General features: G+C 44.0%; 2 protein-coding genes across 3 annotated transcripts; both read right to left on the bottom strand.

Moving 5' to 3' along the window:
- Window positions 1-26468: 26468 nt before the first annotated feature.
- On the bottom strand, window positions 26469-43211 carry LOC106579995 (protein crumbs homolog 1). Its single transcript, XM_014160520.2, is given in 14 exon segments — window positions 26469-28822; window positions 29087-29213; window positions 29480-29596; window positions 29713-30574; window positions 30745-30910; window positions 31080-31639; window positions 31870-32209; window positions 32211-32869; window positions 35202-35315; window positions 35472-35657; window positions 36984-37123; window positions 37767-37962; window positions 38196-38888; window positions 42960-43211. Coding segments are annotated over 14 exon segments (4485 nt in total). The 5' UTR covers window positions 43063-43211; the 3' UTR covers window positions 26469-28600.
- Window positions 43212-52211: 9000 nt separating this feature from the next.
- Window positions 52212-62075, bottom strand: LOC106579999 (folylpolyglutamate synthase, mitochondrial). 2 transcript variants are annotated; one of them, XM_014160528.2, is made up of 15 exons: window positions 61829-62075; window positions 60606-60737; window positions 58706-58759; window positions 58501-58565; window positions 57968-58082; window positions 55212-55289; window positions 55043-55104; window positions 54833-54935; window positions 54633-54710; window positions 54376-54523; window positions 54139-54222; window positions 53860-54010; window positions 53477-53552; window positions 53242-53308; window positions 52212-53005 (listed from the first exon to the last, which is right to left on the bottom strand). In XM_014160528.2, the coding sequence occupies exons 1-15, from the start codon at window positions 61934-61936 to the stop codon at window positions 52623-52625; spliced, it is 1704 nt and encodes a 567-aa protein (XP_014016003.1). In that variant the 5' UTR covers window positions 61937-62075; the 3' UTR covers window positions 52212-52622. The 2 variants fall into 2 exon arrangements, with proteins under 2 accessions (XP_014016003.1, XP_014016004.1); XM_014160529.2 differs by lacking the exon at window positions 61829-62075 and adding an exon at window positions 61471-61720.
- Between the last annotated feature and the right edge of the window lie 10014 nt (window positions 62076-72089).

Raw genomic sequence — 72089 nt, 5'->3', positions numbered from 1 at the left:
TTCATGCCATAGAACGAAACTTTCCAAAACAGACAGGAGCCAAAAATTGAGCACTGTGTGTGTGTGTGTGTAGCTTCAATATGCATGTGTGTGTGTGTTTTGTGTGTGTAAGGTTATGTAGTGTGTGTGTGTGTGTGTGTGTGTGTGTGTGTGTGTGTGTGTGTGTGTGTGTGTGTGTGTGTGTGTGTAGCTTCAATATGCATGTGTGTGTGTGTTTGTGTGTGTGTGTGTGTGTGTGTGTGTGTGTGTGTGTGTGTGTGTGTGTGTGTGTGTGTGTGTGTGTGTGTGTGTGTGTGTGTGTGTGTGTGTGTTAGATTGTCAGTGTAGTATGTGTGAGTGTGTGGGTAAAGTCCAGTGAGTGTGCATAGAGCCAGTGCAAAAAAAAGGGGGTCAATGAAAATAGTCCGGGTAGCCTTTCTCAATGCAAATTGTCCAGGTAGCCTTTCGATCAGCTGTTCAGCAGTCTAATGGCTTGGGGGTAGAAACTGTTCAGCAGTCTAATGGCTCGGGGGTAGAAGCTGTTCAGGAGCCTTTTGGTCCCAGACTTGGTGCTCCGGTACCGCTTGTCTTGCGGTAGCAGAAAGAGCCTTCTATGACATGGGTGGCTGGAGACTTTGACAATTTTTAGGGCCTTCCTCTGACACCGTCTGGTATAGAGCTCCTGGATGGAAGGGAGCCTGACCTCAGTGATGTACTGTGCTGTACGCATTACCCTCTGTAGCACCTTGCAGTCGGATGCCAAGCAGTTGCCATACCAAGCGGTAATGCAACAAGTCAACATGCTCACATTGCTGCAGCTGTAGAACTTTTTGAGGATCTGAGGGCCCATGCCAAATCTTTTCAGCCTCCTGAGGGGGAAGAGGCATTGTCGTGCCCTCTTCACGACTGTGTTGGTGTGTTTGGACCATGATAGGTGCTTATTGATGTGGACAAGGAACTTGAAGCTCTCGACCCACTCCGCTCTGTCGATATATTTGTATTTATGATGGATCCCCATTAGCTGCCGTCTGGTATGATGGTGTTGATGTGAGCCATGACCTTCCTTTCAAGCATTTCATGGCTACAGATGTCATTTAGACAGGATACGTTTCTCGGGAACAGGGAGTATGGTGGTCTGCCTGAAAGATGAATGTATTACAGACTCGGTCAGGGAAAGTTTAAAAATGTCAGTGAAGACACTTGCCAGCTGGTCAGCATAGAAGACATTGAGCTTGTCTGGTAGGCTCACGTCTCTGGGCTGCTCACAGCTGGGTTTCCCTCAGTAATACGTGATAGTTTGCAAGCCCTGCCACATCCGACGAGCGTCAGTGTAGTTCGATCTTAGTCCTGTATTGATGCTTTGCCTAGCTAATGGTTCGTCAGAGGGCGTAGCGAGATTTCTTATAAGCGTCCGGATTAGTGTCCCGCTCCTTGAAAGCGGCAGCTCTAACCTTTAGCTCAGTGCAGATGGTGCATGTAATCCATGGCTTCTGGTTGCGATATATACGCAGGGGCGCAACTTTGGTTTTAGAAGTGGGTGGGACATAATAATTTACATTTGAAATTTAAACTTTTCAGTCAGATAAACACTCCAAACCTGACCACCCGGAGGCGTCCGCATGTATCACATTCCAATGATAAAACTGGGGGGGAGAAAAACGTAATTTTAGAATGTGGGGAGAACATGTCCCTGTATGTAGACACTTATTAATGAAGCCAGTGACTGATGTGGTAAACTCCTCAATGCCATCAGATTAATCCTGCAACATGTTCCAATCTGTGCTAATGAAACAGTTCTGTAGCTTAGCATCCACTTCATCGGACCACTTCCATACTGTGTTTGTCACTGCTACTTCCTGTTAATTTCTTATGGGAAGGTGGGACGGTACCGTCCCACCTGACCAACCTCCGGTGAAATTGCAGCGCGTGAAATTCAAACGACAGTATTATAAATATTTAACTTTCATAAAATCACAAGTGTAATACATCAAAATAAAGCTTAACTTCTTGTTAATCCAGCCGCTGTGTCAGATTTCAAAAAGGCTTTATGGCAAAGCACATAATGCGATTATCTGAGGACATACAAACACAAGAAAAACATATTTCAACCAGGCAGGTGCGACACGAAAGTCAGAAATAGCGATATAAAAAATGCCTTACCTTTGATGATCTTCTTCTGTTGGAACTCCAAAAGTTCCCAGTTACATCACAAATGGTCCTTTTGTTTGATAATGTCCTTCTTTATATCCATAAAAACTCAGTTTAACTGGTGCGCTTCAGTCAATAATCCACCCAGTTTCCCTCCATCAAAATACATACAAAATTAATCCCAAACGTTGCTAATAAACTTTTCCAAACAAGTCAAACAACGTTTATAATCAAACCTTAGGTACCCTAATACGTAAATAAACGATACAATTTAAGACGGAGAATCGTTATTGTCTTTACCGGAGAAAAATACCAAAGAATGCGCTCTCTTCCTCGTGCTTGGAAACACTACAGCCAAAATGGGAGCCACCTAGAAAAACTACAATTTCTGGCTCATTTTTCCAAAAACCAGCCAGAAGCTCTTTCTAAAGACTGTTGACATCTAGTGGAAGCCCTAGGAACTGCAATCTGGGAGGACTTGGCCTCATAATAAAAGCGATAGTCATTGAAAATAGTGGTAGGCTGAAATTCTTTTTGGGGGGGATGGTTTCTCCTCGGGGTTTCGCCTGCCATATCAGTTCTGTTATACTCACAGACATAATTTTAACAGTTTTAGTGTTTTCCATAAATTAAATGCATATCCTAGCTTCTGGGCCTGAGTAACAGGCAGTTTACTTTGGACACGCTTTTCATCCAGACGTCAAAATACTACCCTGTACCCAAGAGAGGTTAAAGTTTTTGCTTGTAAGCAGGAATCAGGAGGATAGAGTTATGGTCAGATTTGCCAAATGGGGAGCGAGGGTTAGCTTTCTGTTCCTCTCTGTGTGTTGAGTAAAGGTGATCTAGAGTTGACATGCTGGTAGAAATGAGGAAAGATGGATTTCAGTTTACCCGCATTAAAAACCTCTTAAGGATCAGACCCTTTTTAAAAATGTTCACCTAAAATGACATACCCATTTCGAACTACCTGTAGCTCAGGACCTGAAGCAAGCATATGCATATTCTTGATACCATTTGAAAGGAAACACTTTGAAGTTTGTGGAAATCTGAAATTAGTTCTGGAGAAAATAACACATTAGATCTGGTAAAAGATAATACAAAGAAAAAAACATTTTTCTTTCTCTTTTATCCATCATCTTTGAAATGCAAGAGAAAGGCCATAATGTACTATTCCAGGTTAGGCGCAATTTAACCACTAGATGGCAGCAGTGTATGTCAAAGTTTTAAACTAATTCAATGAACCATTGCATTTCTGTTAAAAATGTTGTATCAAGACTGCCCAAATATGCCTAATTGGTTTATTAATACATTTTCAAGTTCATAACTGTGCACTCTCCTCAAACAATAGCATGGTATTCTTTCACTGTAATAGCTACTGTAAATTGGACAGTGCAGTTAGATTAACAAGAATTTAAGCTTTCTGCCCATATCAGATATGTCTATGTCCTGGGAAATGTTCTTGCTACTTACAACCTCATGCTAATCACATTAGCCTATGTTGCCTCAACCGTCCCGTGATGGACACACCGATCCCGTAGAGGTTAAAATCACCGGCCACTAGGAGCGCCGCCTCTGGGTGAGCATTTTCTTGTTTGCTTATGGCCCTATACAACTTGTTGAGTGTGGTCTTAGTGCCAGCATTACTTTATGGTGGTAAGTAGACAACTACAAAATATATAGATGAGAACTCTCTTGGTAAATAGTATGGTCTACAGCTTATCATGAGGTACTCTAACTCAGGTGTACAGAACCTAAAGTCTTCCTTAATATTAGAGATTGTGCACCAGCTGTTGTTAACAAAGAGACATCTTTACCCCCCTTTACCCAACGCTGCCGTTTTGTCCTGCCGATTTATAGAAAAAACATCTAGATTTATATTTACCATGTCCTTGCTCAGCCACGACTGAGAAACATAGGATATTACAGTTCTTCAGATCAAGTTGATAGGATACTCTTGAAAGGAGCTCATCCCGTTTATTCTCCAGTGATTGCACGCTCGTCAATAGAAGGGAGGGTAGAGGCGGTTTATCCACTCGCCAGGTATCCCACATGCCGGCCTCTATAGCACTGCCTCTTCCTTTTTCAAGAATCAGGAATTTGGTCCTGGTCCAGAATGTATGCCCTTCACCGCCAACTCATTCAAGTTGAAATCCTCATCCAATCTGAGGTTAGTGATCGCTGTTCTGATGTCCAGAAGCTCTTTTCGGTCATAGGAAACAATGGCGAAAACATTAAGTACAGAAAATACCACAATCAGTCAGTAGCCTGTAAAACAGCTACTATTCCCTCCAGTGCTATTTTACCAGTCTACAAATAGTCTAATTCCTCTGAGAATGTTGTTTGAAATACATAATGTGTTTTCACTCTGTTTTCTTTGTAGTACCTCCCCCTTCATTGTGAAGTTGTGCAGGTACATTAACATGCGCCTTTGAAGGATAAATAAATAACCGTCAAGGATAAAATCAGACTTGAGGTGCTGATGTTTGGAACCGAGTCACATAGTTGCTGTGCTACTGACATATTATGATACTCTGCTGTATGGACTCACTGGGCTACTGTATATTATGATACTCTGCTGTATGGACTCACTGGGCTGATGTATATTATGATACTCTGCCGTATGGACTCACTGGGCTGCTGTATATTATGATACTCTGCCGTATGGACTCACTGGGCTGCTGTATATTATGATACTCTGCCGTATGGACTCACTGGGCTGCTGTATATTATGATACTCTGCCGTATGGACTCACTGGGCTGCTGTATATTATGATACTCTGCTGTATGGACTCACTGGGCTGCTGTATATTATGATACTCTGCTGTATGGACTCACTGGGCTGCTGTATATTATGATACTCTGCCGTATGGACTCACTGGGCTGCTGTATATTATGATACTCTGCTGTATGGACTCACTGGGCTGCTGTATATTATGATACTCTGCCGTATGGACTCACTGGGCTGCTGTATATTATGATACTCTGCTGTATGGACTCACTTGGCTGCTGTATATTATGAAGTCACAGTACTGCTGACATGTTGTTAAGAATACTGTGTGTGGACTGATAGGGCTGTAGACTCACTATGCTAGCTTGGGGTGTACTGCAGCGGGCTCGCTGTTTCTGGCTGACTGTAGCCGGCTGGCTGTATCTGGCAAACTGTTTGTATCTGGCTCAGTATAGTGGGTGCTTGGGCACGTGTGTGCCCAGCTGGGGCAGCCCTGCTCAGACTATAGTGATTTCCGATAGGTCTCCTCCTCAGCTGTTCATGGTCTGTGGCTCCTCCTCTCCTCTCCCCTCCTCCTCCTCCTCCTTCACTCAATCAATCGACTGGCACGGCTGCCCGGCTCCCACAACACACTGCTAGGGAAAAGCAGATTACTGTAGAAGTGTGTGAACGTGTGTGTGAATATCTGGGAGAAGACACCATCACTGGGTCTGGGTTTATTTGTGTGTCGGCTTGATCGCTATGGTGAATCCCTATACTCTATAGAGGGAAAGACCAGAGCCATGTATAAGAAATAATTACATTTTTACAGTCATTTAGCAGACGCTCTTATCCAGAGCGACTTACAGTAGTGAACGCATACATTTCATTTCATTTTTTTTTTCATTTTTTTTTTTTCTTCTCTGTACTGGCCCCCCATGGGAATCAAACCCACAACCCTGGCATTGCAAACACCATGCTCTACCAACTGAGCCACAGGGAAGACTAACAAAGAGTATATGGGTATTTTTATAAACTAGGCTACCAGTGATGATTTCCTATGCTGGACAGCTTGTTACATCTGTTGATAACATTGATAGTAATCTTTAAAAAAAAATGTATTTCCTTACATTAAGATATAATGGGAGAACCTAGCTTTATTCAATAAAATTCACGAGTTGATTTAAAACATATATTTAACCCTTTCTCATGGTTGGTGTCTTGACGGATTTGTCCAAAATGGTGTGACATAAAACATTCCTTTTCTGTCCTTAAATTTATGGCAGTGTAAGTTGCTGTTATATCATATATTAAGCATTACTCGGTTAAATTAGACATTGAACTAGAACCCTGTAAGATTCCTGGATCTATCTGTCGTACAGTCTTTTATATAGAGATCTCAGAAATACAGTGTAACTATTTAATGCCTCCTTATGTCATGGGCACACAAATCCCCCCCCAAATTATGCTATTGCAAAATCGAATGCTTCTAACCGAAAGTCACCTTACCTTGATACTTAAAACCTAAATCAATACTGTCATTAACGTGGTTCTTCAATAATTATGTATAATACTTGTTAGATGAGTTTAATTACGCCGTGATATTTTCAAACATTATCATCAGGAAGGAATTTTCTGACAGTCAAGTGACAAACAGCTGCAATAACAGTCAAAGTGCTGGAATAAAGGCGTTCCCGAGAATGTCCAGAAAATGTGGGTTTCTCGCTCGTGACGCCGGTGAAGACCGTTGTGCCTGGATCCATGCTGGATCTAATGTCTAGTGAATTGATGTTGATCATCTGTTATTGTCTGCTTGATTTACCACAGGGTCTCGTTAGATTTAACAGTGAAAGCATCAAGTCAAATCAAATGTTATTTGTCACATGCACCGAATACAACAGGTGTAGACCTTACAGTGAAATGCAAGTTGAAGTGAAGTTAAGAAGAAAATGTCAAGTAAAAAATAGATAAGTAAATAAATAAATAAATTTAAAAAATAAATAAAACAATAACAAATAATTGAACAGCAGCAGTAAAATAGCAACAGCGAGGCTGTATATAGGGGGTACCAGTACAGAGTTAATGTGCGAGGGCACCGGTTAGTCGAGGTAATTGAGGTAGTATGTACATGTAAATAGATTTAAAGTGACTATGCATAGATAATAAACAGCGAGTTGCAGCAGTTAAAAGAGGGTCTGGGTAGCCCTTTGATTAGCTGTTCAGGAGTCTTATGGCTTGGGGGTAGAAGCTGTTAAGAAGCCTCTTGGACCTAGACTTGGCGCTCTGGTACAGCTTGCCATGCGGTAGCAGAGAGAACAGTCTATGACTAGGGTGGCTGGAGTCTTTGACAATTTTTAGGGCCTTCCTCTGACACCGCCTGCTATAGATATCCTGGATGGCGGGAAGCTTGGCCCCAGTGATGTACCAGGCCGTACGCACTACCGTGTGTAGTGTCTTGAGGTTGAAGGCTGAGCGATTGCCAACCAGGCAGTGATGCAAGCAGTCAGGATGCTCTTGATGGTGCAGCTGTAGAAACTTTTGAGTATCTGAGGACCCATGCCAAATCTTTTCAGTCTCCTGAGGGGGAATAGGCTTTGTAGTGCCCTCTTTTTGACTGTCTTAGTGTGTTTGGACCATGAAAGTTTGTTGGTGATGTGGAAACCGAGAAACTTGAAGTTCTCAACCTGCTCCACTGCAGCCCCATTGATGAGAATGGGAGCGTGCTCGGGCCTCCTTTTCCTGTAGTCCACAATCATCTCCTTTGTCTTGATCACGATGAGGGAGAGGTTGTAGTCCTGGCACAACACTTCCAGGTCTTTGACCTCCTCCCAATAGGCTGTCTCAGCGTTGTAGGTGATCAGGCCTACCACTGTTCTGTCATCGGCAAACTTGATGATGGTGTTGGCATCGTGCCTTGAAATGCAGTCATGAGTGAACAGGGAGTACAGGATGGGACTGAGCCCACACCCCTGAGGGGACCCCGTGTTGAGGATCAGCGTGGCGGATGTGTTGTTACCTACTCTTACCACATGGGGGCGGCCTGTAAGGAAGTCCAGGATCCAGTTCCAGCCTTTCGAAGAACTTCATGGCTACAGCTGTGAGTGCTACGGGTCAGTAGTTATTTAGGCAGGTTACCTTAGTATTCTTGAGCACAAAGACTATGGTGGTCTGTTTGGTATTACAGACTCAGTCAGGGACAGGCTGAAAATGTCAGTGAAGACTCTTGCCGGTAGGTCAGCGCATGCTCGGAGTAGACATCCTGGTAATCCGCCTGGCACAGTGGCCTTGTGAATGTTGACCTGTCTAAAGGTCTTACTCACATCGGCTACGGAGAGCGTGATCACAGTCATCCGGAGCTCTAATGCATGCTTCAATGTTACTTGCCTCGAAGCGAGCATAGAAGTAAGTTAGCTTGTCTGGTAGGCTCGTGTCACTGTGCTTCCCTTTGTAGTCTGTAATGGTTTGCAGGCCCTGCCACATCCGACGCGCGTCGGAGCCGGTGTTGTACGATTCAATCTTAGTCCTTTTGTGACGCTTTGCCTGTTTGATGGTTCGTCGGAGGGCATAGCAGGATTTATTTTAAGCTTCCGGGTTAGAGTCTGGCTCCTTGAAAGCGATAGCTCTACCCTTTAGCTCAGTGAGATGTTGCCTGTAATCCATGGCTTCTGGTTGGGGTATGTACGTACGGACACAATGGGGATGATGCCATCGGATGATGCACTTATTGATGAAGCCAGTGACTGATGTGGTGTAGTCCTCAATGACATCGGAAGAATCCCGGAACATAATCCAGTCTGTGCTAGCAAAACAGTCCTGTAGCTTTGCATCTGCTTATTATTGACCGAGTCACTGGTGCTTCCTGCTTTAGTTTTTGCTTGTAAGCAGGAATCAGGAGGATAGAATTATAGTCAGATTTGCCAAATGGAAGTCGAGAGAGAGCTTAGTACGCTTCTCTGTGTGTGGAGTAAAGGTGGTCTAGAGTTTTTTTCCCCTCTGGTTGCACATTTAACATGTTCGTAGAAATTAAGTAAAACGGATTTGAGTTTTTCTGCATTGAAGTCCCTGGCCAGTAGGAGCGCCGGCTCTAGATGAGTGTTTTCCTGTTTACTTATGGCCGTATACAGCTCATTGAGTGCGGTCTTTGTGCAAGCATGGTAAATAGTGTGGTCTACAGCTTATCATGAGCTATTCTACCTCAGGCGAGCAAAACCTTGATACTTCCTTAGGTTTCGTGCACCAGCTGTTGTTTACAAATATACATAGACCGGCACCCCTTTTGTCTTACCAGAAGCCGCTGTTCTATCCTGCCAAAAAAGCTTAAAACCCGCCAGCTGTATGTTATTCATGTCGCCGTTCAGCCACGACTCAGTGAAACATAAGATGTTACAGTTTTTAATGTCCCGTTGGTAGGATATACATAATCGTAGTTTGTCAATTTTATTTTTGATTGATTGTACGTTGGCTAATAGGACCGATGTTAAAGGTAGATTACCCTCTCGGCAACGGATCCTAACAAGCCACCCGGATCTTCGTCCACGATACCTCTGTCTCTTTTTCCTGCGAATGACGGGGATGAGGGTCTTGTCGGGTGTCTGAAGTAAATCCTTCCCGTCTGACTCGTTGAAGAAAAAGTTTTCCTCCATTATGGGGTGAGTAATCGTTGTCCTGATATCTAGAAGCTCTTTTTGGTCATAAGACAGGGTGGCAGAAACATTATGTTCAAAATAACTTACAAATAATGTGAAAAAGCATATACAATAGCACAATTGGTTACGGGATCGTAAAACGGCAGCCATCTCCTTCGGCGCCATTGTTGGTAATGAGTGCATGCTTTCATATGTTTTTGTGCCTCAGATTGGACACAGAGTCTACTGTGAGCAATTGCGTAGGATAGACTATTGAGCAACACCCAACACTATTCCTATTAATTATTCTGGATATAATGATCTGGTAATGAAATAACATGACACATTTAAAAAAAAAATCCATGTTACACCTGCAATTTTAAACAATACAAGTGGCTTGAAGTAGCCCTACTTGAACTTGAATTTGGAGCTCAGAAATGTAAGTACTGGAATAGGCATACCTTGAAAATCAGACATTTCCTCAATTTGGTGCTTATAATTATTGTAGCCAATTTATAAGTTCTCCACATGCGGTTATTATGAGGCCTGTAAAATCTAATGCTGTCTTCAACTTGGCTTTCCATACAAATCCTTCCATTATAAAAGGAACCTGTTTTTTGGTCGCTTACTCATTCTAAAAACAGCGATGGTGAGATTCAAATGGTGAGATTAATGCTACCGCTGTTCATGGCTCTATTATGTGTGCCTTTGTCGGACACAAAGGCTAGGAGAAAAATCACCATGCATGCATCCAATTTCTTTAGTCAGGCAAGTCCACATTATTCTCACATATTTTAGAATGTAATAATAACTTGAATATCAATGCATTGGCAAGGCCAAAGAAAGGCATTATTCTTAAAGTGGTAATGGCCTATTTTTTTGTTGCTTTCTGTGTGTTTTTGGGAGGGGGGGTCCTTGAAAATTACAATGAAGTGTTTGAAAAAGACCCTGAAAGTCCTTGAATTTCACTTGGCAATGTCTGTATAAACCCTGCTTAAAGGATGTATAGTCCTGGGCCTATGATGTTGTATAGGTGGAGTTACGGACCAATTTAAATATATTGCTCTCAGTACACATGTGGAACTTCATAAAAATCACTTTTATTTTTGTATCAGACCATTTATAAATGTTGATCGCAATGTCACACATTGGCCCCATTATTTATAGAAAGACCCATATAATATACTTGCATACGTGAGAGACAATTTCCCAGGTTACATGGCCACCAGCGCCCAAGAACGGCACTGGAAGGAATAGTCACATTTTTACGAGCTCCTGGCCAATTGTGCTAGTTTGTGTGTCTTAACTTTTTTACATCATGTTTCCTATGACCGGAAAGAGCTTCTGGACGTCAGAACAACGATCACTAATCTCGTTTTGTATGAGGATTTTTACTTCAATAAGCAGGTGGCACATGGCATACTGCTCTTCCTGGACCAGGCCCAAATCTATAGATCACCTTTAATCCACACACAGAGAGGAACAGAAATCTAACCCTTGCCCTCCACTTGGAAAATCTGACCATAACTCTATCCTCCTGATTCCTGCTTACAAGCAAAAACTCAAAGAGGAAGTACCAGTGACGAGCTCAATACAGAAGTGGTCCAATGAAGCGGATGCTAAACTTCAGGACTGTTTCACTAGCACAGACTGGAATATGCTCTGGGATTCATACCACATCAGTCACCGGCTTCATTAATAAGTGCATAGATGACATCATCCCACACAGTGACAGTATGTACATATCCCAACCAGAAGCCATGGATTACATGCAACATGCACACTGAGCTAAAGGCTAGAGCTCCCGCTTTCAAGGAGCGGGATACTAATCCGGACTAATATAAAAAATCTCACTGCGACCACAAAGCAATCAAACAGGCAAAGGGTCAATACAGGACTAAGATCCAATCCTACTACGCTGGCTCTGATACTCGTCGTTTGTGGCAAGGCGTACAAACTATCAGGGATTACAAAGTGAAACCCAGCAGTTGCCCAATGACACAAGCCTACCAGACTAACTAAATGCCTTCAATGCTCACTTCGAGGCAAGCAACACTGAACCATGCATGAGAGCACCAGCTGTTTTGAATGACTGTGTGATCACGCTCTCCATGGTCGATGTGAGTAAGACCTTTAAACAGGTTAACATTCACATGGCCGCAGGGCCAGAGGTACTCAGAGCACGCGTTGACCAGCTGGTAAGTGCCTTTACTGACATTTTCAACCTTTCCCTGACCCAGTCTGTAATACCTACAGTACATGTTTCAAGCAGACCACCATAGTCTCTGTGCCCAAGAACGCCAAGGTAATCTGTCTAAATGACTATTGCCCTGTAGCACTCACATCTGTAGCCATGAAATGCTTTGAAAGGCTGGTCATAGCTCACATCAAAACCGTCATCCCAGGCACCCTCACCAATTTGTAATCTCTATTGCACTCCAAAATGCCCTTTACTATCTGGACAAAACAAACACCTACGCGAGAATGCTGTTCATTGACTACAGCTCAGCATACAATACGAAAGTGCTTTCCAAGCTCATCACTAAGCTAAGGACCCTGGGACTGAACACCTCCCTCTGCAACTAGATGCTGGACTTCCTGATAGGCTACCCACAGGTGATGAGGGTAGGCAATGATAGGGACGAGGTTCGAGACCATGCAGTGTGGTGCCAGGAAAACAACCTCTCCCTCAACATCAGCAAGACAAAGGAGCTGATCGTGGACTACAGGAAACGGAGGGCCGAGCATGCCCCCATTCACATTGACGACGCTGTCGTGGAGAAGGTTGAGAGCTTCAAATTCTTCAGTGTCAACATCACTAAGGATCTATCATGGTCCAAACACACCAGCACAGTTGTGAAGAGGGCCCGACAATGCCTCTTCACCCACAGTAGGCTGAAAATATCTGGCATGGGCCCTCAGATCCTCAAAACATTCTACACCTGCAACATTGGGAGTATCTTGACTGGCTGCATCACCGCTTGGTATGGGAACTGTTTGGCATCCGACCGTAAGTCGCTACAGAGGGTAGTGCGTACGGCCCAGTACAGGCCTGGGGCTGAGATCTCTGCCATCCAGGACCTCTTTACCAGGCGGTGTCAGAGAAAGGTCCTACAAATTGTCAAGGACTCCAACCACCCAAGTCATAGACAGCTTCTACCCCCAAGCCATAAAACTGCTGAATAGTTAATCAAATTGCATTTACACTCTTTTTTTGCAATGACTCTATGCACACGCACTGGACTCATACCACACACACACACACACACACACACACACACACACACACACACACACACACACACACACACACACACACACACACACACACACACACACACACACACACACACACACAGACTTGATACACTCATGCTCACACACAGAACACACACACACACACATGCATATTGATGGCAAACACACATACTCACACATAGACACACGTTCACACTCTTCACACACACTGTTGCTACTCTGTTTATTAACTATCCTGATTGGCCAGTCACTTTTACCCCTACCTACGTGTACATATTACCTCAATTACCTCAACTACCTCGTACCACTGCACATTGACTCGGGACCGATACTCCTTGTATTTCTATTTTTGATTTAGCTCTGCATTGTTGGGAATGGGTTCATAGGTAATCATTTCACAGTAAAGTCTACACCTGTTGTATTCGGGGCATGTGACAAATAAGACTTTATTTGATTTAAGGTCCTTGACAGAAAGTTCCAAAATCGTGCCAAATAGTGGTTTTAAGAGATTCATTCTCAAAATGTCTTGAGCAACTACAGTAGAGTGGGTCTAAGAGGTTATTAAGTTATGTTGTATTTAAACTCATATGTGCACATGAGATATGTGGGAGGGAGGGTGGTTTTTGTCCTCTTACTTTGCTTTGTTGTTTTTCTAATTTATGTATTTTTACATTTCTTAAGGACTCTTGGAAGACTAGCCCTTGGGCTAAAAGCGATCCTAATAAAACATCGAAATCAAAAAAAGAATCAAGGTATACAACGAGGGGGAGTGTGTGTGTTTCTGTGTGTGTCCACACACTCAAGGGAGCTGGTCAGCTGTTCAGTTCTGTGCTGGAGATTACAGTGCTTAATCAGGAAACCAGATCAGCTGCACCTGATGCCAGTCTCAACCCCCTTTACACCCAATTAGCCCCATTACTGAGCTCTGTGCTCTGAGAGGTACTGAGCTCTGTGCTCTGAGAGGTACTGAGCTCTGTGCTCTGAGAGGGCCTGCTGCTTGCGCCAGGGGACCCAAGGTATAAATACCCCATACCGGTAAGCACCGGTTCACACAACTGCAGCCACATACCTCACACACAGATAAACACACACAGGCACATCACATTGTCAAGGTATTTTCTTCCTCTGTCTTTGGTCATGGCTGTGGCTTGCATTTGGGGGGTGCAGACAGGGAGGTGCAGAAAGGCAGGTGCAGACAGGGGAGTGCAGCGAGGGAGGTGCAGACAGGGAGGTGCAGGCAGCCTGACAGCCAGGTGAGATCTTTATTCCAGCTCCCACTCTGACAGAACTGAGCTCTGAGCAGCATCCTGTAACCACCCACACACAGACTAGACAGCACACCAACCTCCTGCTCCCCTACACCTCCAGCTCCTTCAAATCTGGGAGTCTTCAGTGTGCTCACCCTATAGAGCCAAGCTGATAGGCATGTAACAGGCTCTCACAGTCCTAATGTGTGGAGATCACATGAGGTGTCATATCTGTCCTCTGGGTGCTATACAGAAACCGCTGCAGGCAGCGACAGCAGCTCTGTCCCTCTCCTTCCCCTCTCCCTGTCTGTCAGCCTGCCGTGGAGAGCCCACTCAGCTCAGCTGTCCCTTTGCTCTCTGACGTGTCTGGAGATTAATTAAACACCTGCACCCAGGCATCACAGCCACATCACCCATCAGCCCTGCCCAAATCTACCTCCATCCCTACTTAGAAGGGATGTGTGTGTGTGAGTGTGTGTCTGTGTGTGTGTGTGTGTGTGTAGATGTATGTGTGTCCTCCTGGGTAAATTACGCTCCGGTAGCGCGATCTGCCACAGTAGACGTCAAACCCAGCAGCGGTAGCAGCAGCAGCGTCCAGAGTGGGTGATGACAGTGGGGGTTTATCTGGGATTTAGTTTGATTGTTTTGCCATCATTGTTGTCATTATAGAGTTGGCATCGCTGCATTGCTCTGACCACTCTTATCATTACTATCTTACCTCACAGTGCTCCAGGAGTTGTCAATTTTCTAGCGCTTCTCAAGAATTTCTCCTGCTGTCAGGCGGCTGAAGGATTTTCTTCTCTTCTCCCGTTTTTCCTTTTCTTCTTTGTTCTTTTCATTTCTTCACCAGCCTTAAAGGATGTGTGTGTGAGTGTGTGTAAGGGGGGGGGGGTGGGTCAGTGAAGCAGGCAGCTTGCAGACAGAAGCCTCGGTGAGGAGGGACTTGCTCAGCTCGGCTATGGGCCTTAATTGAGACATACTGTCAGAGTGACAAACACATTTGCATGGAGTGGGTTTCTGTTTGGGCTGCATGCGTCTCGGCCCGCGCTCCTCGCCACGCTGCTCTGCGCTCTGTTAATCAGCTCCCCACACACACACACACACACACACACACACACACACACACACACACACACACACACACACACACACACACACACACACACACACACACACACACACACACACACACACACACACACACACACATGAGACATCCTGAGACATCTCCCCTCCCAAAACCTGACAGATTCTACATAGCCATGAGGCAGGTGGAGAGAGAGAGAGAGAGAGAGAGAGAGAGAGAGAGAGCGCTCAGGCCTCCCTTTAGTAGTTTCTCCAAGTCTTTATTTCATCCGGTGTTCCTTTTTCTCCCTCCTTTTCCTTTTCTCCTCCTCTGAGTTTGCGTGTGTGAGTTTGTCTGTTTCCAGAAGTTTAAAGCTTACACTGTTATTATCCTGTAGATGCCACCAATCTATGACGTAGTTCAATCATCCAAGAACCATAAACATTTTCTTTTGGACGATAACAATGACCAACATCTTAGTTTGTTGTCATACTGTATAAATCCAGGGCCTTGTGTTAAAGGCTGAATGCTGAAACACTCTTGTGTCTCTTCGTTCCTCATAAGGAAGATATGAATAATGCAGTGGAGTTGGACCACGGTCAGTCCCTCTCCTTTGTCGGCATGGTGGAGAGTGATTTACTGACCCAAAGCCACCCTGGAGCATAGATGCATTACCTCTTGTTTATAGAAGCTGATTTGATTATTCCCATAGTTAATGGGTGCCCATAGTCATTTCTTTATTCCTGTACACTTTATGGACCTGGCTTGGCAGAAAATGCATTTTAATGAATATAAAAGGCAAAAATCTAACAGGCATTTTGTTCTGGGAGCTCTTAAGGTATATGGATTATAAATGAGGGCGGGAACAGACCTGCTGTGGTTTCAATATGTATGAATCCTTTCATGTTCAGAGCACTGGCTCTTTGTCTGCCTCAGCAGGTGAGAGGAGAGGAGGAAGGATGGAACACTTTCAGAGGAACAGGCAGGGAGAGATAGAAGGAGGGAGGGGATAGACGTGCCTTTTCTCATTTGGTGAAAAATCCGCCCTCTCTCCTCCGTCAAATATCTGCCCTGCTAGAGCTACCCCACTTAACTTTAAGTACTGTTATTGTGAAGTGGCAAAGTCTAGGAGCAACAACGGCTCAGCTGTGAAGTGGTAGGCCACGCAAGCACACAGAATAGGACCACTGAGTGCTGAAGCGCGTAGCGTATAAAAATCATCTGTCCTCGGTTGCAACACTCACTACAGACTTCCAAACTGCCTCTGTAAGCAATGTCAGCACAATAACTGTTCGTCGGGAGCTTAATGAAATGGGTTTCCATGGCTGAGTAGCCTCACACAAGCCTAAGATCACCATGCACAATGCCAAGCGTCAGCTGGAGTGGTGTAAAGCTCGCCACCATTGGACTCTGGAGCAGTGGAAATGCGTTCTCTGGAGTGATGAATCACGCTTCACCATCTAGCAGTCTGACGGACAGATCTGGATTTGGCGGATGCCAGGAGAACGCTACCTGCCCGAATGCATTGTGCCAGCTGTAAAATTTGGTGGAGAAGGAATAACGGTCTGGGGCTGTTTTCAATGGTTCGGGCTAGGCCCCTTTGTTCCAGTGAAGGGAAATCTTAACGCTACAGCATACAATGATATTCTAGACGATTCTGTGCTTCCAACTTTGTGGCAACAGTTTGGGGAAGGCCCTTTCCTGTTTCATCATGACAATGCCTTCATGCACAAAGCCAGGTCCATACAGAAATGGTTTGTTGAGATTGGTGTGGAAGAACTTGACTGGCCTGCATAGAGCACTGACCTCAACCGAACACCTTTGGGATGAATTGGAACGCCAACTGTGAGCGAGGACTAATAGCCCAACATCAGTGCCCAACATCACTAATGCTCTTATGACTGAATGGAAGAAAGTGTCCACAACAATGTTCTAACATCTAGTGGAAAGCCTTCCCAGAAGAGTGGAGGCTGTTATAGCAGCAAAGGGGGAACCAACTCCATATTAATGTCCATGATTTCGGAATGCGATGTTTGATGGGCAGGTGTCCACATACTTTTGATCATGTAGTGTATGAACCCAATAAAAATAAAAGCGGAATTAAAACAATGATTGTGCCATTATACAATACATAGCCTAATAGCCTACAGCATATTAGGCTATGCACAGCAGAAATACATAAAACATGTAAGATGTATTTGGTACAGTGGAGTAATTGCCTTTGAATGTGGACTGTATTATTATGCATACTGATGGACTGTTTACCTTGTGCTATACTCCAAACATTCAGTGAGTCTGGGAGAGAACATATAGTCCTAAGAGATGCTGTTGGTTCATTGATTGTGCAGGGTGGCTTAAAAAAAATGTGCCTACAATTATAGTGAATTTGTATTTTGAATAGCCTAGCAATAGGGCATTTTTTATATTTTCATAGTTAATAGGCTGTCAACAGTTTAATGAAATATGTTTCATTGTGAAAACATGTTACTATCAATGTTCCCAAACAGATTTCACTTGGTTTCCCGAATGAAGCACTGGGTAGCTGCGGGAACATGGTTGGAGAGCCCATGTCATACGGAGTTTGCGCAGAATATCATATGTGGTGGAGTGAGAGGCTGCATCCTCCTCAAACAGTGATTGATGCATGAAGTGAAATAAGTGTTCTCATACGACCAGACATTTCAGTTGCCACTAGATGGTTGCCACTAGAAAGAAGAGGATCCCAGCTGTTGCTATATTTAGGCATATTTCTCAGCTGCTCCCTATAAAATCGGAGTAGACTACTTGCATGATTTAAACTGCCGGAAAGCGGCCTCTATTCACTATTCCAGTGCATATGGACAACACTTGTTTTTTCCCTGCCCATGTTCCTACCCATTTCATAACGGGCCATTCTAAATCGAGATACTTTTGACATATCAGTAAAGACAAAAAAAAATGGAGAATAGTCGGATGGGTGAAAATATGATCACTTGAGAGAACAGGATGTGCACCCTGTGGCAAAGAACAGAGTGCAAGGTTTTTCAAATAGTCAACAGCCTATAGTCGCATCCTGCAGCTCATATACGTTTACATTTCTAAGACATTCTAAGGTTTGTATCATTCACAACTACATTTGCCCAATAACTCTAAATCTAGCATATAGGCTAAGATCTATTTCCAATTAGGCACATTCATATGCGCGCTTGCTCCGGAATGGGAAAATATCCTTTCTATTTTATTCAGCTACGTTCAATTATATTATTCTTATAATAAAATCATATAATGAAAAATAATGGCACGGGACTTATTAACTTATCTTGTCTGCTAAATGAACTGGCCTACAGCCTATGGCATGGAGCATAGCCAGACAACATACAGCAGGCCAACTGATATTGGGTTCTTCTTAGGGCCTTAGGCAGGATCAGACAGCCAGCTACGCCATCAGATTGACGTCGGCACGCCGCTAACGTTCCGTCAAAAACAACATCTGACACAAAGCATGTAGCAGTTACAGAACGGCCAGGAACAGCCCTGGTTCTTCTGAAATACATTTTCTTCATATCATAATGTTTGTTTAGCCCTGCTTAAATTAAATAATGGATTTATTGTGATGGTGTATATTAAATAGATTTATTCAACTATTTTGAATGTAGATGTTCCAGAGGCACACATCAGAGGCTTTTATGCCTGGAGGTCTGGAGATGCGAAACATGGTTATGTAAATGAACGGTCAATTACCGCGAGACCGGCAGTTATTTGCATGACAACAACCTGCGGCCACAATTTCATGACCACCACAGCCCTAGCAAAGCTCTGGTCAGTGTGGTCAATAATTTAACAGGTTTCTGAATACAATATACTGTATCAAGAATCTGACTTGACCTGACTTGAGTTTTAATACACTTACAGTCATAACACACGCATGTAAGACACACACACACACACACACACACACACACACACACACACACACACACACACACACACACACACACACACACACACACACACACACACACACATACATACATACACTGCAGTGGAGCAGTGGGCAGTGGGCTGCAGTGGAGCAGGTTGAGAGCTTCAAGTTCCTTGGTGTCCACATCACCAACAAACTAATATGGTCTAAGCACACCAAGACAGTCGTGAAGACGGCTAGACAAAACCTATTCCCTCTCAGGAGACTGGAAAGATTTGGCGTTGGTTCTCAGATCCTCAAAAGGGTCTACAGCTGCACCATCGAGAGCATCCTGACTGGTTGCATCACTGCCTGGTACGGCAACTGCTCGGTCTCCGACCGCAAGGCACTACAGAGGGTAGTGCGTACGGCCCAGTACATCACTGGGGCCAAGCTTCCTGCCGTCCAGGACCTCTATAGCAGGTGATGTCAGAGGAAGGCCCTAAAAATTGTCAAAGACTCCAGCCACCCTAGTCATAGACTGTTCTCTCTGCTACCGCACGGCAAGCGGTACCGGAGCGCCAAGTCTAGGTCCAAGAGGCTTCTAACAGCTTCTACCCCAGTGGCTTTTTTTTACAGTTACACTAGGGAAGGTGGAAGTATTCACACCCTGACAGGCTGATTCCACGACTGGCCCTCCAGCCTCAGCTCAATTAAACACACTTTCATTTCTCCTTCTGCATGTGTCTCTGCTACTCTTCCTCCCTCCCTGCCTGTCTCCTTACCTGTCTTCCTCCCTGCCTGCCTGTCTCCTTCCCTGTCTTCCTCCCTGCCTGCCTGTCACCTTCCCTGTCTTCCTCCCTGCCTGCCTGTCACCTTCCCTGTCTTCCTCCCTGCCTGCCTGTCTCCTTCCCTGTCTTCCTCCCTGCCTGCCTGTCTCCTTCCCTGTCTTCCTCCCTGCCTGCCTGTCACCTTCCCTGTCTTCCTCCCTGCCTGCCTGTCTCCTTCCCTGTCTTCCTCCCTGCCTGCCTGTCTCCTTACCTGTCTTCCTCCCTGCCTGCCTGTCTCCTTCCCTGTCTTCCTCCCTGCCTGCCTGTCACCTTCCCTGTCTTCCTCCCTGCCTGCCTGTCACCTTCCCTGTCTTCCTCCCTGCCTGCCTACTTTCCACTCTCCCTGCATGTCTCGCTTCCTCTCTGCCTGTCTCCCTCCCTCCCACTCTCTCACGCTCTCTCTCATTCCTTCCACTCTCCTTGCTTCCTTCCCCCTCCCTTCCACTCTCCCTCCCTTTGTCTCACCCTGCCTTTCTCACTCTTTCCCACCCTCCCTCCTTCTCTTCCTCTCCCTCAGCTCCAGTCGGTCATTAATGAAGTGGTGTGCCCCATCTATCGCGCCCATGCCATGCCACGCCACACCACTGCCTTTGTTTGCTGGCACCGAGCCATTTGGCTGGGCACTGTCAGCTCCTCTTCTCTCCTTTTGCCTAATTAGCTCTGTTGTTCTCTTCCTCCCAAGTTCCCCCCATTTCAAGTTCAGACAAACAGCATCAGGCTTTGATCTCCCCCTCCACCTTCCAACCACCCCTCCAGCCTCAGGCCCAGGGCCCAGCATGGCCCACATGTGACCTCTGGTGTTGACCTCAGTGTTGAGGCTGTGACCTCCCTGACCTCTGGTTTGTCCACCACTGGGGCTGGTCTGGTGCTACAGCCTATCACCACGAGACACTCTGCCTGCCACACTGATCTCTGCCTCTGAGCTGTGAGGAAGATGTGGGTTTGAGAGGACCTTAGAATAATGTGGATGACGTTTTGGGCGATGTAGATTGTTATGTACCCTTCAAGCACTTTAGGGCGATTGGGATGCAATGTTGGAGGTGTGGTTAGGCAGTGCATAGGGTGTGAGGGGTTCTGTGATGGTAGAGAGTGTGTATGAGGTGTGTGTGTTGCTGGATCTGATCATGAGTTATTGGGGGATGTTCTCCTCTCCTCTCTCCTGCAGGTCTAATTACAGTAATGAGTTATGTCTCTCTCTCTCTATCAGGCCTACCCTCGGGTACATATTAGCATTCCATTCACATAGCGCTACACCAACGCTAACAGTTATGAAATACTCATCAGCAGAGTAAATATACAGCCAAGTCTCCACACAAAACTTAGTCCTCTTAAACCCCTGCTTCCATGAGAAAAATACCCTGCAGTCAAGTGATTCAGGCTGAACTCGGAAGAATCCGGAAGTATTGGAGGTACATCTGCTTTCAATTCTAATAGACACTTTAAGGTGAGAAGGGGACAGGGTTTTTCACAGAACAGACAGTATGCAATTGAGTCATTATTCGGCTGTATCATTCATGCCCACTCGTCCAATTTAGTATCCAAGAGTCTGCCTGACAGCTAGATATCTAATTATGTTCCATAGTGACCTGTAACTATTATCCTTGGAGGGAAGACTACTGTGTCGTGTGTGTGTGTGTGTGTGTGTGTGTGCGTGTGTGTGTGTGCGTGTGTGTGTGTGCGCGTGTGTGTGCGTGCGTGTGTGTGTGTGTGGTGTCGTGTCGTGTCTGTGTGTGAGTGTGGAGCTTCAGAAATGCAGACAGTCTGCATGGTTCCAGAGACAGGGCGAGCTGCACTCTGGGCCACAGCTTTATTCATGAGAGCTGGGGAGGATGTGAGGTTTATCCATTTAAATTGATCTGATGAGCAAACTCCAAAATGTGGAATAAACAGATCCATACTTACTGTATTTTCCTTTCCTTCTGTCCCCCTCCTCCTCAGTACAGAGCTGTAGCTTGCTCTTGCTCTCTAGTGGTGAGAAAGGGACATTTCTGCTCATGAATAAACAGCCTCAGCAGACCAGTACCATAGATAAGAGTTGAAAATCAGTCTTTTGGACACAGACCAAATGGGATTTCACTGAGTAATTGAGCACAATGATCTGAATTTACAGCTATACTCCTCAATTAAAGACATCGTAATGCTATGATTCTGGAAATGCTTGATTTCTAAAACACATAATATTGTACACCTGTTATTACAGACTGAAAAGTAAAATGCTCAAATAATGGGCCAATTATGAGTGTCAACACAGGAAGTAATTACCTTATCAAGTGATCCATAATTCACCCAGTGTCTGCCAGAGCAGAGACATACCTTTGTGTACTAAAGGGGAGGCACACCTGGCTAAATTAGTCACTAATGTTTGGCAGGGTTTGGTTTAGTTGTTGTACAGCCAATCAGCTGTAAGCCTGCTGCTACATCAATGCAGAGCAGCGTTTCCCATACAAGGCTGTCACAGCGGGCTGACAAGCCTCAGAAACACACCTCTAATCTTAGCCTGCCTTTATTCTCCTCCTCAACCACGTGTGCATAATGCAGAGAGAATGACATCCTGTGCAAATATAAAAAATCCTTCCAGCTTATTCCTACATCTTCTTTTCTCTATAGCTCTTTACATCCCTGCTTCCCCCTCTATCTCTTTTTTCTCCATCACACTCTTTCCCCCTTCTCTCTCTCTAGTTCTCTCCCTCCCTCCCGTTTGCTCCACTGCATTGTCTCCTCAGAAGCCCTGGCAGCGGTATCATCTCCATCTCTTAGTGTCAATTAAAAGTGAAATATTTGCATTTGTCAACGTATCATTTGTGGCCGGAGTGATGCGCTGCTGATTTGTCAGAGATTCCTGACACGTGGGAAAGAGCAGGAGTCGGCTGTCTTCCTCATTAGAGCGAGAGCTGGCACCATGATGGCTGACACCGCCGCGTGGAGCGCTTCCCGCCGCGCGCCGCCTCCTCCTGACATGATACTTACCCAGGAACAGCCCTCGTCTGTCAGGGCTGTCACACGCCAGCGTTGGGGGAGCGGGCCCCTGCACACCACGCAACCATCTCTCAGGGCTCGGGAGGAGAAGAGAGGGGGAGGGGAGAACAGTGGGCTCATCTGGGTGCAGGAATGTTTTTGTTTACTGTACAGTACATCTTTATTTCCCAACCACTCACTTCCTCCCTCTTCCCGCATACTTACTGTTGTATGAGTACCCCTTGAGGAAAAATGCATGTTTTTAGACAAGAAAAATAATCTGTTTTCACAAATTGTGTAGCGTTCACTGTAAATTGTTTTCATCAGGCTTCACTAAGCTAAAAACATTGTGTAGAAATTGTTTTGGACTCTGTGAAGATGTTCTGGTATATCTACTGTAAGGTATTCGATACGAAAAAGGTTAACGTGAAAATCGGTTAACCCAGAACTAAAATCTTGCGTAATTAGTCAGATGCTAAGTTCTGTGTCCATACATGAGACAAAAGATGGAATGAGGATCAGAATCAGAACAAAGGGCTCCGCCCTCTCTCTTTGCAAGTTACAGGCAAGTCTATGGGTCAAATGTCCCCACCCCTTCCAAAATTCAAAAGATGCTAACACCTGCAAAATCGTGATTTGTCCAAACAACCAAACTTGCGTTGCTGATCTCACGCATCCCTTTGTATCATGACATATACAGTTGAAGTTGGAAGTTTACACACACTTAGGTTGGAGTCATTAAAACTCGTTTTTCAACCACTCCACAAATTTCTTGTTAACAAACTATAGTTTTGACAAGTCGGTTAAGACATCTACTTTGTGCATGAAACAAGTAATTTTTCCAACAACTGTTTAAAGAAAGATTATTTCACTTATAATTCACTGTGTCACAATTCCAGTGGGTCAGAAGTCTACATACACTAAGTTGACTGTGCCTTTAAACAGCATGGAAAATTCCAGAAAATTATGCCATGGCTTTAGAAGCTTCTGATAGGCTAATTGACATCATTTGAGTCAATTGGAGGTGGACCTGTGGATGTATTTCAAGGCCTACCTTCAAACTCAGTGCCTCTTTGCTTGACATCATGGGAACATCAAAATAAATCAGCCAAGACCTCAGAAAATAAATTGTAGACCTCTACAAGTCTGGTTCATCCTTGGGAGCAATTTCCAAATGCCTGAAGGTACCACGTTCATCTGGACAAACAATAGTACGCAAGTATAAATACCATGGGACCACACCGCCGTCACACAGCTCAGGAAGGAGACACGTTCTGTCTCCTAGAGATGAACGTGATTTGGTGCGAAAAGTGCAAATCAATCCCAGAACAACAGCAAAGGACCTTGTGAAGATGCTGGAGGAAACAGGTACAAAAGTGTCTATATCCAAAGTAAAACGAGTCCTATATCGACATAACCTGAAAGGCGGCTCAGCAAGGAAGAAGCCACTGCTCCAAAACCACCACAAAAAAGCCAGACTGCGGTTGCAACTGCACATGGGACAAAGATTGTACTTTTTGGAGAAATGTCCTCTGGTCTGATGAAACAAAAATAGAACTGTTTGGCCATACTGACCATCGTTATGTTTGGAGGAAAAAGGGGGAGGTTTGCAAGCCGAAGAACCCCATCCCAACCGTGAAGCACGAGGGTGGCAGCATCATGTTGTGGGGGTGCTTTGCTGCAGGAGGGACTGGTGCACTTCCCAAAATAGATGGCATCATTAGGAGGGAAATTATGTGGATATATTGAAGCAACATCTCAAGACATTAGTCAGGAAGTTAAAGCTTGGTCGCTAATGGGTCTTCCAAATCGACAATGACCCCAAGCATACTTCCAAAGTTGTGGGAAAATGGCTTAAGGGCAAAAAAGTCAAGCTATTGGAGTATCCATCACAAAGCACTGACCTCAGAAAATGTGTGGGCAGAACTGAAAAAGTGTGTGCAAGCAAGGAGGCCTACAGACCTGACTCAGTACCACCAGCTCTGTCAGGAGGAATGGGCCAAAATTCACGCAACTTATTGTGGGAAGCTTGTGGAAGGCTACCCAAAACGTTTAACTCAAGTTAAACTATTTAAAGGCAATGCTACCAAATACTTATTGAGTGTATGTAAACTTCTGACCCACTGGGAATGTGATGAAACTAATAAAAGCTGAAATAAATCATTCTCTCTACTATTATTTTTACATTTCACATTCTTAAAATAAAGTGGTGATCCTAACTGACCCAAGAGTTTAATTGTATTTGGCTAAGGTGTATGTAAACTTCCGACTTCGACTGTATACTGTACCATTTTTGTTTACATAGCTTGTCTGTTCACAAGAGGTTATGTTAAGATAAAGTAAAGTAAATATGTTTTATATTGTACAGTAGATCACATCATATCTAGGTAAGTATATTTTCTACCCTGTTTTATTGTTGGGAGGGGTATACGGGATTAGACCTGCCGAGTGTGTGTGTGTTCGTGCGTGTGTGTGTAAATTCCAGCCCAGCATTCCTGCCTCCTCCGACCCCCACACTGTGGATCAGGGAGGAAGCCAGCCAGTGTTCCATCCCTCTCTAGTTCTGTTCATTAGGGAGAGAAGCACTGACCACCACTGCACTGCTCTGAGGGTGGGAGTCTGACAAAGACACAAAGGAATTCACCATTTAATCTTCAAAGAGGCCAGGGAGTGAGGAAGGAGGGATGGGGGTGCAGAGTGAGAGAGTGAGAGAAAGAGGAAGAGAGAAAAGACTGTGAAGTTAAAGGATTATCTATAAACTGAATTATATTAAGGCTGAATGATATTCAGCCACCATAAATATTCCCACTTTATCACATCATCGTAACCTAAGCACCTTTGTCAGCAACACTATTTACTCTAATAAAAAGCATGGGCTGAAGCACACCCCCCAAAACGTGGTAGAGGTGTTGACTAATGGCGAGTAAACTGTATTCTTTAGAAAAAAATAGAGTTGCACACTGTATATACAAGCTCCCAGTGTTGGGTAAACCACCAGCGTTTCGGCGTCACTGTGTTTTCTTCAGGGTGCCACAGTGATGCCGAAACGCTGGTGGTTTACCAAATAAATTACTGGGAGCTTGTATATACAGTGTGCGACTCTCTTTGTGTATTTTTTCTAGCAAACTGCAATACGGTATATCACATGAGGTTGGTGGCACATTATTTGGGGAGGACGGGCTCGTGGTAATGGCTGGAGTGGAATGAGTGGAATGGTATCGAATACATCAAACACATGGTTTCCGTTCAGCCGTCCTCCCCTCAGCAGCCTCCTGTGCCATATATGCAGCAAAACTAGTTCTTCCCAAATATCTCTTCTTAGCTCAACACTCCCTCCTGTGGGTTTCTCTCTCTTGGTGTTGAAGTGCTTGTATTGTTCAGGGTTCCCCTCTATGTCTGGCCCTTATCCTGGCTGTGACCCTCTGTGCCAGCCCCACTCCTGGGGAGGGACAGTAAGAGCTTTGGTTTTTTATACTCCAGAAGGATGAGTGAAATCATTCTAGTGTCCTTCCCTCAGTTGTTCTCATATTATCTCAGCAGAGAAGATTTCATTTTGAATTCTCATCTTGGACCGGATGGGTCCCTCTGTTTCAATATCACAGGCCAGTTCACATTCCCTTGGATCAGTGAGCTAATAACATAACTGGAATCATACAGTATTCTTACAGGATGAGAGAGAGAGAGCATTTATCTTTCATGTCTAATATAAGGGGACAATTTCCAGCCCGTAGGTGTGTTATGTTATGAGAAGAAACAGAAATCGTCTGGTGAGATACTGTATTTCTATTCAGTTTATTTTTCAATTATATGCGGGCGTTGCAAACATAAACTCCTTCCTTCCCTTGTGATACGCAGACAGAACGCTCCTACAGCACTGTGGGAGGAGATCCCTTCAGAAGCATTGTGAAAGACACTGAATTGCAAATTCTATTGAACAAACAGATAGTCAAACACTTACAGGGTAACTGTGTTGACTTGTTATCATTTGTCAGATACAATTCTTACCGCATTTTATCTAGTTACAAACAAAACCCTGCACAGTAAGTCCAGTCATTCATTTCATGGTGTTGTTTTAATTATCATTTTCTTTTGCATCAGTTTAACTGTTGACATCCAATAGAAACTTTAGAGTTTTGAATAAATCACATTATTTACAATTGCATCATGTTACAGTGTTGCTACCCAATCACATTTTCCAGAATAATCACAGAATACTCCCTATACATACCAGTGTAGCCTACCCAGCATACCTTACTGTTCTTTACACTGTAGTTGGTACTGCTTGAGTAGAGGTGCGTCCAGTGTAAGCGCCTACCATACTATTCAGAACTAAAATACAGATCAGTCCAATCTATCCCCTGTTGTAGATGCGAATCCAGATTTTACCCGAGTCAATGGGGTCAATTCAGTTTTCAATTGACAATTCACTTGGCAATGTTCACTTTGTGAATTGACTATAATTGATCCCAACCCTGTAATGTACTCTGTATAATCCAACACTGGAGCAGAGCTAACATCAGTGTATAGTCAGTACATGTCTTCCTGGATCGTACTGTATCACCTAGCCCTGCAGGAATGGGAGGGGGAGGACCTACAGAGCTCAAACAGAAACCTGCTCTGTCTATTTGTTGGTCTGTCATACTGCTCTACAGCATTCCACACAGACATCAACACAATAATCACAGTGAGTTTTTCTCTGAGACAATACATAGTTCCATCCAGTCAACTATATTGTAAATTGGACCATACAAAAAATCAACATATAGATAGATACCATATCCAATGTAGAATGTACAAGAGTCAAATGTTGGGTTTGTCAGCATTCCATCCATTCTGTAAGGAAGGCACATACAAACTCATTCATAAAGTAATGTGGAAGTCAATTCATGACAGATAATTATCTTTCAATGACTTGCCTTTAGTATGGGGTTGCATAAACTTCATTTCAAGCTAATTAGATGTTACTTTCATTCAGCTTAGTTACAGTATATGCATGTGGTACATCATCCATAGTTACAGAGAAGAACTAGAGCACAATATCTAGCTTCAGCACCTTCGGTGGACAGTGAAAACATCCATTGATCACTTGGCTGGTTAAGTAGTGGCTCCTGTGAGGATAGATTAAGAGAGACAGTGTCGGAGAGACAGACAGTGTAGGTTTGGGTAAAGGTATCCTGTCTGAATACTGTGGCATCAGAGTTTGAGATGGCTGATAGCATTAAAGTGGTCTCAATCCACTTTCGATGAGTTCGAGTTTTAGGAGCACCTCATACATTTGCACAAGACAATGACATGAACAAAAAACACATATCATAGATTCAGAAATAAGACAATTACAGTATTTACACGGAGTCGGAAAGAACATTATTGGTATAGTGTGTTGCCTGTGAACTGTTAACTGCACATCCAGAGAAAAATACAAGGTTTTACCATCAAAATGGTCATTAGAATGAACTCACACATAATCAATGTGGGGTACAGAATGTACACTGGAAGCTATTGTATAGAGAGACACTGGAGTCCAGTATGGTTCATCACTCCAGGGAGGGGACTAGCTGATTAGACTCAACCCGACAGCAGTGCTCAAGTCTTGGGGAGACGAGAGCTCTTTCATCCTCTATCCTGCCCTTCTCTGCGGCTCAGACAGACCACGTCACCTCTTTCTATAAAGAGATTAGTTCCGGGTTTAATCACCCCCAACCCCATGACCCAGCAGCAGCAGTGTGGCGGTGGCACCACTGTCAGGGCATATGTCCACACCACTGGTGACCTTTCACACCCTGGACACCTCTTAGTGAGTCTGACCAGTCCTCGCCTGTGTCTGGTTATGTGTCTGAGCCAGGGAGGCTAGGTGTCCGACCTGTAGCCGAGTGAAGGTAGTGTGTGTTGCTGTTGTGTGTGGGGCTCATATGAGCCTCTCCTCGGGGGGCACCTTGAGTACGCTGCCCATCTCCAGCCGTGCCCCTGCCACCTCCTGGGCGCTGGGGCTGTAGGTGCCCTCCGACTGGCGCTTCTTGCGCGCGGTCAGCACCATGAACACCAGGGCCACCACAGCCAGCAGCACACACAGGCTGGCCAGAGGGATGGCCACCACCAGCCAGGGCATGCGCTGCCTCTGCTCCTGTCTCTACAGAGGGGCGAGAGCAGGACATTTAACTATTATTTATTATTACCTTGTTATTACTTATTTGTACCTTATTACTCAGATTAGACGTACTTATTTGTACCTTATTACTCAGATTAGACGAACTGCAGTTTAAATTGTTTTAATACATCAGCCTCTTTGATCCAATCTGGTCTGTGTATAAGCTTTTGATACTCAACTTACATTATCACTACATAGTCTACTGTAACAAATGTACAGACAGTATGTCGTTACGAGCAGACTTACATTGCTTTCACACTGTGTGCCGCTGAAGCCCGGCACACACACACACTGGAAGCTGCTGAGTCGGTCCAGGCAGGTAGCACCGTTGAGACAGGGTCTGGACTCACACTCATCTATCTCTGCCTCACACCTGGGAGAGAACACCAGGGGGGGTCAAAACAACACTGGCACCCCAGCAGGACGACAGCTCTCTGTACATACAATAGGATCCTTTTACAGTCCCACTGACATGCTCAGCTTTTAAACCGTAGACTTATAGGGCCGGGCTACCGGACACAGGTTAAGCCTAGTCCATTTAGCATGCTTTTTAGTCCTTCTTAGTCCAATAAAATGTTAGTCTCCGGGAACGCGGCCCATGTATTTTCTATGGAAAATTGGATAGGTTAGTGATCTCACCAGTCTCCAGTGTAGCCAGGTTTGCAGGTGCAGTTGGTACCCCAGATCCCATCCGTGCAGACCCCACCGTTGTCACACTGCGTCTCTTCATCACACTGCTGTGGAGGGAATCTCCATCTGTAGGATACACAAAATACAGTCATTACAACGTCTATACATACTGAATACGTAGACTCACACACACAGTGATTTTTGAACAAGAACATGCCCTGGTCATAGTTTGTGGTACTCACTGGCAGCGGCGGCCGGTGTATCCAGGGGGGCAGACACACTGGTAGGTGCCCGTCCCGTCTAGGCAGGAACCCCCGTTCAAACAGCTGTGCTCCAGGCAGTCATCCACCTCCTCCTCACAGTCCCTGCCCCCCCATCCTTTGTGACACTCACACCGGTAGTTTGCCAGCAGGTCTGTGCAGGTGCCGTGGGCACAGGGGCCTGAGGCACACTCGTCTGTGTCCTTCTGGCAGAACTCTCCCTCCCAGCCCGGGGCACAGCTGCAGTTGAACAGATTCCAGAGGTCCTGGCAGGTGCCCTGGTTGAGGCAAGGCTGGGACTGACACACATCAGCACCAACACAGCCCATCTTGTTCTCCTGCCCCCCCTGTCTGATAAACCGGACTGCCTGGGGGGCATCTTGGTCGTCCAACAGAGGTAGGTAGACTCCTCCCACCCTCACCTCTCCCAGACAGCCTGTGTAGTTCTCTGCCAGCCACACGGTGGTGTTGTTGAGGAAGTTGAGGTGCCCGGCTGTGCCCATGGTGCTGCCAGCCCTGCGCCCGTCCACAGTGAGGCGCCAGCGGGACACAGGCTGCAGGGGGTCTGTCATTGCCAGGTGGAGGTGGTGCCAGGTCCCGTCTGAGATGGGCAGGTCGCTGGTGAAGGCCTGTAGCTCCAGGCTGTTGCCGCTCAGTAGTTTGACCAGCAGGGAGGAGTTGAGCAAACCCAGACAGAAGACCTCTGCTCCGTTAGTGGCCCGCAGCAGCACGCCATTCTCCTCCCGAGTACGTATATCCATGGAGACACTGGTCACCATGGCAACCAGCGAGCCATTAGCGGTGAACTGCAGAGCGTTGCTCTCAAAGGTGGCGTTAGTGAGGCCTGGTGGAACAGCAGTATATTAATAAGGCAACTCAATATTGAATACAGTGACACACCTTTTGGTAAGGTGTTTGCTATTTTGTTTGTGTGTGTGTGTCTGTGCCGAGAAAGATACCGTAGTAGAGAGAAAGGGAGAGAGATAATGTATACGATCCAAAAAGTCCACTCACACTCGTAACCGTCAACTAGATCCACACACTGGCTGCCCACGACACAGGGGTCGCTGACACACCACACGCGTGTATCACATCGCCTGCCAGAGAAGTTCATGGGACAGGTGCACTCAAAGTCATTCCAGGTGACTGTGCACGTTCCTCCATTCTTACAGGGACCAGCCTGAGGAGGACATAGATATTAGTGTCTGTTACAAAGAGTGAACTAAAAAGTCTTTGTCAGAACCCTAACCTGAGAAATCTAGACAGCTCTTGTGCCAGTTTCCTTAAACAGTTCATAGGTCTACAGTTACAGCAAAACATCTCTAGTGTAAAGGTGTTATTGACGTTACCTTGCATGCCTCATCACTGACACAGCCATCCAACACGTTCTCAGCTTTTTTTGGGAAGTAGCACTGGAACGCTTTGTGGGTGTGGCACTCCTCCTCTGGGAGGTTAAGGTACAGGTGCATATGGTCCAGAGTGATGTCCTGTAAGCAGCCTTTGAAGTGACCTCCCCAGGGGGCAGTGGACTCCCCCGGTGGCAGACCCCCCATGTACACCACGTCCCCCCGCTCCATCCTCACCCCCCCCAGGGATAACTGTGTCCCACCCTGACTGAACCCGACCTGACCCTGGCGTACCACCACAGTGACCAGCTCCCTCTGTCCCCTGGTGATGTAGGTACCGTTAGAGAACAGGGTGGTGGGGGGGCTGTTGAAGACCAGGGTTCCCTCCCGCAGGTACAGGGTGAGGTAGGCCCTCCTCCCTCTCCGCAGCTGGAGGAGCAGGCCGCTAGGCTTCAGAGAGCGCAGGAAGAAGGAGATGTTGAAGTTCTCCCCGTCCGTTTGGTTGATGTTGAAGGCAGCATAGCTCACAGTGTCTTCATTACTGAATGTCCATGAGGGGTATTCTGAGGCACGCAACAAAAAGCAATACTTTCAGTGTGAACAACAAAACCTGTACAAACCTGTGTAGTTGAAGGGAACTGGCTGTAAGTTGAGGAGACACACGTAACCCCCTTTAAATTACAATACATTGTCAGCGCCTGATGTCTGCAGTTGACATAATTTGAAAAGCAATATTTGAAAACGTGTAAAATGGGAAGTAAAGTCATGTCTTAAAAGGTATAACAGTTCTTACCTTCTTCACACAGGGAGCCGTGATAGGATCGATCACACTCACAGCTGAAGCTAGTCCACAGGTCAATACAATGCCCACGATGATGGCAGGGGTCAGGATGACACCAGTCGGTCTTGTTGCAGCCCAGCTCCATGTCTTGGACGTGCTCTGGAGAGATATCCTGAGGCAGTAGCAGCTGGTGGTCAACCTGTAGATCCTCCATGCAGCCAATGAAACCCTTCCTACTCTCTGTGTTGTCCAGATACTTCTGGGGGGCCCCACCCACATAGACCTGGGGGAATGATCCAGGTTGGAAGAAGATCAATTGGTTGTGTCCTTCGTCCTCCACTGTGCATCCCCCGGTCATTGTCACAGCCTGGTCCTTTCACCATCAGCACCAGCTTCTCATCCATGGTCACTTTGGCCTCATGCCAGTCTCCGTCATTGACAGGGAGATGATAGGTGGCCTGTAGCTCCTTCCCTGATCCAGCTCTAGCATGGATATGGCCCCCCACAATCTCCAGGGACACAAAGTAGTGCTCAGCCCCTCTGTAGAACAGCAGCATTTCAGGCAGGGTGGTCCTGAAGCGCAGCTGAACGTGGATCCCATAGTGGTGTTGGTGGTGCTGGGGGTCAGTCCCTCTACTGGTCTTGTTAGCTGTAGGAGGGAGCTGGATGAGGACATACCCCTCTGTGTTGAAGGAGAAGGTGGTGGGAATGCTGCAGTGCTTCCCAGTGAAGCCAGGGGGACAGAGGCAGGTGTGGCCATGCTCTTGTTCATCCCCATCTTCCCCACCGTGCTGTTCTTGGCTTAGGATGGGCACACACGTGGCTCCGTTCTCACACAGGTGTTCCCTGCAGCCAATCAGACGGACGTCACAGTTATGGCCACCCCATGGCTCCTCCCCTGGACCTGCCTTCACACAGTTGCAGGTGTAGGAGTTGGCGGCGTCCTTGCAGGACCCGCCGTTCTGACAGGGCTCGCTCTCACACTCGTCAATGTCTACCTCGCAGTGCACACCTGGAATGACAACATAACACACCATTCGTTTTTCATGTTCGACATGTATTTGGCTTAGGGGTATGGTTATGTCTTTCTCTGCCACACAGAACTGTCCCCCAGCCACACAGTGAGATTCAACAGGAGCCTATGGGTCTCCCTAACCAAACCAATAAGTTCATCAGTCTCCCTAACCAAACCAATAAGTTCATCAGTCTCCCTAACCAAACCAATAAGTTCATCAGTCTCCCTAACCAAACCAATAGGTTCATCAGAGTCTCCCTAACCGAACCAATAAGTTAATCAGTCTCCCTAACCAAACCAATAAGTTAATCAGTCTCCCTAACCAAACCAATAAGTTCATCAGAGTCTCCCTAACCAAACCAATAAGTTCATCAGTCTCCCTAACCAAACCAATAAGTTCATCAGTCTCCCTAAACAAACCAATAAGTTAATCAGTCTCCCTAAACAAACCAATAAGTTAATCAGTCTCCCTAACCAAACCAATAAGTTAATCAGTCTCCCTAACCAAACCAATAAGTTCATTAGAGTCTGTCTAACCAAACCAAATAAGTTAATCAGATATGGAAGTATATTGGCAAGCATGCGGCTCTCCAGGAAGCACTTGACTAGACTATGCCTTTTGAGGAAATGACGGATGAAAGTTAAAATATCGGTACGGATGTGAGCCCAGTTACTACTTCTCTCTGTGTCACAGTCAAATTGTATTAAAAAACAAATGCTTTGAAGTATGTTGCTAGATTATTCACGGTATATAGTAAATCAATGGGACTACAATACGCTTAGTAAGCAATGAAAGTTTACACATCAGCAAAATCCTCTAAAACTCCTCTCTCCACAAGTTAAAAACAAGAGCATCTCCTTCTGCCCTCCTCCAGCCCTCTACCTCCCACACATAAACACAGCCTGTCCTAGCAGCCCTTCTCTCCACAGTAAGTTTTAAGTGTTACCTGTCAGTCCCCATGGCTCACACCATACAGCTAGTAACAGAAGTAGCAGTAGCCTCCTCATTCTCCCAGAGCCGTAAACACACACATATAGCCAAACAGGTCCCACAGATGAGATCAAACTTGTGCACCCTCTCTCTCACACATGCACACACACATGTACACACAGTCCGTACACTTGTACCAGGCAGGCAGAAGTGATTACTCGAGCCCAGCCCTCCCTACTTCCCTCCCTCATGCCTGCATACAGCCTCCCCTCGGCAGCCAGGCCCAGCCAGGGCTCTAAGCCTACCACCCAGCTGGCTCCTGTCACTGCTGACAACAGGAATGTTGGGCTGCAGTCACTCCTGATCGATGTTATGGATGCCGGCTAGTGGCAGACGACATTCTAATCACAGGAGATGGGCTTCTGAGCAGAGGGGCTGTACTGAGCTGGACTATACTGGACTAACCTCAGTATGACATAGGTTGAAATGGGGGGGGGGGGGTCAAAGGTGGCTGGGTTGAGGGGGGGGGCTCAATTTAATTAGCTTAACCAGTTTCTGAGTACTCTATCTGTACGTGCGAAGAGAACTCACAGAGAATATGTAGTCATATGATCTTGTTGTGTCACCTATGTGTTATTCCCCTCTATTTTGACGGGTGCCTGGTTACAGTATACGGAAGTCTGCTTACTGTGCAAATAGCCTAGGACTAGGAGTATGGCAATACATTATGTTTTAATTGATAACAGGTTTTGTTTTTGTGATGAGAGGGTCTTTCAAGCTTGCTTTTATTAATTAGTGGTTCATAGGGCTTAAGCAGCTTTGTGGTAATCTCTCTCTCCCCCTGGTAAACTAGAGGAAAGACCCCTGTTAAATACCCAGCCAGGACTACCAACATATGGCACCAGGTTTTATGGTCTTTGTTGTTCTTCTACTGCCATGCCCCTCCGTACGGACACCTACCCTCTCCGTCAAAGCTGCTGTACACGGAGGCTCACCCAAAGAACTGGAGATATACTCTGTTTCATCTTCAGTTGTTATTCGTAGATAATAACTCTGTTATTCAGCGATAATATATCTGTTATTGAGAGTTATTCATGGGTGGTTTTCCAGCCCACCTTTACTTTTCCTTTGCTTTTCCTTATCTCTGTTTTGACTGATGTCTAATGTCCAAGCAGACCAGTACAGGCAGGAATGATCAGCAGGGGCAGGATTAAGCTATTATTGTTTTGCTCACTGCTAGGCAAGTGAATCCAAAGAGATATACTGTATATCACTGCATGGGATTTATTTATTCTCTCTATTGTATCTTCTGATATACAGTGTATTAAGAGAAAGTCAGGGTTCTTGCACATAAAGAGCTGTGTTATATTACACAGTGAAATAGACAGACAGTCTTACCTGTGAACCCAGGTGGACAGTCACACTGGTATGAGTTGACCAGGTCCTCACAGCTCCCTCCGTTCTGACATGGAGCAGACTCACACTCGTCTATATTCTCTTCACAGATCTCACCTGCAAGAGACAGGACACATTACGTACTTACTCAATTACTTACCCTCAGGTCAAATTAACATCGACTGCAATTTCAGAGGATTCCTATTCAATCAGATCCTATACTTAAAGGGGGGTGGGAGGTCACCAAGTATGCATTTCAGTGTTTTGCCTTACCAGCAAACCCAGGCTGGCAGTGGCAGAGGAACCCAGCTGCTTCCTCGTAGTTGAACTCCCTGTCATCCAGTCCAGACAGCACCCCGTGGTGCAGCAGCTCTGAGTGCTGAAAACACTCTCCTCCATTCTCACAGGGCTGCAGCTCACACTCATCAATATCCACCTGACAGTTCTTCCCTTCATAACCTGCAACACGCACACCATTATTTTAAACAGTTCTTCCCTTCATAAGCTGCAACACACACACCATTATTTTAACAGGGGGAAAAAAAGTTATTTGTTTCTAGCCATTTTGAGCCTGTAATCGAACCTACAAATGCTGATGCTCCAGATACTCAGCTAGTCTAAAGGCCAGTTTTATTGCTTCTTTAATCAGGACAACAGTTTTCAGCTGTGCTAACATAATTGCAAAAGGGTTTTCTAATGATAAATGAGCCTTTTAAAATGATAAACTTGGAATAGCTTACACAACGTGACGGTTGCTGATAATGGGCCTCTGTACGCGGCACACCTATGTAGATATTCCATTAAAAATCTGCCGTTTCCAGCTACAATCGTCATTTACAACATTAACAATGTCGACACTGTATTTCTGATCAATTTGATGTTATTTTAATGGACAAAAAATGTGTTTTTCTTTCAAAAACAAGGAATTTTTAAGTGACCCAAATTTTTGGAACAGTTGTGTATATTATGTGCTCTCCATCCTCTGTATTGAGGATCATCTTTGTTTTCCTATTGCTCATGGCCCTGCAGCTGCACCAGTCATACACTAGATGGCATCGTGGTGTAACACCACGGTTAGTACTACACTTATACAGGTCTCTCAATAGGTCTCTCGCTATGTCTCATACCACTCCCCCTTCTTTGCCTCTAAACCACAGGCTTGTATCATACCTTTGACCCTTTATCTCTGTGATTTACGTCTGGGAAACTCCACGAACCAAGTCTTACCAAGAAAAGGGTTTGCCTGCCTGTAAAAGGCTACATGGAAGCGCCTGCAGCTTTTCTTTTCAGCATATTCCTGACACCTAGGATGTTCCCACTCTCTCTCTGTTTTTATGTCAGACAGCAGATCAAATATTCTTGTACAACAATCACTGCGTGTCAGAGGAGGCTGGTGGGATGAGCTATAGGAATACGGGCTCATTGTAATGGCTGAAATGGAATGAATGGAACAGGGTCAAACATGAGGTTTCTATATTTTGTTTGTTGTGTTTGACACCGCTTCATTAATTCCATTCCAGTCTTTACAGTAAGCCCAACCTCCTATAGCTCCTCCCACCAGCCTCCTCTGCTGCATGTGTAATACTTCCTGTGGTGCAGAGAAGGCTTGGCAGATATGACAGACAGCTGACTGTTACCCCCTCATTTGGTGAGAAGTGTGTGTGTGTGTGTGTGTGTGTGTGTGTGTGTGTGTGTGTGTGTGTGTGTGTGTGTGTGTGTGTGTGTGTGTGTGTGTGTGTGTGTGTGTGTGTGTGTGTGTCTGTGTGTGTGTGTGTGTGTGTGTACCTGTCCAGCAGAGACAGTCGTATTGGTTGACCCCGTCTAGGCAGGTGGCTCCATTCTGGCAAGGGTCCGAAGCACACTCTGGGATGTCCACCTCACATTGTTCTCCTGTGAAGCCTGTCCCGTTGCAGTCACACTCATAGCTGAGTGAGGAGGAGGAGACTTAGAGAGGCTCCTTATATCCTGATTATTTCAGTGAGACTGGGACATCTTTGAAGCATGAAAACGCACTGGGACCTCAGTGCAGCCAGTAGAAACGTTAAACAGTCTTAACTGTGAGGTTTCTAACATCGAATCATTTCTGATCTACAGGCATTGTTTCTTAAGGAAAGTGGAATTCTACCTTCACACATTTTTTGTTGTTGTTGTGGGGCAGTCCCACTCTTGACGTTTTTGTTTTATTGGATAGGACAGAGGTAGAGAGGAAAGATAGAGGAGAGAGGGTGGTGAACTAGCACTGGGCCGGATTCAAATAAGCTTAGACCACTAGACCACTAGACCACCTATGTGGTATTTTTTGATTAACAAATGTAATTGGTTCAATCCAACGTATCTCTGTATTAACAAGATACACCACCCAGGTCTGATGAAGCTCTCTGTCAGGTTTTCCCCACTTCCCAACCTCATGATTAATTACCATCCAAATAAGTGGTGTAATCCTTATCCTCGCCCTATTAAACTTTACTGTCGGGAAGGAATCCCTCGGCTGACATACTGCTCACCGACACATTGGGGTTAAGCAGCTGATTCAGCCAATGAGAGGAGAGAGAGTTGGAGACACCTTACCTGTTCACCAGGTCTGTACAGTTGCCCTCGTTGAGACACGGACCGCTGGCACACTCATCAATGTCCAGCTCACAGTCACGGCCCTCGTACCCGGACACACACTCACAGGTGTACAGGCCCACACGGTCGTGGCAGGTGGCTCCATGCTGGCAGGGCTGCTCCTCACACTCATCGATCTCCACTTCACAGTTCACCCCTGCCACACAACACAGACACCGCTTCATATGATGGGTTTCACTATGAGAACATCTACAGAGCTTAGAGAGAAACATTGAACATGGTGCATTAAAACTTTGTCGTTTCTATATGAGGTTGGCAAAGTAGTGAACTCTGAACTAAAGACACTGAGTTAAAGAGAGAGGGTAATTCCCTCACACTCTAAAGACAGCAGGATACGTTGCACTGACCCGAACAGAGAGACTGTCTCACCTTTGAACCCTAGCAGACAGTTGCATTCATAGCGGTCCACCTCATTGACACAGGTCCCATTGTTCTCGCACGGCCGCGACACACACTCGTTAATGTCCAGGTCGCAGTGGTAGCCTTGGAAACCAGGCACACAAAAGCACTGGTATCCGTTGACGTCGTCTTTACAGATGGCTCCGTTCTGACAGGGGAGTGACTTACAGTCATCTATGTTCTCCTCACAGTCCCTCCCCTGGAAGCCCGGGACGCACTGGCACTGGTACCCATCCCATGTGTCAACACAGGTGGCACCGTTGTGGCACGGCTCCTCAGAGCAGTCCCTCGCCTGGCAGTAATCTCCTCCATAGCCAGGAGGACAGTGGCATGTGTAGCCGTCCACCCTGTCCACACAATGGGACCTGACACCCTTACATGGGTTGCTCTCACACTTGATGTTGATGTTAAGTGTGCAGTTGGTCCCTGCGAAGTCGTCGGGGCAGTGGCAGGTGTAGACCCCTGTGCCCAGTGTGCTGGTACAGTTGGCGCACGGCGCATCGTGGACACAGGGGTCATACAGCTCTCTACAGTCCTTGCCCATATAGTGGACTGGCCATCTGGGGCAGAGACACGTGTAGTTGCCCATTTGTTCGAGACACGTACCACCATTCTGACACGGGGACGACAGACACTTGTCTGCTGCTGCTGTGCACAGTATACCTGTAGGCAAGAAAGAAAATAAACTCAGTATTTGTACAGCACTTTGAGATATCAGCTGATGTACGAAGGGCTATATAAATACATTTGATTTGATTTGATATTTATCATGAATGAGAAAGCTCAAAATATGTAAGCAATCTCCAACTTTAACTTCATGAAACTGTGGTGAGATAATCGCTGGTGAAGTATTACCAGTCCATTACCCTGGTGAAGTTTTACCAGTATATTACCCTGGTGAAGTATTACCAGTCCATTACCCTGGTGAAGTATTACCAGTCTATTACCCTGGTAGTGTATTACCAGTCCATTACCCTGGTGAAGTATTACCAGTCCATTACCCTGGTGAAGTATTACCAGTCAATTACCCTGGTGAAGTATTACCAGTCCATTACCCTGGTGAAGTATTACCAGTCTATTACCCTGGTAATGTATTACCAGTCCATTACCCTGGTGAAGTATTACCAGTCCATTACCCTGGTGAAGTATTACCAGTCCATTACCCTGGTGAAGTATTACCAGTCCATTACCCTGGTAATGTATTACCAGTCCATTAACCTGGTGAAGTATTACCAGTCCATTAGCCTGGTGAAGTATTACCAGTGAGATTACCAACTATTTCCTACGAGCTCATACACCAGATACCTTAGACCTCTCCCTTTGTCTCTGCTTTTGAGGCACTTACAGAGCACTTTCTTAATGAAAAGTTTTTAAAAAACACTTCCCTCTCTCTCTAGTCTGGACTTAAAGTGAACACAGCAGATGGGGTTTGGAGTAAACGTATTACACACTCACTGTGTGAGCAGTTGTCACCTGAGGCTTCATCAATGAAAGTTCCTTATACCCTGAACACTACTAATCTAACCTGGACTTGACCCCATGGGTCTTCTTAATACACACCGCATCAGGTAGTTTAATAATCACAGACTGTTTGACACTGGTTCGATTTTCTGCTATAGTTGTTGATGAAGTAGCAAACACTTTCCTTTATGGAATATTCCTTTTGTCATAAGTAGAAATAATAAGCGTACAGTGTTAAAATATTTGAATATGAGGGGGATAAAACAGTGGAATGCTTTCATACTTGAATACATGTTCCTATTACGTTTATGGAATGTGTATGTTGTCTTAAATCCTGATTTGATTAGATTGCTAAAACTCGACTTAATGAGCACAGATATATAGCTTCTGAGTTATTCAATATACTAGTATAGTTTATACTGTATTTAACAAAGAGTGTTAGCAGGGATTTGTATTATATGTTTACTTGTATGTTGTTTCCTTACTTGACTCACTCACAGCTTATCTTAAAGGGAAGGTCACATTGTCCCTCTATCCACTGTAGCACCTACTGTACCTATTACTGCCATGCCCCCGGCCCTTTAACACCTATATAACCCTCCTGTCACACCCCTAATACCTCCACCTCCACCTCATACCTGTTTCCCTAATATAATGTGACCACCCATAGTGCTCGGGAGCTGTAGGGTGGGAAGGCTTTTGATCCAGTTCAGCACTCGATTCAATGAATCAACTGATCATTACCTAGATTCGTTGAATCAGGTGTCCGATTATTGGCAGAAGCCAGCACACTCTGGCTGTTGCTCTCCATGACAAGTGTTAGTGACCACTGATCATTCATTTCCACTCAATAGATCTACAGTATTGGTTGCTGTGTGTCACAATCTACTTGTTGTGAGCCACAGTCTTCTTCCCCTGCTATAATATCTAGTGTATGTTCCAAACACCATATCTGTTCTTCACTAATGCCCTGACACCCCCAGATACACTGGAACATCCTTTGCAACCTGCAGTTTCATCAGTTTCCTCCTACTGTCAACCCATCAACCCACAAGCTTCCCTTAACTCATGGTGTAAAGGACCAGGTTTCCTGTTCCCTTTATATTAGTGTTAAATATGGATACATGTAAACACTCTCATCCTCCACACCATCATAATACATAGGATTTATACAGTATTGTGATTTCCAAGACCCAGAGACACTTCAGTCCAGACATGGTATCTACCTACACTGTTTATATGCACTGTGCTGTATACCCACTATAATGCACTGTGAACGCTAACAGCTGGTACTACCTGAACCCCATGTCAGATTAGGTAGCAGTGTGGTGATTGGCTGAGACAGTGGGGGTCTCTGACTGGTCTATCCTGCTGCAGCCAGACCATTCATCCCTGAAACATTCCACTGCGCTGATGTCACTGCTGCCTCCTGTGCCATGAAACCGTATGTCAGAGCATCCCTCTAACAGTGTGGAAGAAAGCAGGTAGATAAGAGTTGATTAATAGTTGTTCTGCTGGATGTTTGTCCATATAAGGATTATTTGTTTCCTCTGCCCTATCATAGCAGTTACCAAAACTAAAGTTACCCAAACATAATCTTTACATATACTCCAAGTCAAATGTCAGTTGAGACCCACACTTTGGGGTACTATGGACCTGTGGTGGCATGTCATGACTCATGTGAAATCACCACAGGGGACTGTCAGTCATACCATGCCAGTGTTGTGCTTTGTCCAAAATTGTATTCATACTCAAAGGCTAAACTGCGGTGACTCATTTGGCTTTAAAAAGCGCACATTCTGACATGTTTAGTCATAGTTATCCTGTGATGTTAGTCAGAGATGTAAATGTCTGTGTTTCATGTGGGTTTAACGTTGAAGGAGCCATATTGATAGTATAGTATATCCAGGATTTTCTATCAACAATTGTTGGTCCAATATTGCAGTTGTTTTTTTCCATCAGCCATGCAATCTAAAAGTACTGTGTTCATTTCCACAGTTCTCAGAACACTTGGCCCTCCGTTCAAAGTTAAGACAAAAAGCTGTGCGGCCAGACTCTTAGCCCGTCACCATGGTGATGGGAAACAATGGCCCCTGCATGTGATCCGCCCTAGCCACCCCGTCCTGTCAGTCTGTCCAATTTAACGAGGTTCAGACACTTCCCACAGGGCCGCGGGAAAAATGGGTCAACGCGTCATTAGGTGGGGTTCAAAATATCCCACACCCAAACATACTGTACCCCACGACACCACACCCCACACTCCCCACTGTTTTCTTCTCTTTACAAGTGTTAACTGCTCTTCTCATAGGTTATCAGGGAATAATATCACAAGCCATTTATCTCACTATGATAGTTCATTATCATCTATGAATGACTTCATGATAAGTGCTCAAGCCAATTATATATACTGTATTTATTTATTTATTTATCTTGCTCCTCTGCACCCCATTAGTTCTATTTCTACTTTGCGCTTTCTCCCACTGCAAATCTACCATTCCAGTGTTTTAACTTGCTATATTGTATTTACTTTGCCACCATGGCCTTTTTTGCCTTTACCTCCCTTATCTCACCTCATTTGCTCACTTTGTATATAGACTTATTTTTCTACTATATTATTGACTGTAGGTTTGTTTTACTCCATGTGTAACTCTGTGTTGTATGTGTCAAACTGCTTTGCTTTATCTTGGCCAGGTCGCAATTGTAAATGAGAACTTGTTCTCAACTTGCCTACCTGGTTAAATAAAGGTGAAATAAGAAATAAATAAATAAAAAATATTATTGTCCTACATAGTAATAGATTATCAATTACAGTGACATATCATACGTTTCCATTGTTTTTGTTATGTATGATATGTAACAAATGTTTGATTGGTGCCTACCTAATTTCTAAATAGGACCAGCCATATCATTAAATAATATAACTTATTATGAATAACTTATTGAAGGGGTACTGCACTCAGAGATGTTCAGATTATCACCAGCTACAACAACCTGTCTGCCAGCTGGCTCCTACCACTTGTCCTCCTGTAACATCCTCCCACCTTGCTAATGCCCTATTACAGCTCTGTCCACATCTCCCCTACACACACACACACACACACACACACACACACACACACACACACACACACACACACACACACACACACACACACACACACACACATTTTCACATTACCACTTTCCACATTAATACTCACACATACAAGTGCACACACAGGTTTTCTTTTCCCTTTATAACCTACATTGATACACCTAGACAGTGAGTCCTACCCAGTTTGAACGTCATCATGATGAGCAGCAAAGGTTTTTGGTACTTTGAATGAAACCTCCCAAACTCCATGGCGGTGATGGGACCCACTGTGTCACACAACATCCAGCCTGAGAACTGCTGCCTGTCACTCCTCCACAGGGTCCCCTCCCAGCATACTGGTCCAGCCGATCAGCTCTCTGCTCTGATAGAAGTTAGCTGGAAGTGTGCTGCAGGATCTCCATGCTTGGTCAGTAGTCAGTACTGAGCTCTCTGGGGACAGAGTTTGTCTGGCTGCAGTAAGGCCGAGTAATCTCCCATGCAGAGAGCGGCCAGGAAAACATGGCTTGGATTCACTGACATGGACTGTCTGTCTCTCTAGCGCCCTCTCTTTCTACTACATCCCTCCTTCCTCTATCCCTCTCACTTATTAATGTTGATTTTCATCTTTCTCTTCATTCCTCTCTCCTACTTGATTTTATTTAACTTTCTGAAACAATATCTAAATAGTTATATATCAGTGGGTACCAACAACAAATGCACATGCTGATATGTGTCAAAAATAGACCATGAAACTGAACTCACTTTAACAAGAGTTTTCTCTCAAATGTATTTGAGTTCTCTCTCTTATAAACATTTTAAGCCAGACCTTGATGTCACTCAACAGTCCCAGGAGTGGTGGTGAGAGGTCCAGTCCAGGTTTAATGAGTATACGCAGGGTCCATCAATGGCTAGCCAGGTCCTTTGTGAGTGGGGGGGGGGGGGCTTATCCTGGAGCACTCTAACACCAAGCGGGACAGCGGAGCCCCCCGTGGCAGCTGGGTCACCTCTCCGCCCTCCACCCCCCAGAAAAGAGTCCTGAGCCCGGGCCTGGCTTAACCACAGCATGCTGGGATTGGAATGACACAGAGTTTAATTAAACACTTGGCATCTGTTCAGGCCAGAGATAAGTCTATCTCCATCTACCCACACAGCCACACAAACCCTACCTGCAGTCTGTGAGCCTGAGAGTGGCCGAGTGACAGACAGGGTCAGTGCTGAGCTGAGCACCTCTCAACATTCCTGCTCGGCAGGACCACAGTTGCAATTTTCATTAAGCACCAAGACAAAAGAGAGAGAAGGACCTAAAGGCTGCCGCAGTTAGTCAGATGTTCGGCCAACTCAATAGCGAGCACAGGCAGATGAAGAAAACAAGAGAAGATAATTAAAGTACTCTAATATATATTTGATCTGTTAGAATGGATGTCCTATAGTGGAAACAATTACAAGATCACTTCACTGATCATCCATTTTGATCTTTGAAAAATGATGTGTCTTTATAGTTGTTATGGTAATTGGAGCGTTTGAATATTTTCTTTTACATTGCTCATGTTACTTGTTTTTAATCTTCAGCTACCTTCAGAGAGATAAAGGAGATGCTTTATCTATCTAAGAGGATGTATGTTATTGTAGGACCCTGAACAGATTTAAAGCTGTGTCTGGGTGGGTCGTCCTCAGACATAGGCACAACCCCAGACAGACTACTGTTTGTTGTAAGTGATCAACGGTCTGTGGGCAGACATGATTGATGAGGTTATCTTCTTCACTAGTGTGAGTAAAAAGACTGTAATTTTTATGGAACTGGTGAAATCCCGGGAAACATGTTCATAATAATTATATGAAGTTGATTAGGTTATTATTCAAAGTCTATGGAAATTGGTCATACATAGGGTCAACATGTTGTTATGGATTAACATAAAAAGCTAATTATCCGACTGATAAGTCCGGAGTTTATTAGTGTTTAGCTTGCAAAAATCAGACCAAATAAACTCGTGAAACAATATCTACTACAGAGAAGTGATGTACTATGGAAAAGCTATGACAACAAATCCGGGGCGCTCCAGGAATGGAGGATTGCGATGATAAGGGTAGTTATCCTACGCCACAAAACAAAAATAATACTACCCAGATTAGTGCTAACAGCACAACAAATCTGTCTGCCCACTATGGAGTTTCCAGCTTACCAGTGACATACCATACGGTGGGGCCAGTGATCTAGGAGAGGCTTTAAGAGCCTTTAAGCTAAGTAGTCCGTGGGCAAACAAACATGACCATTAGACCATGATTAAAACACACACATGCCATGTGACATGACATGCCATGCCATGACATCCCCTCTGTGCCTTTGCGATTACTATTGTGACAGGAAGCCCATTGAACCACACACTTTACAGCAGCATTGTATGGAAATGTGGTGAACCAATGACGGCTTCCTCTCTATCTAGAGGCTGGACCTTCACATGGGTGGCACTGGCACTATAATAAAAGGAATCTACAGGTAGGTAGGCCTGTGTCTGGATGCTGGCTTGCAGCTACAACGAGCAGGGTTGAACGGTGGGTCGTTTACAGGGGTGTGGGGCGATGAGGAGCAGCTAATGCTAAGTCTGTCATTGGCAGATAATAGGGGTTTATGGCAGTCTTTCTCAGCATACTGAATGTGCATCTATTAACACCTTTTCTACCGCTACCACTGAGACGGAATCAAAGCATGCATGAGTGAGCCTTAGTGACAGAGCGATGGCCTCTCTGGGGCTGGGATTTCACAGGCCAAATGTAATCTGACACAGCCCACCTTTCTTAGAGATGGGGGGGACCCGCAGGATTTATGAGACTTCTTATAAAGGCCCAGACTGGAGCTTTATCTGCCTGCTCCAACACACACACTCTGCACTGTCCTCCCTAAAGCGCACACGTGCATGCATGCACACACACACGCACACACATGGAAGTACCAGTGACGCGCTCAATATGAAAGTGGTCAGATGAAGCACAAGCGAAGCTATAAGACGGTTTTGCTACTAAGGGAAAGGGGGATACCTAGTCAGTTGTACAACTGAATGCATTCAACTGAAATGCAGACTGAGATATGTTCCGGGATTTATCCAGGACAGTCATGGGCATCATCAGTAAGTGCATAGACGACATCATCCCCACAGTGTCTATACGAATGTATCCAAACCAAAAACCATGGACTACAGGCAAAATGCTCGCTGGGCTAAAAGCTAGAGCTAAAGCTTACAAGGAACGGGACTCAGACATGGACGCATACAAGAAAGCCCTCCGCTACGACCGACGACGAGACATCAAACATGCAAAATGACAAATTAGGAGGAAGGTGGAATCCTATTACATCGACTCCGACGTTCATCATATGTAGCAGGGCTTGCAGACAATGACGGATTACAAAGGGAAACCCAGCCATGAGTTGAGCAGCGATGCAGATCTCCTAAACGAGCTAAATGCCTTTAATGCTCGCTTCGAAGAATATCTTCTATGGGCTAGGTCACACAGCCAGTGAAATATCAGGGCGGCAAATTCAAAAACAACAAAATGTCATAATTCAACTTTCTCAAACATACAACTATTTTACACTATTTTAAAGATAAACTTCTCGTTAATCTAACCACATTGTCCGATTTCAAAAAGGCTTTACAGCGAAAGCAAAACATAAGATTATGTTAGGAGAGTACATAGACAAAAATAATCACACAGCCATTTTCCAAGCAAGGACATGTGTCAATAAAACCCAAAACACAGCTAAATGAAGCACTAAGCACTAATCTTCATCAGATGACACTCCTAGGACACTATGTTACACAATACATGTATGTTTTGTTCGATAAAGTTCATATTTATATCCAAAAACAGCATTTTACATTGACGCGTGATGTTCAGAAAATGTATTCCCACCAAAACGTCCGGTGAATGTGCAATTCAATTTACAAAAATACTCATCATAAACGTTGACAAAATAGATAACAATTATTTTAAGAATTATAGATAGACTACCCCTGGATGCAACCGCTGTGTCAGGTTTTAAAATAGCTTTACGGAGAAAGCACATTTTTCAATATTCTGAGTACATAGCTCAGCCATCACGGTGAGCTATTCAGACACCAGCCAAGTTCGGGGCAACCTAAACTCAGAATTAGTATTAGAAATATTCTCTTACCTTTGCTGATCTTCGTCAGAATGCACTCCCAGGACTGCTACTTCCACAAGAAATTGTTCTAAATAATCCATATTTATGTACAAATACCTCCGTTTTGTTCGTGCGTACAGATCACTTATCCAAAGGCATAACGCGCGAGCGCGGAACGAGAGACGAAAAGTCAAAATGTTCCATTACCGTACTTAGAAGCATGTCAAACGCTGTTTAAAATCAATCTTTATGGTATTTTTAACGTAAAATTGCGATAATATTCCAACCGGACAATAGCATATTCATTCAAGAAGAAAAAGAAGGAGGGGCTCGCTCGCAGGACCGAGCATATCCAATCCCTTTGTTGCCAGGCAGACCACTCAGTAACTGAGCTCCTATGTATTATCTGCCCAGTGACAGGAAAATGCTCAAACCACTTTCTGAAGGCTTTAGACAGCCAATGGAAGCCAATGGAAGTGCAACGTCACCCCATAGACACTGTAGCTTCGATAGAGAATCAAAAGAAGAACTCCAATTCTCAGACTTTCCACTTCCTGCTTTGGATTTTTCTCAGTTTTTTACCTGCCATATGAGTTCTGTTACATTCACAGACATCATTCAAACAGTTTTAGAAACTTCAGAGTGGTTTCTATCCAAATCTACTAATAATATGCATATTCTAGTTTCTGGGCCAGAGTAGTAACCTGTTTAAATTGGGTACGTTTTTCAAATACTGCTCCCTAGCCCAGACAGGTTAAAAAACTATGCCTTCCGTGAAAGCCCCTGTTTCTCCAGATTATGTAACCTCTCTCCTTGTCCCAGTCTGTAATCTTAACATGTTTCAAGCTGACCACCATTGTCCCTGTTCCCAAGAGCTCCATGGCAACCTGCCTAAATGACTATTGCTCTTTAGCTCTTACATCTGTACTTATGAAGTGCTTGGAAAGGCTGGTTAGAACACACATCAACACCATCATCACAGACACCCTAGACCCACTCCAATTTGCATACTTCCCTAACAGATCCACCCATGACACAATCTCAATTGTGCTTCACACTACCCTCTCCCACCTGGACAAGAGGGGAAATAACTATGTGAGAATGCTATTCATAGACTACAGCTCAGCGTGCAACAGCATAGCGCCCTCCAAGCTCATCACCAAGCCAGGGACCCTGGGACTGTACCCCTCCCTCTGCAACTGCATCCTGGACTTCCTCGAGTGTGTGCTTAGTCCCCTCCTGTACTCCCTGTTCACCCACAATTGCGTGACCAAGTTCGCTGACGACACAATGGTGGAATGCCTGATCACCGACGGCGATGAGTCAGCCTACAAGCAGGAGGTCAGAGACTTAGCATTGTGGTGCCAGGACAATAACCTCTCCCTCAACTTCAGTAAGACCAAGGAGCTGATCGTCGACTACAGGAGAAAGAGGGGAGAGCACGCCCCCATCCACATCGACAGGGCTGTAGTGGAGTGGGTCGAGAGCTTCAAGTTTCTTGGCACCACATCACTAAGGACTTAACATGGTCGACACACATCCGCACAGTCATGATGAGGGCACAGAAGCACCTCTTCACCTTCAGGAGGCTAAAAAGATTTAGCATGGGCCCCAGGATCCTCAAAACGTTTTACAGCTGCACCATCGAGAGCATATTGGCTGGCTGCATCCCTACAGTGCATAAACAAAGCTATGAGGTTGAAGGAATTGTCCGTAGAGCTCCGAGACAGGATTACGTCTGGGGAAGGGTACCAAAACATTTCTGCAGCATTGAATGAATCGAAGAAAACAGTGGTCTCCATCATTCTTAAATGGAAGAAGTTTGGAACCACCACGACTCTTCGTTGAGCTGGCCACCCGGCCAAACTGAGCAAACGAGGGAGAAGGGCCTTGGTCAGGGAGGTGACCAAGAACCCGATGGTCACTCTGACAGAGCTTCATAGTTCTTCTGTGGAGATGGGAGAACCTTCCAGAAGGACAACCATCTCTGCAGCACTCCATCAATCAGGCCTTTATGGTAAAGTGGCCAGACGGAAGCCACTCCTCAGTAAAAGGCACATGACAGCCCGCTTGGAGTTTGCCAAAAGGCACCTCAAGGACTCTCAGACCATGAGAAACAAGATTCTCTGGTCTGATGAAACCAAGATTGAACTCTTTGGCCTGAATGCCAAGCATCACGTATGGAAGAAACCGGGCACCGTCCCTATGGTGAAGCATGGTGGTGGCAGCATCATGCTGTGGGGATGTTTTTCAGGGGCAGGGACTGAGAGACTAGTCAGGATCGAGGGAAAGATGAACGGAGCAAAGTACAGAGAGATCCTTGATGAAAACCTGCTCCAGAGCACTCAGGACCTCAGACTGGGTGCAAAGGTGCAACTTCCAACAGGACAGCGACCCTAAGCACACAGCCAAGACAATGCAGGAGTGGCTTTGGGACAAGTCTCTGAATGTCCTTGGTGGCCCAGCCAAAGCCCGCACTTGAACCTGATCGAACATCTCTGGAGAGACCTAAAAATAGCTGTGCAGCGACGCTCCCCATCCAAACAGACAGAGCTTGAGGGGATCTGTGGAGAAGAATGGGGGAAACTCCCCAAATACAGGTGTGCCAAGCTTGTAGCGTCATACCTAAGAAGACTCGAAGCTGCAATCGCTGCCAAAGGTGCTTCAACAAAGTACTGAGTAAAGGGTCTAAATACTTATGTAAATGTGATATTTCAGTTGTTTATTGTTAATACATTTGCAAACCTTTTTTAAAAACTGTTTTTGGTTTGTCATTATGGGGTATTGTATGTAGATTGATGAGGGGAAAAAACAACTTCATCCATTTTAGAATAAGGCTGTAACATAACAAAATGTGGAAAAAGTCAAGGGGTCTGAATACTTTCTGAGCGTACTGTAGTTCCATTCTTGTTTATGTACTTTATTCCCCTCTATTCGGCGCATGTGACAATTGCAATTTGATTTGTTGGAGACGCAAAACCTTAGCGAACCTGCTGAACTTCAATTCAAGCCTGACCCTAAACTATTTGACATGCCTTGTGACCCACAGATCTACTGGGCTGACAGTTTTGACTAGCATTTTAAATCTGGGAACAGCAGAAGACTGGAGGGCATTCAGAATCCATTGGACAGATAATCCACTAGTACCTTTGTTGCCTCATATTCATCGGACTGCGTCCACAGCACTGAAGAAATTGTCTTTTTTCTGCATTAAAACCAACTTTCCATTGTCTCCTAAGTCACTGCAGTAGTTGCAGTGCTGCCACCTCACAGAGTAATGAGCCTCTGATACAGTATAAGTGCAGCGTTGCAGTTCACTCACCGCCACTACCAGGGCTTTAGCCAAGGACCTGTCCTGGGAGTCCCTGCTGTAATCGGATTCTAAGTAGTACAATCTTCTTAAAGAGCAGCGCTGCTGCAGTATTCCATTGAAGGGGAAAAGGAGTCCTCTGTCAATTAGTAGCAAGCACCAGCTAGTATCCTCATCAAAACTTCATAATTCATCTGTTGCCTCTAAATTCCTATTGACTAAATGTATTGTAATTTATGTTCAATATAACAGCCTATTGGGCTGTCTTTTTAGCATCATTGTTTGTTTGGTGTAAATTATGTTTTTTTGATATGGTTGTCACAAAGGCTTTCAATCTACTGAAACATTCAGTCCAGCAGCAATATCCAATATACCTGAGAGCATGGCTAAATCTTAGCCATAGCTTAGCATGAAAACGTTTACTGATTAGTAGAACAGTTTAATTAAATGCCACCAGTCATATTGTCCCTTTAATGTTGAAGCAGATTGTAGGGCTCCTCTCTTATGACCTTCTGTCTGGGGTAATCTTTATGAGAGGCTAATAAGCAGGAGCGAGGCCCTGAACCCACACAAACATCCCACTTCAACCCCTTCTCTCCCGGACCTGGCCATCGTGCTAACCCCCTCAGATGCTGAAGTAATGAAAGGATTCATCCAGGATAAGGGGATTTGAGCAAACTTCCTGTCACAATATTTTGAAGGAAAAGCTAATGGCAAAAATATTGCAGTCCATTTAGCTTTTACGATTGTGTTTGTCTGTAAGCTTACCTAAGACATTACCGGGAATTCATTCACTGAGGTGGCATGCAGACAGAGACACACAGGCATGCTGTTCTGTTTCAGGGCAACTCTGGCAAAGGTCAGGGAATATGTGGCAGTCTGTATGTATGAACAGTCAATGCTAGGCTAGGGTACAAATTAACATGAAACAACCAATTACTATACAGTACCAGTCAAAAGTTTGGACACATCTACTCATTCAAGGGTTTTTATAAATGTTTTACTATTTTCTCCATTGTAGAATAATAGAAAATACATCAAAACTATGAAATAACACATATGGAATCATGTAGAAACCAAAAAAGTGTTAAACAAATACATTTTATATTTGAGATGCTAGCAGCCCTAGAGTTACCAGCCTCAGAAATTGCAGCCCAAATAAATGCTTCTTAGAGTTAAAGTAACAGACAGATCTCAACAACAACTGTTCAGAGGAGACTGCGTGAATCTGGCCTTCATGGTTGAATTGCTGCAAACAAATCCCTATTAAAGGACACCAATAAGAAGAGACTTGCTTGGGCCAAGAAACACGAGCAATGGACATTAGACTGGTGGAAATCTGTCCACTGGTCTGATGAGTCCAAATTTGCAATTTTATGTTTTAACCGCCGTGTCATTGTGAGACGCATAGTAGGTGAATGGATGATCTCCGCATGTGTGGTTCCCACCGTGAGGCATGGAGGAGGAGGTGTGATGGTGTGGGAGTGCTTTGCTGGTGACACTGTCAGTGATTTATTTAGAATTCAAGGCACACTTCACCAGCATGGCAACCACAGCATTCTGCAGTGGTAGCTACCATTTGTTTTTCAACAGAACAATGATGCAACACACCTCCAGGCTGTGTAAGGGCTATTTGACCAAGGAGAGTGATGGTGCTGCATCAGATGACCTGACCTCCACAATCGGCCGACCTCAGCCCAATTGAGATGTTTTGGAATGAGTTGGACTGCAGAGTGAAGGAAAAGCAGCCAACAAGTGCTCAGTATATGTGGGAACTCCTTCAAGACTGTTGGAAGAGCATTCGTCAGGAAGCTGGTTGAGAGAATGCCAAGACTGTTCAAAGCTGTCAACAAGGCAAAGGGTGGCTACTTTGAAGAATCAAAAATATATTTTGATTTGTTTAACACTTTTTTGGTTACTACATAATTCCATATGTGCTCTTTCATTGTTTTGATGTCTTTACTATTATGTAGAAAATAGTACAAATAAAGAAAAACCCTTGAATGAGTAGGTGTCCAAACTTTTGACTGGTACTGTAAAAGTCTTTATTCACAATGAACAAAACATTTGAAGAAACTATGTACAAATTCATACATGCTTTGATTTTCATTATGTACATTAGTCAAAGCAATAATTCAAATAGAAAATACAATGCAAAACAATCGTATTTCAATCACCCTGAGAAAATCATTCAACTTGACATGCTGACATAGTACAGCACAACTTCGTGGTATGAAAGCCCAGGGATCCTGCACTGAGGACAAAGCAACTTGACAACAAGGAGCACACATCTATTCAAGAAGACCCTAAGCTGTAAACACCTAAAATATAATACCTGTCAAACATTGAGCGTATCTCAATGTCCTACAAAAATCCAGGCCAGACTGATGGGCCAGTTGTTGGGCCAATAGTTAATTAGGAGGCTAGCGAGGGGTCCAGGTATTTCAGCGCCCCTCCTACTAGGTGTAGACTACCTGTGACCAGGACAGAGACCTGGGCTGCCTTTCTCAGTGGTTCTGCTTTTGCCATGACACTGGGCTGTACTGGGAGATAGGGGCTCCCTGCAGTAGCCAGCACAGTGTCCCTTCCCTGGCTGATCCACTGGAGGGCGCTGAGGATGCAAGGGAAGACCAGGGTGTTGGTCCTGGTCTTGGCCAGCAAGGGGAGCCTGTCCTTTATCAGCAGCTCAGACTCAGACCCCTGCTTAGTCTCTGTCCCACTCAGGCTCTGCCAGCTGATCTGGTTGTCAAGGCAACGGGTCAGCATGTTCTCCACAGACACATTGAAATTCTGCTGATCTGAAAAAGAGCAGAGCAAACAAAGAAAGTGAAGGACTGCACACACACCTCTCATACATTTCTCACAGCTGGACAATGAATGTGGTAGCATTTTTTTACACAGCCAAGAAAACTTAGGAAAAATATTCCAACTTATGTAGTCATATGTTTCATATTCGTTGTGGTAATTATGTACCATTAAATTGCATTTTTTTTGCAGCTGTCTGTTAAAACCCCAAACACAGAAGAAAACTCACCTGCATTGTTTTCTGTAATAGTTTCAGTAATGTTGGGACAAAACACAGCAAAATCAAACTGGCATGGCTGCAAGGACAACAAAGGGAGAAGATGTTAGATATTTATTCTATTTCAGGGTTTGATCTGTTTGTGCTTCTTTAGGTGCTGTTCAAAAGTTAGATTCCGGTCAGAGCTACAGAATAGAGCAGCAGACAGCAGTATCTGTGTATCTGATCCCAGACCTGTAGTACTCACCTCCAGGAGTTTGAGCATGGCAGCAGAGTCCCTCTCTCCTGTGGTGTTGAACAGCAGTACTCTGATCACAGGGCCCCTGTCACACACACACAGTGAGTAGGCCTACTCAGAGATGTTGTCTATCAAAGAATGACATAGTCAAATCTGACCGTGAAATGAATGGACTGTGAATTTTACACAAAATGTAGTATCGAATCTATATGAGTGTCAAATGATTTGAGTGTCAAATCTCACATAAATTCTGAGCTGGTGTGTGCTGATGTTTGCGTGCATGCTACTATTTCTCACAGTCATATAGGCCTACAGTTTTCTACAATCATTTGACCAACTAAGGCCACTGTAGAGAAGTCTGTGGGCCCCCTAAAGCCCAGGCAGGGACTAACCTGTTGCTACTCTCTTCCTGCTGGATCTCCTGGCTGAACCAGTGTACACAGGCCTGCATGCTGCCTGTGGTGTGAGCTCCGTCCAGGTAGTAGGTGACAGGACCATGCCTCAGAGTCTGAGTTCTTCCAGGCCACTCTGTCGCTTCCAGGCCTGGAGACAGAGGGGGGAGATGAGTGGAGAAGTAAGGGAAGGGTGAGACAGATAATTTTTCATGTTGTGCTTTCAGGCACAGTTATTTATTTATCTGGATGTTTCATGGGTGAGAGTATGCTACCGACCTTTGACCATGATGGGGCTGGGCTTAAAGGCTGTTGCCTGGGAGACCAGCCTGGTCTCCACTACCGGGGCAGCAAGCTGATCATCTGAAAGTAAGTAGATTCCCACAGTAACTTACTGAACCTCATCACGATTGGAATGTGTTCTGTTTTCTTGAGCAATATCTTCCTATACTAGCTAGAATAACATTGTCATTCTTTGTGAGTTATAATATAACACACATACACACACACACACACCAGACTGTCTGTAGCGCTGTAGCCAGGTCTTGCTGAGCTGCAGGGCGAGTGAGGCGTTGCAACGCTGCTGTTGTCCAGCCAGGCCCAGACTCAGATGGCCAGCCCCAGACTCATACTGCTCCAGATCTGGACAAACCCACAGAGGACACTACACAACACAGAGGGGGTCAAAAAAGCATCTGAAATATGAGCACGTTCAAACAAACACATAGCAAATCCATCCACATCCAGGAGGAGAAAAGGCCCCAGTCACTCACCCTTATCTCTTTGGCTCTGCCCTGTAGAACAGTCATGGGCCTATCTGGCTGCTTGACAGTGAACACTGGCACCCCTGGCTGGGGAGGAATAATACTTATTCAACTACATTCACCCCCTGCAGACAGGCCATAGATAGTAAGTACTGTACAAAGTGTATATAGTAGGTTGATCTCAACAACACAACATGCATTACTCTCACCTTAAATATGCCTGCTTTCTGCCAGGCGATCTCCTCTATGGTGTCTCCTAGTATACTTGTGTGATCAATTCCTAAGGAGGATATCCCACAAACCCACGGCTTCCTGTACATCAAATGTCAGAAAGAAAAAGAAGTGATAACAGATCTGTAACTAATCAATCGTATGTTTGACTTTGATAGTACATCCTCTATGATATGCAGCAAAGTTACCTAATGATGTTCGTACAGTCATAGGCCCCTCCAATCCCAACCTCAATAACAGCTAAATCAACCTGTTGTATAAAGAGATACTGCTCAGAATGGTTTACTTTCATCCTTGATTTGGTAATTAGTACATTTGTAACCTAACTGTACATGTGACAGGGTATGCGAATGTTACCCTCTCCTGTAGGAAGACATGGAACGCCAGGATGGTGAGGAAGCTGAAATAGGCCGGCATGCTAACTCCATGGGAGTCCTGAGGATCAGTGCAGTGACACAGTCATAACAGGGAAGGGTCAGAGTTTCTTTGAGTCTGGTAGGCTACATCAGTGTTCATTCTTCAACACTACACTCTCAGAAAAAAAGGGTATGGTTAGGGTACATTATTGTTCCCTGGGGTACAAAAAGATCAAAATACGCATAATGTACCTTCAGAGGTGCACATACAGTATGAACCGTTCGGTACATTTTAGGGTACATGTGCAAATAATCTAGTATAATGGTACATTTTTGTACCTAATATTTTGAATATGGAAGTGTTGTACCAAAAGTGTTGTACCAGAAGTGTTGTACCAGCTTAAGCGGTCCAAAGAGATTGATCGGGATCTTAAGCACTTACAAATTCATAACAAATTGTACAAATTGACATTTGTAACAGATCATACTAATTGCAGGAAACATATATACAACATATATACAACATATATATAGTACATACATAGAAATAAACAATTACATTAATCCGATTGATATTTGACCATTCATTTCTGCAAAACGTGCAGTGTTGATGGAGTTGTTGTCGCTTGCTAATGTTAGCCAACTAGTTATCTTATTCGATCCCCAAACACCATGCTAGATCCGAGTGGGCCAGTTGGTTTTGCATGGCCCGGGTACACTTAGAAAGCTGGCTATCTTATTTTATCATCTACTAGCAACATAAAATGACACATCTCCTTGGGCACTTTAGCACCTACTACTTACACGATTCGCCTCCATCAACGATTCCTTTCTTGACGTAAAAGCCGCAATGTATTGTTGGTATATGAGTTTTTTTGGTGAATGCTGAATGTGGTTTTATTTGGCCCCCAAAGTTTACAGAGAAAAAAAATGTTTTTTTTTATTAATTGTTATTATTGTTAGATATAATAGACTGTAAAAACACCAGGAAATCAGCTCCAAGTTATTTTAATTTAAGAAATCTGTTCCCAAGTAATCCCACGCATAGTAGAGAGACACTTGATCATATACAAATGTATGAAAGGTTTGGAATTATTATGTTTTAGTCAAACATTATACAGTATCTGTTTGGGCTTCTTGCAGTCAATTTATTTATAATTATTTTTAAATTTTAGTCCTTTAGTAGACACTCTTATCCAGAGCGACGTAGATGAGCAATTAGGATTAAAATATTTTATTTTCAGCTGTTTGAAGCTGGTATGCAAAACAGAAAGTAAAAGACGTAACAAAAAAAACTTAAGAACCAAAGCATGGAAATAGCGCACATAGAAAAAAATCTAGACCTGCTTTCAGATCTATAACACATTTCTATGTGAATTTGGTCGAGTCGCCCAAAAAGTTACACATTGCAGCTTTAAAAGGAACGGCTTTGTCACTGCGATGGTACCCTAAAAAGGCAAATTTGGCTATTTTTTGGTACAAACTGCAAGGGTACACTTATGTACAGTTGAAGTCGGAAGTTTACATACACTTAGGTTGGAGTCATTAAACCTTGTTTTTCAATCCCTCCACTTTCTTATTAACAAACTATATTAATCTTATTAACAAACTATAGTTTGACACAAGTCATTTTTCCAACAATTGTTTACAGACAGATTATTTCACTTATAATTCACTGTATCACAATTCCAGTGGGTCAGAAGTTTACATACACTAAGTTGACTGTGCCTTTAAACAGCTTGGAAAATTCCAGAAAATTATGTAATGGCGTTAGAAGCTTCTGATAGGCCAATTGACATAATTTTTGTCAATTGGAGGTGGACCTGTGGATGTATTTCAAGGTCTACCTTCAAACTCAGTGCCTCTTTGCTTGACATCATGGGAAAATCAAAATAAATCAGCCAAGACCCCAGAAGGAAATTGTAGACCTCCACAAGTCTGGTTCATCCTTGGGAGCAATTCCCAAACACCTGAAGGTACCATGTTCATCTGTACAAACAATTGTACGCAAGTATAAACACCATGGGACCACGCAGCCGTCATACCACTCAGGAAGGAGACGAGTTCTGTCTCCTAGAGATGAACGTGCGAAAATTGGCCATAATGACCATCGTTATGTTTGGAGGAAAAAGGGGGACGCTTGCAAGCCGAAGAACACCATCCCAACCGTGAAGCACGGGGGTGGCAGCATCATGTTGTGGGAGCAAAATAGAAAATTTGTGGGCATAACTGAAAAAGTGTATGCGAGCAAGGAGGCCTACGAACCTGACTCAGTTACACCAGCTCTGTCAGGAGGAATGGGCCAAAATTCACCCAACTTATTGTGGGTAGGTTGTGGAAGGCTACCCGAAACGTTTGACCCAAGTAAAACAATGTAAACGCAATGCTACCAAATACTAATTGAGTGTATGTAAACTTCTGACCCACTGGGAATGTGATGAAAGAAATAAAAGCTGAAATAAATCATTCTCTCTACTATTATTCTGACATTTCACATTCTTAAAATAAAGTGGTGATCCTAACTGACCTAAGACAGGGAATGTTTTACTAGGATTAAATGTCAGGAATTGTGAAAACTGAGTTTAAATGTATTTGGCTAAGGTGTATGTAAACTTCCGACTTCAGCTCTACCTGCTGTATAACTAATGTTACAATGGATGCACCTTACAGGATACAACTACAGTGACAAGCGTTTGTACCCCTTTAAGTACAATTCGTTACCTTTTTTCTCAAAGTGTATATGAAGACATACTGTACCTTTGTATCATCTAACTGGGCAAACACCTCCCAGAAGTATTTGGTGAAGAGCTCTTTGCTGATTGGTTGTCCATTGATGCGTATTCTCTCTCTGACCTGTACCAGGTGTGGTGAGCTGTAAGGAACAGATGACATTCATAATGTTCACAGTAGGAGAGCCACCACATCTCTGACTGTATGTTAGGTGACATAATATTGTGTGTGTGATAAGAATGTTCACATAGCATTGTACAAGCAAGCCAACAGGTCATATTTTGGCCATATTTTCCCAATACTACGGTTAAGCTTTCTTCATAATTTGAGCACTTCAAAAGCAGGCACACTTGTAACAACACAGGTTAATAATTAATTGGGCAAAGACCTAACAAGTCAAAGTTCAGTATAGGGATACCAGTGTTTCTCCATGCGCAAAAACCCAGACACTACACTTCCTGATGCAACAGGTTAAAAAAACTACAAAAGAAACATAAGCTTGAACGCACATACTGAGGGAGAACACACCAACCCCTGTCTTCTTCCGTTATATACTATACCTGTAAAACCCAGTCCGAAAGCCATAGTCCCTGAGGATTCTCTCAGTAAAGGCACATGTTGATCCCTGAAAGAGCAGAAAGAGAGAGTAATCAAGTCTTACATTAATTCTATTGTATTTCATGTATTATTGTACTTCAAACACATGTCAAAATAATATTTTAGAAAAGCCTTGTAATTTTTACACCAAAACAATACCATGTTTACCTTGCCCTTGGTGCCTGTCACATGGATTATATTGAGGAGGTCCAGCTTGTCTACCTAAAAAACATCCAGCCGTGGAGTAGTGAGAGCGGACCCTATCTCTCATAAGTCAACGGGCCAAGAGAGGCAGTCAACAGATCAAGTAACAGGAGTCGCCAGTGAGGAAATAGAGATTAGCATGTAATGATGCTCAGAATATATATATATATATATATATATATATATATATATATATATATATATATATATACTGCTCAAAAAAATAAAGGGAACACTTAAACAACACATCCTAGATCTGAATGAAAGAAATAATCTTATTAAATACTTTTTTCTTTACATAGTTGAATGAGCTGACAACAAAATCACACAAAAATAATCAATGGAAATCCAATTTATCAACCCATGGAGGTCTGGATTTGGAGTCACACTCAAAATTAAAGTGGAAAACCACACTACAGGCTGATCCAACTTTGATGTAATGTCCTTAAAACAAGTCCAAATGAGGCTCAGTAGTGTGTGTGGCCTCCACGTGCCTGTATGACCTCCCTACAACGCCTGGGCATGCTGCTGATGAGGTGGCGGATGGTCTCCTGAGGGATCTCCTCCCAGACCTGGACTAAAGCATCCGCCAACTCCTGGACAGTCTCTGGTGCAACGTGGCGTTGGTGGATGGAGCGAGACATGATGTCCCAGATGTGCTCAATTGGATTCAGGTCTGGGGAACGGGCGGGCCAGTCCATAGCATCAATGCCTTCCTCTTGCAGGAACTGCTGACACACTCCAGCCACATGAGGTCTAGCATTGTCTTGCATTAGGAGGAACCCAGGGCCAACCGCACCAGCATATGGTCTAACAAGGGGTCTGAGGATCTCATCTCGCTACCTAATGGCAGTCAGGCTACCTCTGGCGAGCACATGGAGGGCTATGCGGCCCCCAAAAGAAATGCCACCCCACACCATGACTGACCCACCGCCAAACCGGTCATGCTGGAGGATGTTGCAGGCAGCAGAACATTCTCCACGGCATCTCCAGACTGTCACGTCTGTCACATGTGCTCAGTGTGAACCTGCTTTCATCTGTGAAGAGCACAGGGCGCCAGTGGCGAATTTGCCAATCTTGGTGTTCTCTGGCAAATGCCAAACGTCCTGCACGGTGTTGGGCTGTAAGCACAACCCCCACCTGTGGACGTCGGGCCCTCATACCACCCTCATGGAGTCTGTTTCTGACCGTTTGAACAGACACATGCACATTTGTGGCCTGCTGGAGGTCATTTTGCAGGGCTCTGGCAGTGCTTCTCCTGCTCCTCCTTGCACAAAGGCGGAGGTAGCGGTCCTGCTGCTGGGTTGTTGCCCTCCTACGGCCTCCTCCACGTCTCCTGTTGTACTGGCCTGTCTCCTGGTAGCACCTCCATGCTCTGGACACTACGCTGACAGACACAGCAAACCTTCTTGCCACAGCTCGCATTGATGTGCCATCCTGGATGAGCTGCACTACCTGAGCCACTTGTGTGGGTTGTAGACTCCGTCTCATGCTACCACTAGAGTGAAAGCACCGCCAGCATTCAAAAGTGACCAAAACATCAGCCAGGAAGCATAGGAACTGAGAAGTGGTCTGTGGTCCCCACCTGCAGAACCACTCCTTTATTGGGGGTGTCTTGCTAATTGCCTATAATTTCCACCTGTTGTCTATTCCATTTGCACAACAGCATGTGACATTTATTGTCAATCAGTGTTGCTTCCTAAGTGGACAGTTTGATTTCACAGAAGTGTGATTGACTTGGAGTTACATTGTGTTGTTTAAGTGTTCCCTTTATTTTTTTGAGCAGTGTATATATATTTGAGAGTGTGCAGATTGTGTGATGGCAGTCTACATGCTGGTTTCAGTGTGTCTGTTGGTCACTCACTGTGAGGCCTGTACGATGGAGGAAACCCCGCATGGCCTGGAGCTGCAGCTCAGGTTGATCACTCCGCTCCCTCCGCACCTGATCCAACACACTCACATTGGTCTGCAAGGTGTTCAGAGCACACACTGCTTCCTGCACGCACACACGCACACAATTTTGTTTTATTATCCTTGTGGGGACACAAAAATGTATTCCAATTCAAAATCCTATTTTCCCCAATTCTTAACTCTAAACCTAAACCTAAACCTTAGCCCTAAACCCTTAACCCAAAACCCTTAACCTAACCTAAGCCTAACCTTAATCCTAAACCCAACCTTAATCCTAAACCCCTAACCCTAACTGTAACCCCAACCCTAAACCTAACCCATAAGCCTAAAATAGCCTTTTTCCTTGTGGGGACTGGTGAAATGTCCCCACTTGTCTGAATGTTCCTTGCTTTACTATCCGTGTGAGGACTCCAGGTCCACGCGAGGATAACAAAACCAAACCACACACACATGCATGCACAAACACATACACACCAATAAGTACATATTGTTATTTGATAGCATATTCATAAGATTTGAAAGAAATGACAAAGAAAGGACGAAGTGGTCTATCAGATAATGACAGAATGTCTCACAACATGTCACTCTAATGTGTTCTAATGCAGCAGCTAAGGAACTGTAGCAGCCAATCATAACCAGATACAACTGGCATGCAGTGAATGTCAACAACCTATTCATTGTGTACAATAATTTACCGAACTGGCAACTAAAAAGTGACCGATATGAATCAATAATCAATTGTCTACTTCTAAAATCTGTTACCTTTCACACAATAAATCTGTGTCCGATATTTCTTTCACAAAATATAGAATACGCACATAAAAACTTTTAGTTCTCCTCAAGGCGACAGATATTTCCATGGTGTTATGTCTGCAGCTGTATGATAAGGCAATCTGCTACATCAAATCCCAGTAGAAGCTAAACTTGAAGCCATGAAGTAGACGACTGCTATAGTCCCTGCAACATTGTGAGTGTAACTGGCATGCCACTTGGGCCCGAGACATCAATACCAAACTGGAGTGGCCAGGTTCTCGTCTATTTCAGCATGCAGCATGCCAATTGTTGACATACGATTTACAGCCTCATAAAGTGTGATGTCAAAGGGGCTTACAGAAAGCGCGCCTTCAGTCACCCAGGCTATATTGTAGAAAAGTAAGTAAGATACAATCCACGTACCTCATAATCCATTATGAGAAGCCCAGTAGATGAGGTTGAGAAGTGTAGTCCTGCCTGGTCCTTAGTGTGCAGTAAGAATGACAGTATGACTAGAGAGTAGCGAACCATGACAGACTTGATTAGGAAACTTGCAGTCAGCAGGAGCACGAGGCATTATGCAATGCTGTGGTAGTCTCTGCCAAGTCAATTATTGGTGAATTTATTGATTGATTTGTTTTGTAAGGTGATGATTATCCCACAAAGCTTGATAGAACTAAGTATTCAAACACACCAGGTTGACCATCACATTTGAGACGTTCAAGTTTGAATTACCATTTTCTTTTCAGGACAACCAGGGCTACAAGTAGAATACAAAACAATTTGACATAAATATTTGTCTTCATGAGTTGTATTGGCAAATGCCAATAATAAAATGAATTCAGCCAAAGCAAAAACCTGATGTTTTTATTTACAGTGGGCTCCAAAAGTATTGGGACAGTGACACATGTTTGGTTGTTTTGGCTCTGTACTCCAGGACTTTGAAATGATACAACGACTATGAGGTTAAAGTACAGACTGTGATATTTAATTGGAGGGTATTTTTATCCATATCGGGTTAACTGTTTAAAAATTACAGCACTCTTTGAATGTAGTCCCCCCATTTTAGGGGACCAAAAGTATTGAGACAAATTCCCTTGTATGTGTATTAAAGTAGTAAAAAGTTAAATATTTAGTCTCATTCATAGCACGCAATGACTACATCAAGCTTGTGACTACACATTTGTTGGATGCATTTGTTGTTTGTTGTTAATTCACAAAATAATCTCAAACACAACCAAAACAAACAGCAAATGCATCCAACAAATGTGTAGTCACAAGCTTGACATTGTCACTCATTGTCCATGTTCGTGAGTCTTAGCTTTTCATAGATAGATTTTAAGTTTGTAGCGCAAACCATGAGGACTCTACAGACATTTTTTTTTTTAAAAGCCCCGGACCGGGGCCTTCAGGATCCGCCCTTGTCCCCATTAATCAGACTAATGGCTGTTACCAACGGATGCAGAAGAAATAGACAAATCCAAAGGTACATCCAGATGTCTGTAGCTCAAACACAATGTTTAAAAGGGTTTTAAAGTCCAAAACGCACCAGTGGTAAGGTGGAACTCACTGGGTAAACACATCTCTCTAAGATTTCACACATTTGAAAACCTTTTTGAAACCACCATTAATAAAACAACAGCAACTGTCTGTTGTTGTGACACTCCGCCCGCCTGCTTCATGTGTGCCTGCTTGGTTAACACCCTGCCCTAAATCCTGGTGATATGTTACACAAGCAACATGCTACAGTTGCAACATCGTCAGTTAAATATATGATGTAAATTATAGGTTAGTTTTATTTGCAGCTAAGAATGCTTTTTACATTGGTACTCATTGGTGGGGTTAGAAAATGGCACTTCAATAGCTGTACGGTAATAGAACCTGCAATTTGAGTCTGTGTGAAAGGGGTGACGCAAAATTACGCAGTTTGTATTGCTAGAAACTTGTTTCTTTGATGCGCTACGTATAGGCAAATGGAAAATAATATGTCTTTATGAAAGGCGATGTTTTATGTTTTGCTCAACTACAGAGATAATACAGGCTACTCCTGTTACAGTACTGTATCGTGGAAAAGACTAGCTAATGCCCACCGCATATGGCTAAAGCAGTCATTACAGAGATAATTGATATTTACATAGAAGACATTTTTAAGGAAGCCATGTGTTTAACTGTAATTCGAAAAAAATATGCTGTGATTACATCTGAAAAATGACATCAATTGAAGCCATATTGCTTCCATTTTATACAGCCTTTTGTTCCCCCCAAAAAAACATTTCCAAAAGTTACATAAATTATTGTACCCCTAAATGATTAACAAGAATCAGGTTGATTGTAAACATGGCACCGACACTCAGACATATTTCATACCATCATCTGGGTCGCAAATATTTACCATCTGTAACATGCACCGCAAATACTACAGTCTAAGTATATAGTATGTGCAAAATAAGGACACATAGAAGAGAGCTTGTAATGGGACCAATGTAATAATGCATTTCAAGTGTTACGACTTTCAATGTATAGTAAAGTACCAGTCAAAAGTTTGGACACACCTACTCATTCAAGGGTTTTTCTTTATTTTTACTATTTTCTACATTGTAGAATAATAGTGAAGACTTTAAAACTATGAAATAACGCATATGGAATCATGTAGTAACCAAAAATGTGTTAAAAATATCAAAATATATTTTAGATTCTTCAAAGTAGCCACCCTTTACCTTGATGACAGCTTTGCACACTCTTGGCATTCTCTCAACCAGCTTCACCTGGAATGCTTTTCCAACAGTCTTGAAGGGGTTTCTACATATGCTAAGCACTTGCTGGCTGCTTTTCCTATACTCTGCGGTCCATCTCTTCCCAAACCATCTCAATTGGGTTGAGGTTGGGTGATTGTGGAGATCAGGTCATCTGATACAGCACTCCATCACTCTCCTTCTTGGTCAAATAGACTTACACAGCCTGGAGGTATGTTGGGTCATTGTCCTGTTGAAAAAAAAATGATAGTCCCACTAAGCGCAAACCAGATGGGATGGGATGGTTAAGTGTGCCTTGAATTCTAAATAAATCACTGACAGTCTAACCAGCAAAGCACCCCCACATCATCACACCTCCTCCTCCATGCTTTATGGTGGGAACTGATTCATGCAGTCTCCTCTGAACAGTTGATGTTGAGATGTGTCTGTTACTTGAACTCTGTGAAGCGTTTATTTGGGCTGCAATTTCTGAGGCTAGTAACTCATCCTCTGTGTTACGCACGCCTCTAGAAAGAGGGAACGCAACACCCTGCTACAACTCAACTCTCCTTGTTGTGAATAAGGTAGGGAAGTGTAGGTGTGAACAAGTATGACGAATAGGCAGAGAATACCGTTAACAGGGAATTTATTCCTTCACGTGGTAAGGTTTGGGAAAAAGGGGCTGGACGGAACCAAAGCAAAGAAAGTAAATATCAAAGCCCCCTCTCCTACCTTACCTGACTACCCACTACTTACCTATCTAGCACCACCTGGTGCACTAACCAAAATACAGGGGATGGTCCGCCCAGGTCTTTCCTGGTGTGCATAGACAGTAAACTACTACGGGTATATGTATGCCCGCGGGCCTCTTGCCTAAACACTCCCTAGGTGCCTTCCCCTTCCCCCCTGGGAACAAATGAAACAGAATTACACAAATGTAAGTCAATAATCAAAACACTGCATCCTATTGACACACACAACCAATCAGCTCCCTCAGCAACAACGGACACAGTACATACCAAAATTCTTGGAAACAACCAACATGCTATAACCCTCAGCCATTAGCCTTGTCTCTCAGCAATCATCTCCCTTCTGAGCAACAGAACTGGGGCTTATATAGCTTCAGAAGAAGTTAGTAATTGGAGACAGCTGCGTCCTGATGAGGGGGCGGGGTCAGCTCTCCAAACAATCAATGTTGATTGCCCAATCAGCTGCTCGTTGAGAACTTCAGGAATCCATCTCCTGAAATACATACATGATAATACACAAACCACAACAGAAACTGGGGAACGTAACACTCTGCAAATCAAATCAAATACAATTTTATTGGTCACATACACGTGTTTAGCAGATGTTATTGCGAGTGTAGCGAAACACTTGTGCTTCTAGTTCCGACAGTGCAGCAACATCTAACAAGTAATATCTATCAATTTCACAACAAATACCTAATACACAAAAATCCAAGTAAAGAAATATATGGATGAGCAATGTCAGAGCGGTATAGGCTAAGATGCAGAGTAGTGAATACAGACATTTTTACATTTTAGTCATTTAGCAGACGCTCTTATCCAGAGCGTCTTACAGTAGTGAATGCATACATTTCATTTCATGCATTTTTTTTTGTTGTACTGGCCTCCCATGGGAATCGAACCCTGGCGTTGCACACACCATGCTGGCGTTGAAAACACCATGCTCTACCAACTGAGCCACATGTACATATGAGATGAGTAATGCAAGATATTATTAAAGTGAAATTACTAAAGTGACTAGTGTTCCATTTATTAAAGTGGCCAATGATTGCAAGTCTGTATGTAGGCAGCAGCCTCTCTGTGTTAGTGATGACTGTTTAACAGTCTGATGGCCTTGAGATAGAAGCTGTTTTTCAGTCTCTCGGTCCCAGCTTTGATGCACGTGTACTGACCTCGCCTTCTGGATGATAGTGGGTTAACAGGCAATGGCTCAGGTGGTTGTTGTCATTGATTATCTTTTTGGCCTTCATGTGACATCGGGTGCTGTAAGTGTCCTGCAGAGGTAACTCTGGGTCTTCCTTTCCTGTGGCGGTCCTCATAAGAGCCAGTTTCATCATAGCGCTTGATGGTTTTTGCGACTGCACTTGAAGAAACGTTGAACGTTCTTGAAATGTTCCGCATTGACTGACCTTCATGTCTTAAAGTAATGATGGACTGTTGTTTCTCTTTGCTTATTTGAGCTGTTCTTGCCATAATATGGACTTGGCCTTTTACCAAATAGGCTATCTTCTGTATACCATCCCTAACTTGTCACAACACAACTGATTGGCTCAAACGCATTAAGAAGGAAAGAAATTCCACAAATTAACTTTAACAAGGCACATCTGTTAATTGAAATGCATTCCAGGTGACTACCACATGAAGCTGGTTGAGAGAATGCCAAGAGTGTTCAAAGATGTCAACTAGGCAAAGGATGGTTACTTTGAAGAATCTCAAATATAAAATATATTTTGATTTGTTTAACAATTTTTTGGTTACTACATGATTCCATATGTCTTATTTCATAGTGTTGATGTCTTCACTATTATTCTACAATGTAGAAAATAGTAAAAATAAAGAAAAACCCTTGAATGAGTAGGTGTGTCCAAACTTCTGACTGGTACTGTACAGTATGTCAGGCGATGAATGATCAAACCAATAAGAATTCATAATAAAATTATCTTTTGTCTTATTTGAAGGGGTTGGTGTGTCACGTCCTGGCCAGTATAAGGGTTAATTGTCATTGTAGTTTGGTCAGGACGTGGCAGAGGGTATTTGGTTTATGTGGTTCGGGGGGTTGTGTTTGTTATAGGGGATTTGATTTATGTATTCCGGGGTTTTTGGGCACTGTTCCTTGTTTATGTATTTCTATGTTGATCTAGCTGGTTGTATGTCTATGTTTGGTTAATTGGGGTTGGGACTCTCAATTGAAGGCAGGTGTTGTCTATTTGCCTTTGATTGAGAGTCCCATATAGTAGGGTGTGTTTGTCTTTTGTGGGAGATTGTTTGTGAGCACTGCTTGTTGAGCCTGCCACATTGTTGTTAGTCGTGAGTATTGTTTTGTTTTTTCTGTGGATGCTTTACGTATTTTTTTCATTAAAAGAATGAGTATCCATATACCTGCTGCATTTTGGTCTTCCCTGCAACACCATGACATAATTCGTGACATGGTGAATCTAGCTTCATGTGTTTGTGTTTTATTTAGATGGGTGAGAAACCTTATGTTGTTGGGTTGTGTGTGACAGGAAGTGTTAAATATCTCCTGTGTTTTTTTAAGATGTGGAGTGGCATAGGAAATTACCCCTCATGGCGCATATACCCAGAACCCTCATAAGTTAGATAATAGTCTGGATTCCAATGCTTTAATGAGAGTGTTGGAATGCAGCAAACCAACATCAGGAAACAGGTTTCCTCATTAGTGGCTGTTTCTTCATACCATAGTAATAGGAGTCAGACATGTGTGGTTCTCCAAGTCCAACACGATCATACAAACCAAGACCAATAGTATCACACCTTAAGTTCACTTTTTTTCAAGTGAAACATTTCTGAATGTTGGAAAAGTTGGGAGTGCAACACAATCATATAGAAACATATTTACTGAAACAGTCTTATCAGCAGGTAACAAAATAATTGTGTAACGCCCTGGCCATAGAGAGGGGTTTTTGTTCTTTATTTTGGTTAGGCCAGGGTGTTACATTGGGTGGGCGTTCTATGTTCCTTTTTCAATGTTTTGGTATTTCTTTGTTTTGGGCCGTGTGTGTGGCTCCCAATCAGGCACAGCTGAAGCTCGCTGTTGCTGATTGGGAGTCACACATAAGGAGCATGTTTTTCCTTTGGGTTTTGTGGGTAATTGTTTCTGTTTTTAGTATTTTCCTAGCAGCACTGTTTGCTGTCGTTTTGTTCATTTTTGTAGTGTTCTCTTGTTTTTTGAATTAAAATTCTAATGATGAACACATCCTCTGCTGCACCTTGGTCCCCTCTTCCAGACAGCCGTTACAAATTGCAGTAAATCAGCTTTAATATTCCAGATTGTCGCTTCCATCAATGTAATTGTCTGCATAATTTCCTATATTCCTTTTTCCTCCTATTTTCCCCTAACCCTACCACCCCTCCCCTAATTGGAGTAAACTAATAGACAACACCTAGGCTTCTCTTTCCAGCTTATACATACGTTTTACGGACACAGTCAATTTTACAATAGTTATATTTTGTTTATTTTTAGTCCCACCCTTCAGATCCACTTAAACTTCCATCTATATCTGAACACCATCCAGTTTTGATTTCTATTGCCATATATTTTACAGCTGTGATGTTTCACATACGTTCTGAACCTTTCTATTCTCATAGTTTCTACAGATTGTAAATTAGAGTTAAACATTTTTGCTTGAAGTATTATTATATTATTGATCAATTGACTGACTTTTTAAAATCACCCAGCAGTGCTATTTGCAGAGTTAGCTCCAGGTAAATGTTGCAATGCTTCAGCCGTTGTGATTCTGTCTCTTCGCAGCAAAATCTGCAGAGCTGCGATGGTTGTATCCCCCATATGTGACTCGTTTCAGGAAACTGGGCGCATGTCGCACATCTCTACTTCACAGGAGAGGCAATCGAACGTAAACATTTTTTTTTGTCCAAATGTGTTTTTTTTTTGGTGGGGGGGGGCAGAAATGGCTTCTGGAACATGTGAACTTTAATGTGCTTTAATAACAAACTTGTATTCCATCTGTAAATGTGAATACAATTGTTTAATTATGAGCCTAGTTGGTTTAGCCAAGACAGGATCCTTCCTGCTAGCCATGATTGGCTGAGATACAGTAATGGATGGGCTAGACATGCCGGTAGATGTGTTTGGATTGGTCTGCTATGTAGCATGCTTCTGTTTATAACGTGAGCTGGTCAGAATGTGTTGATAGTTCTTTCTACTGAGCCATTTTTGAAAGATTTAACGTTAGCCATCAAGAACTACAAAAGTTGTGTTTTCTCAACAACATTGATTGCCTGAATTTAGCAGGCGCTATCGACAGATCAGTTGGAAAAAGTGATGCGCTACTTTCTGCACACGCAATGGTCAGTGTGAACCAGAGTGACTTAACAACGCTGTCCAAACAAGATATAGCTACAAACAGTCTGCCGTGAAGCGTTCATCCATGTATATGGGGAAGAGTCTAGCTACATTTTCAGATATTATAGTTTAACATTTTGTTAGAAAGTTTTCATTGCAAGTTTCTCTCTGCTACCACACAGCAAGCGGTACCGGAGTGCCAAGTCTTGGTCCAAGAGGCTTCTAAACAGCTTCTACCCACAAGCCATAAGACTCCTGAACATCTAGTCAAATGGCAACCCAGACTATTTGCATTGCCCCCCCTCTCCTCTCCATACCATTGCCACTCTCTGTGGTCATCTTTGCATAGTCACTTTAATTAACTCTACCTACATGTACAGTGAGGGAAAAAAGTATTTGATCCCTCTGCTGATTTTGTACGTTTGCCCTCTGACAAAGAAATGATCAATCTATCATTTTAATGGTAGGTTTATTTGAACAGTGAGACACAGGATAACAACAAAAAAATCCAGAAACACGCATGTCAAAAATGTTATACAATTATTTGCATTTTAATGAGGGAAATAAGTATTTGACCCCTCTGCAAAACATGACTTAGTACTTGGTGGCAAAACCCTTGTTGGCAATAACAGAGGTCAGACGTTTCTTGTAGTTGGCTACCAGGTTTGCACACATCTCAGGAGGGATTTTGTCCCACTCCTCTTTGCAGATATTCTCCAAGTCATTAAGGTTTCGAGGCTGACGTTTGGCAACTCGAACCTTCAGCTCCCTCCACCCACAGAACAGAAGCAGATTAACTGCCAAAAGCCTTTCCATCGTCCTCACCTCGATTGCATTGTATAAAGTTATTTTTAAATGTATAAATTAAAAAATCTTGCGTATCTTAATTCATTTCCACAATTAACGAATAATATGCGTAATAATGTAGGCAGTTCATATGAAGGATTGTTACCTATAACCAGGATTGTTACCTATAACCAGGATTGGCATTACAAAAATAAATTTTTTGGTACGCAATTACTATATCAGCAAACAATTATTGTGATTGATCCTGTATTGTCCCTAACATCATTACCCCATAGCATAGCTACACACACACACACTCCCACACACACATACCCTACCCTTCCCCCACAAACAACCACAAGTTCAGATGCTCAACAGGTGTTCCATCCCCGAGCCCAACTCAAGAAAAGACTTGATGTGAGAATGCATATTCAGTTGTAGCTGTTTGAGAAGGCATGCAAAATTGAGCACGAATGAAGAGATTTGATTACCCATTGTCAAGTCTTAGCTGATGAAGCTCAGAACCACCCCCTTCCTCTGAAACACACACATGCTGGTTCCCCGTTGTGACCATTTCCCCAAGCACCTCTGTGCAGTCAGAACTTTTGATTATTTTGTGCCACCAGGGCCACAATAATTTGCCCCCTCTCTGATTGTTCGAGTGTGACCCCCCCCTCCCCATGGGTTACTGCAGCTAGTATTTCCAGCACTGCCACTACCTGGGTGGAATTCCGACCGCCAAGGTGCAAGGTCATCAAGGTTCTTGTTAGCAGCTTTGAGAAATTCCTTGTATATTATGCTCACCCATCCGGGGGCTTTGGCTTTGTTGGACCTACCCTGCCAGGCAGGCAGGCTCAGACTCTTGAGGGGGCAGTGCTGAGAGCTTCAAGTTCCTTGGTGTCCACATCACCAACAAACTAACATGTTCCAAGTACACCATGACAGTCGTGAAGCGGGCACGACAAAACCTAGGAGACTGAAAAGATTTGGCAAAAATCTCTGATGCTGGAGACTCATATCTCCCTCACTAACTTTAAGCACCAGCTGTCAGAGCAGCTCACAGATCACTGCACCTGTACATAGCCCACCTGTAAACAGCCCATCTATCTACCTACCTCATCCCTATACTTTATTTATTTATCTTGCTCCTTTGCACCCCAGTATCCCTACTTGCATTCATCTTCTGCACATCTACCATTCCAGTGTTTAATTGCTATTTTGTAATTACTTCGCCACCATGGCCTATTTATTGCCTTAACTCCCTTATCCTACCTCATTTGCACTCACTGTATATAGACTTTTTGTTTTCTGTTGTTCTACTGTATTATTGACTGTATGTTTTGTTTATTCCATGTGTAACTCTGTTGTTGTATGTGTCAAATTGCTATGCTTTATCTTGGCCAGGTTGCAGTTGCAAATGATAACTTGTTCTCAACTAGCCTACCTGGTTAAATAAAGGTGAAATAAATAAAACTCCTGAGTCAAATGGCTACCCAGACTACTCGTATTGCCACCCCCTCTCTCCACACCACTGCCACTCTCTGTTGTCATCTATGCATAGTCACTTTAATTAACTCTACCTACATGTACATACTACCTTAAATAACCAGTGCCCCCGCACATTGACTCTGTGTCGGCACCCCCCTGTATATATATTGTTCTTTTTTACTGCTGCTCTTTAATTACTTGTTACTTTTATCTCTTATTCTTATCCGTATTTTTTTAAACTGCACCGTTGGTTAGGGGTTCGTATGTAAGCATTTCACTGTAAGGTCTACACCTGTTGTATTTGGAGCATGTGACTAATAGAATTTGATTTGATTTGTTTTAGTGGGTCTCTGACCGCATTCATCTTTCTGTTTTGGCTGCGTATAGGCTACTTACAGTAGGCCCATAAAACAGATAAGGACTTCTCCTTAGTGTTTGGGTCGCTCAGGTGGGTGTCTAGGGTATAGGGCTGGGGACCATTCCATCATGATAAGACAATAAATAAATCAACTATATTTATAATTTATTTTAAAATGTATATCCCATATCTGCACAAAATTGAAAGCACTCTCTGTCACAACTCCTGCTCACAGACACACATGGGCTCT

This window comes from Salmo salar, chromosome ssa20 (genome assembly GCF_905237065.1).
Source record: "Salmo salar chromosome ssa20, Ssal_v3.1, whole genome shotgun sequence".
Classification (NCBI taxonomy): Eukaryota; Metazoa; Chordata; class Actinopteri; order Salmoniformes; family Salmonidae; genus Salmo; species Salmo salar.
This window is presented reverse-complemented; position numbering and strand designations above follow the sequence as displayed.

Coding starts and splice junctions, on each gene's coding strand:
- LOC106579999 (XM_014160528.2), bottom strand. CDS start 61,936: ATGGTTCGCTACTCTCTAGTCATACTGTCATTCTTACTGCACACTAAG. Junction 60,738..61,828: donor TTCTCATAATGGATTATGAG/GTACGTGGATTG, acceptor GTGTGCGTGCAG/GAAGCAGTGTGTGCTCTGAA. Junction 53,006..53,241: donor TATTACAGAAAACAATGCAG/GTGAGTTTTCTT, acceptor GCTCTTTTTCAG/ATCAGCAGAATTTCAATGTG.